At 34.9% G+C, this 62,320-nt stretch overlaps 3 protein-coding genes and 1 long non-coding RNA gene across 4 annotated transcripts in view; all 4 read right to left on the bottom strand.

Moving 5' to 3' along the window:
• Positions 1-5,313: 5,313 nt before the first annotated feature.
• Positions 5,314-9,678, bottom strand: LOC122291492 (calcium-dependent protein kinase 34-like). The gene is made up of 8 exons (XM_043099224.1): positions 8,812-9,678; positions 8,362-8,505; positions 8,058-8,210; positions 7,551-7,666; positions 7,152-7,319; positions 6,366-6,493; positions 6,082-6,181; positions 5,314-5,966 (listed from the first exon to the last, which is right to left on the bottom strand). The coding sequence occupies exons 1-8, from the start codon at positions 9,509-9,511 to the stop codon at positions 5,874-5,876; spliced, it is 1,602 nt and encodes a 533-aa protein (XP_042955158.1). The 5' UTR covers positions 9,512-9,678; the 3' UTR covers positions 5,314-5,873.
• A 16,105-nt stretch (positions 9,679-25,783) lies between these two features.
• Positions 25,784-28,269, bottom strand: LOC122292595. The gene is made up of 2 exons (XR_006236961.1): positions 26,539-28,269; positions 25,784-26,249 (listed from the first exon to the last, which is right to left on the bottom strand). It is a non-coding gene; the product is annotated as an uncharacterized LOC122292595 (long non-coding RNA).
• Positions 28,270-33,780: 5,511 nt separating this feature from the next.
• Positions 33,781-34,869, bottom strand: LOC122291118. Its single transcript, XM_043098765.1, has one exon. The coding sequence runs from the start codon at positions 34,867-34,869 to the stop codon at positions 33,781-33,783; it is 1,089 nt and encodes a 362-aa protein (XP_042954699.1).
• A 5,739-nt stretch (positions 34,870-40,608) lies between these two features.
• LOC122291120 (protein CLT1, chloroplastic-like) overlaps positions 40,609-62,320 on the bottom strand; it is a 25,762-nt gene continuing 4,050 nt past the window's right edge. Inside the window, exons 2-9 of the mRNA XM_043098766.1 lie at positions 61,324-61,481; positions 55,546-55,691; positions 55,204-55,241; positions 43,891-44,006; positions 42,933-43,032; positions 42,287-42,841; positions 42,028-42,151; positions 40,609-40,740 (exon numbers count right to left, since the gene is read on the bottom strand). Coding sequence (XP_042954700.1) covers positions 42,755-42,841; positions 42,933-43,032; positions 43,891-44,006; positions 55,204-55,241; positions 55,546-55,691; positions 61,324-61,481 — 645 coding nt within the window. The 3' untranslated portion in view covers positions 40,609-40,740; positions 42,028-42,151; positions 42,287-42,754. The remainder of the gene's footprint in view (positions 40,741-42,027; positions 42,152-42,286; positions 42,842-42,932; positions 43,033-43,890; positions 44,007-55,203; positions 55,242-55,545; positions 55,692-61,323; positions 61,482-62,320) is intronic.

A 62,320-nucleotide genomic window follows, 5' to 3' on the forward strand; every position in this document is an offset into this window, starting at 1 on the left:
TACAGTTAACTTATCCAATTTTAATATTAAATCATTGCGTTTCAAATTTCAATTTCTTTAAATTTATAATAATTGTTTACAAATGATGCATTATTTTATTTAAAAATTACATAAAATTTAAATTATAGTCATATTTACCAAATACTCTATCTAACGTTCGAACTTCACTCACTAACGTTCGAACGTCACTGATTAATGTTCGAACGTTATTGGTTAACGTTCGAACGTTGGTGCCAAAAAAATTACATTCACACGTAAAAATCTTTAATCATATAACGTTCGAACGTAAATTTTCCTACATTCAAACGTGAGATGAATTCTCACCTAGATTTAGTGACGGTTTGTATAAACCGTCACAAAAATTGATTTTTTGTGACAGTTTGGAGACTATCATTAATTTTAAAGCGTTATTAAATCTTAATTTTGTTGTAGTGATAATAGTGGTTTGACCACTTTAATTATTATATATTTTTTATGGAAAGGGATAGGCAGCATTATTGGTGATGAGGGCAAATCATGCATCTCTTTCAACTGGATCGCTCTTGATTTGATCATGTATATCTGTGTACGTTGAATTACTTGCACCTCTCCTACGTAACTTAATGGCTCTCATTTTCATCTAATTAAGAATTGACTAAACAAATAATTTGATTAAGAATTAATATCTCATCTCAAATATAATCATTTCGTTCGAAGGATTAGGTTGTTTTAGTAACTTACAAAAAGTGTGCACAATTGACAGGGTCACGTGAACGCGAGAAGGACTCAACAGCACCTAATAGATAAAATTTTAATAGTATTCGTCGTTATCAATAAGGCTAAGACAGTAATTTAATTTATTAATAAGCTAAGGGCTGAAACCGGCCACGTACTCGAGCTACTCCAAGTACTTCCAGCTAACGAATTTACAATTTAGACCCATTTTTAATATAGAAGACTTTGACTCTTACTCAGGAGATGATACCATAAATTAAGGGGAGGAAGTACGAACCACTCACAATGCACCGCTCAAGATGGTCGGGTTGGGTCCACATGAAGATGTGGAGGGTATCAGAAGATTCTGGTTTATTTTATGGAACTTTTAGAATCACGAGCTCCCGTTTGGTGTAATATATATATATATATATATATATATATTTTTTTTTTTTCACATTATTTTTTAATATTTTTAAATATTAACAAAATAAAAAAATTTACAATAATATTAAATAATTTTTTCTTAATCTCAAAGAAAAAAAAAGAAAGCGCTAGTTTCTAACGGGATCCTTAATTTTATTATTATTTTATTATACATTACTATTCCAAGGTAATCCTATGTCAGTAATATAAATATATATATATATATATATATATATATATATAAAGACAGCAGATATATGTTGATTGCATTAATCAATATTGTTCTTTCGGCGAATAAATGTTATCGAATATATAAAATATATATCCAAGAATTTCCCTTAATTCAATGTTACCATTTACTTTCAAAGTCTAGTCGATCTTAACAACAGTCATTGTTGAAAAAGGTGGCTTGCTTTATTTTATTTTCAAACTTTTAATTATTATGTCTTAATCATCGTGTTAATAATTGAAAGTTTAATTTTGACTTGCCGCTATTGTGAATCTTAAGTTTTCAAGATTAAAATTAGTAAAAGAAAACAAGTTGTAGTCGTGATGATGATCAATTTGCAAAATTAATGACGTGTAAAACTAGTTTAACCATTTGCGTATATATATATGAATAAAAAAGATTATATTTATATGAATCAATAACTAAATATTTTTGTTAAAGATTAACAGTGTTGCATGGGATCACGTGATTAATTGGAAAATCACTATCATCGAGATTAGCGTCTTGTTGCCACTTTTATAAGCAAAAATGTTATTCTCATTGACAGTTGGATCCGATTAAGTATGGCAATTTTTTTTTTTAAACATAGTGATTATAGAAGTGCTTTTAATGATGTTGTGATTTAAAAAAAAAAATATAAAAGTATAAAAAAATGAATGAAAAAAAATTAAAAGATTTTTTTGTTCTTATCAAAACCCGTCTTGTGTGCTACGACGTCGATTAGTGAATGTAGAGCTACTCTTTCAGAAGACAACACACATACGAACAATGTATGTATGCTTATCATTTGCAGATCAATCGCAAGCATGTAAAAATGAATTAGCTACATGAAATTAATGTTGAGGCTAATTTAGTGTGAAGAATAAGGTAAGTATATATTTTTGAATAAGGTAAGTATATATTTATATTAATCCAAAAAATTATAGATATCAATATTAATGAAGATCAAACGAGCACTATAAACCTAATTAAATCGAAATAGTCATCTATAAGTTTTTGTAATAAACTTATCACTATATATAATATGAGTAATTATTTTTAGAAACCCTAAATATACAAGCCTCCCTTAGGTTCTTTGTAAAAAAAAAAAAATACTCCACCGTGAAAAAGTATAAATAGAAATTGATATTTACAGTTTTAAATTATGCAAACTCAATGCACTTTCTTTCAAAAAAAAAAAAAATGAATTTAAAATCTACATGAGAATTTTTATTTTTAATGATAGATTCTACTTTTTTTCTTTTTTTTCAAATAGACTAATATACGAAACTTACACACCTAAAATCTGTATCTAATTAAAATCACTTTTTTTCTTAGTAAGGTCTACCTTTTTACACAACTTGTACATCTAAAATATGTTCCTACAATATATATATATATATATATATATATATTTATATAACTATAAGGGATATTAATTCATAGTAGTATATGATTGAATGTCACAAGCTAGGGTCAAAGGTGGGGTAACTAGGTTAGGTTATACGAAAAAGAAAATATAGAAGTCTGCGATTAAACATTTTTTGACTTCGGTACAATCATGTCCATGTACATGATAATCCTTAATTCGCCGCGCGACGCACAAGATCGATGATCATATAATATTATATTAGGGTGCACTTAAAATTAAAAAAAAAATTCTATTCATAAGTCTTACATATTATATATTATTTTATTATTATTATTATTTTTATTTTTTTATCAAATATGTAATATATAAGTGATGAATATAAAAATTTAATTATTTAAAAAAGAATAAAATTAAAAATAATTTTAAAAAATAAAAAAATAAAATATTACGTGATGTATAATATATGAAACTTTTGAATAACAAAAAGATCAAATTGAAATATTAGGTTAATGTCGTACTCGTTTGCTTTTTGTTTGCAGAGTTTCAAGATCATTAGGAAGAGTCAATATATTAGGTTGCAATAAATACTTGACACGTACGTCAATGCATGATGCATGACAACATGACGTGCCTTTGAATGATAGGATTTTAATTTTATATTATTTTTAAAAGGTATGATATGATATGATATGATATGATATGATATGATATGATATAATATGATATATTTTTTTTATAAAATGTAAGATACGGAGTGATGATCAATAATTGATGAGGATAATTTTTCATTTCTTTTCATCACAATTTTCTCTCCACTAATTAATGCTTGGTTGAGAAAAGATAAAATATTTACCGATTTACTAAATCTATCGATTTGGTTCTGCTTGATTACTGAGAATTTTTATATGAGAATTTTTAATTTTAAGGTTAAATATTAAAATATTATATTTTAATATTATTATTATTTTGAGATTTGAAAAGGTAGGTAAAAAGTTAAATTGTTTATTATATTTTATATGAGAATTTGAGAAAGTTGTAATGATGAGATAAGAATTTTATATTTGAGATAAAAAATTTGTGTGGCCAAACAGTACTCTGATTGAGAAAGTTTTTCTTAATAATATTGTTATTTTTTTAAAAAAATATTTAAAGATATAAAAAATGATTAAAAAGAAAGAAACAAAAAAATAAAAAAGAGCAATTGCGGAGCCTGTAGCAAGGCTCATGCTTGATTAATGCTTTGTAATTTCTCTCTGAGTCGATTCATTAATATTGAATTTCCTTTTTTCAATAGTAATTATTATATCATAAGTATAAATTGATACTCATGATACTGTATCATATCACCCCTTTTGCAGCTTTGTTGCTTAAATTTGGGAAAGTACCAACGTACGCTTAATTCAATACTTTTTTTTTCCTATAAAAATTAGTAATCGAAGTCGTGAGTCTACAAGTGTCTATAATCATTTAAAATAAATAAATAAATACGAAATTTACATGAAAAAAATTAATTTTTTAATAATAGATCCTACTCTTTTTCAAAATGACTGCACGATACTTGCATACTCTACGATTATATGTAGTATTACTCTTTTTTTATTATAAGTGCCAGGTGTACAGGATTTTTAGGCCTTGTTTGTGAAATATCGTTCTTTTATGTATTTTCTTCTCAAACATCATTTAAATATAAAATATTTTTTAATTTTAAATTTTCAATTTTTTCATCTAATCATTACCTAATTACTATCTAAATACTAAATCTCAGCTTATTTAACTTTTTCAAATTTTCAAATAAAACACAAAAGACAATACAACTTTTTAAAGTCTGATAACAAAAATTATATTCAAATAATTTTTTAATTTTATAACAATTTTATTCCAATTTTTTTTCTCTCATTTTTCAAAACTTAATAAAACATATAATTCAAATAATTTCATTACTATTCACAAACATTAGTCCTATTTCACAAATTAATATCCAATCAAACTCTTAATCTCAGTAGTGCATGATATATAGGCTTCAATAAAGTTTTTTGCGAGTATGCCTCGGGTAATTGGACGGAAAATTCTCTCATTCTCCCAACCGTTTTCGATATATGATCATCATGAGCTGCTAAGATTCTATAGTTACACTATATATGTTTATAGGGAAGCCAATCAATTAGCTGTTGGTGCATATATCTGGAAATACTTGTTCTAATTTCCTTCATTCATAATTGATCTCACAGTTTGTCTTCCCAATTGAAGGATATACAGGCATAGCAATTTTTCGGCATCCAAAGTAATTTCATTTTTCTACTAGTAATATTAGGTATAGTACTCTCAGGGTGTGCAAGTTCTGCATACTCTTTTTTAAAAAAAGTAGAGTAGTATAACATTAAGAAAATAATTTTTTTCATGTAGATCTGAGCTAGATTTATTCATTTTTTTTTTCAAATGGACTTATACTTTATTCTAAAACTGCAAATATAGTTTTTCTTTCTATACTCTTTAAGCTTGTAGAATGTCATCCCAAAATGTTTTCCAAAACTGTTTAAGCTTGGTCACATGACATTCTAGCATGTATACACAACAGTACCTTTCACAAACACGAAACTTCAAAAAGACGTAAAAATTAGAATACCTAGTCAATTGATAATGATCAGAAAGTCAACAAATGTAACAGTTAGTACTTATGACAGCTTGAAATGTTGGACAAGAAACACACAGAAATTAATTAATCAACACCATCGATTCCTGAGAATAATTAGCAAGCTGCTATGACAACATTGCTGTAGTTGTTACTGCATACACGATATTCTTGGAAAAGAAATTAGAGATCTAGAATTAAACCCTCCAAACTTATAATAAATTGATAACCCTCAACACCCCCACCAATATACTTGTTCGATCTTGTGCCAGTACGTACTACTCCTCACTCAGAGTCATATATATATATGTTTCCGCCTGATCATTCGATACTGATCTTGATCTTCACCTTGACATCATGATGATCACCATGCACCTTAATTCCCACGAAATCTATATATTTTTAGATAGGAAACTCCACCCGCTTGCTTCAGTACTAAAGATGAAAACAAACATGAGTACTGGGCTGACAAAGTGATGATTTTAATTTTGGATTCGTTTTCCCCACCATTCATGCATATATGCACGCATCAGTAGTGTGTTCATTTAAAGATTTACATCGCGTCGTTTCTTGGGGTTTGCTTCTGGGTTTCCTTTTCTCATCATTGCCACGAATTCCTCGTAGTTTATCCGACCATCCTGCATATATCATCATTCGAGAGAACATTTGTTTGGAACATTCAAGAGAACAAATTTAAGGAAACATTTTTGTCACACGCACGTAAACAAATTATTTTGCGTTTTGGGTACTTACGTTATCAGCATCAACTTCAGAGAGAATTTCCTTGATGTCCCTTCCATCATGCATTCCATATTCGCGAAGAGCTTGCTCAAGCTCTTCGGTCGTAATGTGCCTGATCAACATTATTAATTGTATCCAAATAACATGAGTGCCCTTCTTAATTACTTTTTACTGAATATTTTAGTCTGAAACTAAAGCTCTAAAACCAAAAACTATTATTAACTCTAAATATTTAACTAGAATTAGTTTGAAAATGAAATATATAATGTTGTTTGAAAAAAATTTGAAGCACGTACCCGCTATTGTCCTTGTCAAAGTATTGGAAGGCGGTGTAAAGATGCTCTTCTCTATCCATCCGGTTCATGTGCATCGTTGCTGTGATGAACTCGTCATAGTCTATGGTCCCATTCCCATCAGCATCAGCCTGTTTTTCGCCAAAGAGTTGGTATAGTAATTAATTCATTAGTTAAGGATGTACTATATATTTACGGCTACATTATTAAAACAGGGGTCGTGGCCATAAATTAGTTAGTACACTGATTTGAACGCTAATCCAATTTTAGCCACACATTAAGGCGGATGAAAATAGGTGGGCCGATACAGAATGGGCCTGATCAAACTCTTAACAGAGGGCGTAAAGCATTTTTTTTTTTTAGTGGGTAATATGAAGTGCAAAGCGTGTCAGTCTTTAAAGAATGGAAAATATTTTAGTTATAAAAGAATTACATGAAAGTAAATTTATAAATTGATATGATTTAATATAGTATGTCAAATTATAAAATTATTTTTATTATAAAATAGAATTAATAGATTCTATGAAGTTATACATGATCAGTTTATAGGTTTATAATTTTGTATAATCTCTTTATGTTTGTATTAGTTTTCATAAAGAATGTATATTTGTTCTATATATATATATAAAGTCACATGTACGCAATGGTCATGCATGTTTAATTGCAGCATTGCTATTAATGTATATATGAGAGGATAAAAGAAAGTAAATAGAAAATTAATTGCAGAAATAAATCGAGTTAAGAATAAATGAAAAAGAAGAAAAAAGTAGTACTGGCATGGCTACTTACAGCTTCCATTAATTGTTTAACCTCATATTCAGAGAGCCTAGTTCCTTGCTTAGCGAGTCCTTGCTTCAGCTCTTCAAGCGTAATAGTACCACTGTTATCGGTATCCATGCTCTTGAACATCTCTTTCAATCCCCTGATTTCTTCCTCTGATAAACATCCAGCAATCACCTACGAAAACAAATTAAATTAATTTCACAAAATTATACATACACAACTTGATCAGGTCCAAGCTGATGCATGCAGATCACCGTGCACGTACGTACATGCATGTTGACGTGCATAACATGCAAGTATGAACTAAATTTATGCTAATTAATGGGAATATTATCAACTAAATTAATAGGAAATAATATATATATATATATATATATATATATATATATATTTATAGATGTATACCCGAAGAGCAACTTTCTTGAACTTGTTCATAGCTCTAAACTGTTTGAGCCTATCCAGCACTGCGTTGTCAAGAGGAGTATCAGGCGCTTCTCCGTCCTCCTTAATCCACGGATGATCTAAGATCATAAACAAAGAAAAAATAGTAATTTCTCTCTCTCTCTCTCTCTCTCTCTATATATATATATATATATATATATATTTATGAATTCCATATCTGATCTGGGATTCAGCAAGCACATGCACTGAGAATCAAATTAAGCAAACGGAATAATCGGCATTATTGATAATATCCAGCCAGCTAGCTGGCTGTTCCTTATTATTGTGCATGACGAAGATAATCAAACGGTAGTTGTTACGGCATTTTCCCCTTACTTTTTCACATATGTTCACGGTTTCATATGCATGAAGCTGCTGATTAAAAGTAGAGAAATGATTGCTAGAAGGTCTAAATATTAAGGAACAAAAATAACATCTGAAAAAAAAAAGCGGAAAAATTAGATCACTTACTGAGAACTTGGAAGGCAGACAGCCTCTGTTTGGGTTCCGAATGCAACATCTTCCTGACAAGATCTTTTGCTGCAGGTGAAATCGACGGCCATGGATCGCTAGCAAAGTCAATGTGGCCACGTAAAATTGCATTGAATATCCCCTGTTCTGATTCTGTTCGATCCCCAAAATATCTCTTAATTAGTTATGTTATATATATATATATATACATGATTTCCATGCATATAAGAAATAAGACACAACAAATTTATAAAGAGATCTTAAACCAAATTAAGGGGAAAAAATGAGTTTAATTAATTAATACCAGCCCAAAATGGGGGAACACCAGACAGAAGAATATAGAGCATGACCCCAACACTCCAGATATCGACTTCTGGTCCATATCTCCTCCTCAACACTTCAGGCGCAATGTAATATGCACTACCAACAATATCTTTAAATACTTCTCCTGTGAAATATTGGATAAAAAGCTCCCTTATTAAACTTCTATACATATATATATATATATATATATATATATATTTATTGCAGGAATCAACTATCTGTTTATTGTATTCATAATTAATAAAGGTGATTTCGGAAGTGCCAGAATCCATAACAAGCTGGTAACCTCGAAAAAAATAGAAGCCCACTTATGTAAACACATACATTCTTAATATAAATATATATACACCTAGAAAATCGGACAATTCTCATTTGAAATAGGCCAGGAATCAAAGCTAATAAATATGAATATTAAGATTTCGTTTTTAACCTTGTTTGTAGAAAACGGATAGACCGAAATCCGTAGCCTTGAGTGGTGAATTCTCATCCTTGTTAAGCAGAAGGAAATTCTCAGGCTTGAGATCTCTGTGAATGACTCCCATGGAATGGCAAGTGTGCACAATCTGAACGATTGTCCGCAGCAAGGATGCTGCTGCGCGCTCCGTGTAATGTCCCTTTGCAATAATTCGATCGAAAAGCTCTCCTCCGGCGCACAACTCCATGACCAAATGAACCGAGTGCTTGTCCTCGTACGCGCCCTTGAGTTCCACGATATTAGGCTGCCCCGTCAAATGGTGCATGATCTGAACCTCCCTCCTAACGTCCTCGATATCCTCCTTGTTCACAAGCTTTCGCTTGGCTATGGTTTTACACGCAAACTGCTCCCCCGTCACCTTGTGAGTACAAAGATGGGTGACGCCGAACTGTCCCCGTCCGAGCTCCTTTCCGATGGAGTACGTTGACTTGACATCTTCCATGGGGCGTCCCAAGACTGGACCGACGGGAGCCGCAGGCTTGGAAGGCCTGGGAGGGGTTCCCGGGGCGACCAAATGAGCAGGTTTAACATTGTCAATGGAGTAGTTTCCCGGAGTGCCATTGCGTGCATTGTCATGGCTGCTTTGAGGCATAGATTCTTTCTTTTCGGTAATTGAGGAAGCATGGCTTTTGCCATGAGAGCAACAGTTGCCCATGGTGGCAGACACAGAGAGAGATCAGAGAGAGAGAAAGATCAAGATGACGACCAAGCTAGGAAATATTGGGTTTTGGAGTGTTGAGGAATGTTTGTTTAGAGAGAGAGAGAGAGAGCGCTAGAAGGTACAGCTTGGATTGTTGAGGGAGATTACAGAGGGATTGATGGCGAGGAATTGTAGGGTTGGGTGGATTTTGAAGTGTGTTGAAAGAGTCTTTGGCATGTCTGAGACGTGTGGGATAGTAGCTATAGGATTCTTTATTTTCTTTTATTTTTCTCTGTTTGGCAACAAAGATTCAGAGGATTTCTCGGAGGGAAAAACGGTTTATTGTCTGTTGGAGTTTCCCTATGACAGGTGTCAAGGTAAGTAAGTTCTCAACTACCCTCATATTTTTAGTGTAGTTTAGTTTAGCTTAGGTTGTATCTAATTGGTATGGAGGATATACAGAAATTACTACACAATTTGAGAACAATAGGAATCAATTAAATTGATGACAACTTAACGTCTCTTGGAATCTTCATTAATGCTATTGCATAGATCAGTTGCATTATTGGTTAGTGACAACGCATAATGCTAATTGTCATGATCATACACTACAAAGATTTCTGTTTTGCTTAGAGAGAACAGTTATCTTAAATTTACAAAGGCACAAAAAGGAAATAAAGAATAAAAAATTATATATAATGTAGAAAATGTTTAGCAGAAACAAAAAAGTAAGATATTATCCAAAGAAGATAAACATGCAAAAAATATATAAGCCAAAACGCCTATCAATATGATCGGGTGTTGCTCAGGTTGGACCTCATCCTCTATGCATGCTGTGTACTCATGCAAAGACCTATGATGTTCAGCATCTTGAAGATTATTGAACTAGCAAGCTTCACTTATGGAAGAGAATAAAGAAAAAAATTCACTTGCATGAAGATAATTTATTATCGATCATTTTTGTGAAATCACTACTTATCTTAAAAGTTTAAGCTGATAAGAAGATGTAAATTTTGTTACTTATTTTATATCTTAATACTCTCTCTCATGTGTACGTGGGCTAGACTCTTCTTCGATGAGTGACCTAATATGTGAAATATTTAATTAAATGAGGTAGAGTGTAGACTATAGAGTCAAAGTTCAAATTCGGGACATGTCTTTGATACCATGTAAAATAACAACTTATCTTAAAAGTTTAAACTGATAGGAATAGGTAGATTTTGTTATTTATTTTATATCTTAACACTTTTTATTAGATTCCAACGTTATACTCTATTAAAGAAAAAGATGATGTCTGGTTGAATGGAATTAACCATTGGATGTTAAAACTTGACATATTAGAGCAAATGGAGCGAGGTAATGTCATCATGTATAAATTGGAAATTAAAGTATATATCCATCGAACGAATATTTAAAATAGTCCGGCTTGCCTTCTGTTGCAAAGCATATCCTGATATAAAATTCAATGGCTAGTGTACTTGCCTGTTGGCAAGATGGACCGGCCAGTCTATTTGGTACTGGATCGGATTACAGGATATCTTGCTATATTATTTATGTTAGGAAGAGAGTGTAATTGTTGGTAGAGACCAGCTGAAGCTACTTAATTGGTACTTCCAGTGAAGCATAACAACAGGCAACATTGGTTGTAGAATCAAAAGCAACAAGCTGCAGGAATACTCTCAAGAAAATCCATAAGAGACATTACAAACATAAGTGCTAAGGGTTCCCAATAAGAGAGAAGAATTTATGGAGAACAATAACAACCAGAACAAAAAGAAGCAGTGCAGCTATGGATTCCTAATAAGAAAGAAGAATTTAATAAAATATTACAATTTTCATGATGTTTGTAATCTGGTTTTCTTTATAATATTGCCTATTGTTGTTGTCGATTTAGTTGGAACCATAGGACAGGTGTTCGTAAAAAGTAAGCTAAGAATGTGAAGTGGGATTTCTTGTTCTGGTTTGTAATATAATATTGTTAATGTCGTACGTGTTACCCTCAAAGGTTAGTTATATCGATATATTTATCATGTTTGGCTTTCGAGAGTTCAGTTCTAAAGAATAAAGATATAAAACTATTGTGATCTCTGGCCATTAAATTTTAACGGGAGATATCTTGTCACTTTTACAACAGGAGGCCAACTGGACCCCTATTTAAAGTTGTTCACCTTGCTATATATTTTTTGCCTTGTAAGTTGTAAGAGCATGTTCTACTAACAAGTACAATTCAGATAGATGTATCCATTTGGAAGGTTTCTCAATAAACTAAAACAAACTAATTATCATAGGCGTGAGAAAAAAAACAAAACAATCAAACGAAAGCATGAAAGCCTCCCCTTCATAACCAATCGAAGTACTTCTCATTTGGTGCCGCAGTCAGAGAATCTTTCTCAGCAATTTCCACTATATGTAGGGGCCACAACGGAGAAATATTGGAGATCTAAGGACCTCAAAAATCCAAGCCATAAATTCTATGATAACTGAAGCTTCAGCAGCTCTTTTGGAATTTCAAATGGCAACATAGCTCAAACAAAGCCAAGCAGTACTAGAGGGCAATGCACAAACTGTTATAACAACTATCAAAGCATGGATTCTTCTCCAAACTGGCAAATCACTCTGATCATTAATTGACGATATTCAACAAATCCTCTAGTAACTTAAGGAGTGGAGAATAGCCAAAATCTATCAATTTCAAAATCGATATGTGCACTCTGTGGCACAATAGGCTGCAATCAACTCAATTTTTGATTGTATACCCTTAGATATATAATCTTCCTAGATGCATTTTGTATATCGATAGTGGAAAGGATCCACCTTGAAACTTATTTATATTAAGACTTTTAACTTTTTATAATATTAAACATGCTTGATTAAGAAAAAACAAAAAACAAAAGAATAAAACAAACTTATCACAAAGATAAATCTTGTCTTTTCACGAGTGTGCAAATGGTATATATAATTTATGGCGAGATCAATGGTGTGGTAATGTGCCTATATGTGATCATTTTCAGATGACTGAATTACCAAATCTAAAACTGGAAGACTGTGAAATTGGTATGGGTTGGAACACGGAACTATTTACTCTGTTGGTGAGATACCAAAAAGTAGAGGAAATTATATTGCAACTGGGTAGGATAAAAATTGAGCATGATCTGCTAATATGGCTCCCAAATTTTGATGAGAAATTCTCTACACATAGTGCATGAAGTTTTATACAAACAAGAGGTCAGGAATTTCCTTGGGTGAAATGGGTTTGGCACCCAGCTCTTCCAAAAAAAAAAAAAAAAATTCAATCACTATGTGAAAAGTTGTGCATGGGTGTCTTCCTTTAGATGACAAAATCAGAAGAGTCAGTATTCCTATTGTTTCTTGATGTGATTGTTGCTCAGTACATGGATATGAAGACCTTAATCAAGTCCTTGGGCGAGGAAAATTTGCTGAAAAAATATGGCAAAGTTGTTCGATGGTTTTTGGAGTACCATGCAGAAGGCTGTTTCTGGAGACAAAGGGTTGATTGTTGGCATCGGTGGGCTAGAAATGCTACTCAATCTAGTCAATTACTAGGCATCCTTCCGTCTATAATTACATGGCTCTTATGAGGGCCTTGATGTAAGGCCCAGATGGAAGGTATGGTGGAATCAGTGCAGAAGTTTTGGTGTTCCATTAAATATTGGGTGTCTTGGGTTGCTTTAAAACTTAAGGGAGTAAAAGCGTTTGCTTAGCAAGATGAAGATATTTTACAGTGCATTAAACTACCTTTATAAGCTAATATGAAGGAGGTTGTAACTCAAGTCCAGTGGTGTTAAAGAATGATATAGTGCAATAGAGACAAGCCATTTGAAGAAATGCCTCTATGGGCGTCTATCATTTCTAAACCTGAAAATATAGAGTACGCTTTCTATCTTGTGTAGCACATAGTGTTGTATTCTATTTATAGAGCAGAGAACAATCCAATGGATTTTTACAGAGAATTCTAGATGTTTCTACAATTATTTTCTACCCATTTCAGAGATATTCTCATACAGTTTTGGCCTTGCATTCTGTTGAGAATTTTGTTGAGGTTGAGGTGAGGTGGTAGGGCATGAGGGTAGCTAACTGGTATGAGAACGTGCTGCACTTTTTGGTGTGCTATTATCCCCCCGCGATGCAAGCGGGACCATCTTGATGGTGAGGCTTGATCGGAGAAGAGAAAACTGAGCGGATGAGAGTGGCTTAGTGAGAACATCAGTAATTTGATCTTTACTGTTAAGGAACTTGACAGCCAGTGATTTTGCAGCAATGCGATCACGAATAAAATGATAGTCCAAGTCAACATGTTTAATACGTGAGTGCATAACTGGATTGACAGATAAGTAAGTAGCACCAAGATTATCACAAAATAGAGTAGGAATATCAGAAATAATAATTCCTAATTCTGTTAACAGAGATTGTAACCAAAGAATTTCACACGTGGTATTTACCACGGACTTATATTCTGCCTCCATTGAAGATCTTGCAACAGTGGGTTGTTTCTTTGAACCCCAGGAAATTAAGTGAGAACCAAGATAAATGCAACAACCCTTAGTGGATTTTCTGTCATCAGGGCAACCAGCCCAATCCGCATCCGAAAAGATAGTTATTTGAAAAGAAGAGGTAGGAGAGAAATATAGACCAAAGGAAGAGGTTAGACAAAGGTAGCGAAGAATGCGTTTCACAGTTTGCCAATGAGGAAGACGAGGACAGTGCATATATTGACAAACTTTGTTAACTGCAAATGAAATGTCTGGTTGTGTAAAAGAAAGATATTGGAGACTTCCAACCACACTACGATACAGTTGTGGATCCTCAAAGGAGGGACCATCAACTGCAGTAAGTTTGGTGGAGGTAGCAATAGGGGTTGACACTGGTTTGGAGTGATGCATATTAGTGCGATGTAAAAGATCAGAAATATAGCGTTGCTGAGAAAGAAAGAGACCAAAATTATTTCTACAAACCTCAATACCAAGAAAATAATGTAACATGCCTAGATCTTTAACTGGAAATGAGTGGCGCAGAGCAACAATAAATTCTTTTATCAGAGACGTATGAGAGGCTGTTACAATAATATCATCAATGTAAACTAAGACAAACACAAATGCAGAGGCAGTAGAGAGGATAAACAGAGAGGAATCTGAAATAGAAGCATGAAATCCTAAATCTAGTAACCGAGAACTCAACTTAGCAAACCATGCCCTAGGGGCTTGTTTCAAACCATAGATGGATTTTCTGAGTTTACAGATAAAATGAGGATAGTCAGGATTCACAAACCCAGTCGGTTGATGCATGTAAACATCTTCTTTGAGATCCCCATGCAAGAAAGTGTTTTGAACGTCCAATTGATGAAGATGCCATTTCTGTGTCACTGCAAGAGAGAGAATTAAACGAATTGTAACTGGTTTAACTACTGGACTAAAAGTCTTAGAATAATCAAACCCGATTTGCTGATGGAATCCCTTAGCAACCAGTTGTGCTTTCGACGTTCTAAGGTACCATCCGCGTGACGTTTCGTTTTGAGAATCCACTTTGAACCAAGTATGTTCAGATGAGGAGAGGGAGGGACTAAATCCCAAGTGTGATTCCGCAGAATAGCTTTGAACTCAGTGGCCATGGCTTCATGCTAGGTCGGAAACTGTGAGGCTATAGTATAGGAAGATGGTTCTTCCGGAATGGGAGTGGATTCAGAGAGAGAGGCAGAGTGCTTGGGAGGAGGCCAAAGGATAGTGCCATCCGTGCGATTTAGAGGCCGAAAGGTGTGAGTTTTGGATCGAGTGAGCATTGGATGGGCAGGAAGTGAAGAGTGTGTGCTGGGTTGTGTGGGTTTCGGTGCAGCTGAGGTTGATGAAGGGAAGGGATTATTTGGGATGACTTCGGGTAGAGGATTGGAGGGCTGGTCGAAAGATGGATTGTGATGAGGGTTGGATGTAGTAATTGTCGGTTGTGAAGAACAAGAGGGTGATACTGTGAGATGTGAGGGAGTCGGCGCATGTGAGGTTGAAGATGAGGGATCCGATGAGTTGATTTCGGGTTGTATGGGATTAGAGGATTCAGGTAGGTTAGTGAGGAGCTGAGTATCTTGGGCTGAAGAGAGAGTATGGGTTGACTCATGGGATATTTGGGCCGAAGATGAAGGAGAATGGTGGGCTGAAGATATAGGTGTGAAGTTTGGAGAATTAAGAGGAGAAGAGGTGGTATTTTGCTCTGGAGAAGAGATCCGAAGATCTGGGCGTGGGAAGACAAATTGAGAAATATGTTGAGGAGATGCTGGAGCAGATGCGTCTAAGGAAGAAAAAGGAAAATATGTTTCATCAAATCATACATCACGTGAAACATAAATCCGACCAGTAGGAAGATGCAGACAATTATAACCTTTGTGATTCAAGCTATATCTAATAAAAACACACAATTGAGAACGCATATCCATTTTATACCGATTAAATGGTCGAAGATTGGCCCAACATGCACAGCCAAAAATTCTTCAAAAATTATAATCAGGCTGTCAATTGAATAAAGCTTGAAAGGGAGAAAGATTTTTTAAAATTGGAGTAGGCATTCTATTTATTAAAAAAGTGGCAGTTTGAAAGGCCTCAGCCCAAAATTTGGATGGGGCTGAGGAATGAGCTAGGAGAGAGAGCCCGGTTTCCACTATATGACGATGACGTCTTTCTACGCTACCATTTTGAGCGTGAGAATAGGGACAAGTAATACGATGTGAAATGCCTAGATTGAGAAGGAGAGAAGAGAAGGGACAAAATTCTCCACCCTAGTTAGTTTGAACGGCAATGATATTTTTGGAAAAAGTATTTTGTACAAATTTAATAAAAGATAAAAATTTGTAGTAACTTCAGATTTAGCACGTAAGGGAAAACACCAAATATATTTAGTAAAGTCATCAACTATGGAAAAATAAACCTGTGAACGAAACTGAGTGGAGTTGGTAGAGAAGGACATGGCAGAAAGAGTGGTTTGAGTTTGATGAGCAAGCCGTGATTCATGATTTAATAGGTAACTATAAACCTGAGAAGCAGAAAGGGGTTCGGGTCTGGTAGTGATAGAAGAGACCACCGATTCATAATCGGTCCCCAATCCAGCCAATAAATAGACTATAAATTCATGAGAGGAAAGGGGATGACCGGCAGATGCAAGAGAAGAAGCTAGAGCTTGAGCTTTGTGGAAATAGACAGAAACAGAATCTAAACCTTTCTTGAGAGTAGCTAACTGGTATTGAGTTTGCATGAGGTGGGCGGTAGACTGAGCTGAGTATAAATTGGTAAGTGTAGACCAGATTTCTTGAGAGGTGGAACAATCAACTACTTGAGAGAGGACTGTATCAGTGAGAGAAGAGTAGAGAGCAGAAATTATCATTTGATCTTGGAGGAGCCATGAGCCATGAGCAGGGTTCGGTTTGTCATCAATGGTGGAAGGGGGAAGAGGAATGGAGCCATCGACATAGCCATAGAGCTGATAGCTTTTGAGAAAGGCAAGAAGTTGGGCTTTCCAAAGGGGAAAATTATCATGAGCAAGTTTTACTGTGATAAGGTGAGCAACGGCATTGGTGAGAGAGGGATTCGGATTCGGAGGTGGAGGGGGAGCCATGGATGACCATAAATTTTTTTTTTTTGGACAGGGGTCCTAGGGATGTTGAATGTAGATGGCTATTTTCTTGGTAACCAAGGGCCATCGGGTGAGGGAGGTGTGATTTAGGATGATAAAAGTGATATGTTGAATCCAAAGTCTCAAGTTTTGTGTAATTATATATCTACATAAAGATTTTAATGATAACAAATGAATTTAAAGAATAAAGGAGTTTCAAGCTCAAGTTGTCTACATAATAGATTCAAGCACATCAAGGAACCAAGCATGAGCAAGAAGGAAATAATTTCACATTAAATTCATAGAGTAATGTAAATATCTTAAAAATTTGAAATTAGGATTAAGACTCAAAATTAATATTTTATCATAAAGCATTAAAATACATTTTCCACATGTGTATGAATATTTTAAAAATTAAATTAGAAAATATTGAAAGATGATTGATTGTTATATTTCACATGTGCATGCCATGATTAAATGTTTGAACTTTGAAAATATTGAAAATGATTGATTGCAATCTTTCACATGTGCATGTTTTATTTGAATATTTAAAAAAATGATTGATACTCTTTTTGACTTATGCAAAAGGTAGATGATTTTGTTTGAAAATTTTGAAAAGTAAAGTGTGCTCCTTTTGTCATATGCAAAAAGTACAAAGATTAGATTTGAATTTTTTGAAAAGTAAAGTGTGCTCCTTTGGTCATATGCAAAAATTTTTTTGAAAAGTGAATGATGTTGTATTTGACATGTAAATCTTTTTAAATTTGAATATGAAATCTTATATGCCTATAAATAGATCATTTGAGAGTTTCATATTTACAACACCAAGAGCATATAACATTCATTCAAAGCTTTCAGTCTTTCGTCTTTAACCATTGAGCTTTAATCCTTGTTCATTTTGAGAGAGATATAGTTTGCGCTGTATTGTTCTTATTTCAATCATTGATGAGTGTTTTCTGATAACCTACTCACTATCAACTCTTGTATCAGTAAAAGGGTGTGTATAACTCTTGTGCTTGTAGAAAGTGTTCTATCTATATAGGGAATAGTTGAATCACCATGTGTAAGATGATTGCAAGTGTAGAGAGTGTTCTACACGGATCCTTTATAGCGGTATTGTTCAAAAGTGTAATAGGTTTCTATCTCCACTTGAAGGAGACTGAATAGTGAATTTGGAAATCCTCAAGGGGTAGCTTGAGGCGAGAAATAGGCAGTGGGGCTGAACCTCGTTAACATACTGAATTTGCTTCTCTCTTACCCTTACTCTTTATATTTATTGCTGTTTCGTATTTTGTTTATATTTTATATTGTATATTTGATTTATAATTGTTATTTTTTTAAATACAACTCAATTCACCCCCTCTTATGTTAGTTATCTGGCAACAATTGGTATCATAGCAAGGGCTCTGTTATAAGATTAACTATCTTTTGAGTTAAGATCTTATGGCCAACATTGCAGCTTCATTTGGTGAAAGTCAATCTAGCAGTCGGTCTCCACTTTTTTGTAGAGACAATTACTCATTCTGGAAAGTTAGAATGAGAATATTCTTTCAGGCTCAAAGTCGAGAAATCTGGAAATTCATTGTAAATGAACCTTATATTCCAACAAAAATGATTTATGGAGTAAAGGTCAAAAAGGAAGAAGAAGAGTTTGATCGTGAAAATGATAGATTTTATACTTTGAATTTAACTGTTAGGAATTTATTATATAATGCTTTCAATGAAAATGAGTTTAATAGAATAATGACTTGCGCTACGACAAAGGAAACTTGGGATAATTTGAAAGTTACTCATGAAGGAATTTTACAAGTCAAGAAATCAAAAATTTATATTCTTACTCATAAATATGAAATATTTAAGATGAATGATGATGAATCTATTTCTATTAGGCACACTTGTTTTATTAACATCATAACAACTTGACAGCTCTTGGCAAAATTTATTCCAAGGTGGAGATAGAAAGAAAAATTCTCAACTCTTTACCAAAACGCTAGGAATTAAAAGTGACAGCGATTCTTGAAACTAAAGACCTCAACAAGCTCGAAGTGAATGAATTCATCGGGTCACTTATCACCCATGAGTACCCATTGAAAAGACGAGAAGAAAAAGGAAAGCCAAAGAAGAGCTTGACACTTAAAGCTGCTCCTCATAAAAGTGAAAGTGATGAAGATGAGGAAAATGACGACAAATATGAAGAAGTTGCAATGATAACAAGAAGAATTCAGAGGTTCCTAAAGAAAAATAAAACTCGTCTGAAAAATCTTTCAAAAAGTTTTTCAAGAAAGATTCAGGTAAAAATGACACTTTAATTTGTTATAAATACAATAAGTCTGGTCATATCAAGCCAGATTATCCTCTGTTAAAGAAAGATCGAAACAAAGATAAGAAAATAATGAAAGATACATGGGATGATGATTCAAGTAGTTCAGTTAGTGAAGCAAGCAATGGAGAATCAGCAAATTTTTGTCTTATAGTTAAAGATGACATTGAAGTAACAAATCTTAATAATATTGAAGATCCTTCATATGAAGAATTGTAAAATATTTTAGAAGAGGTATATGAGGAATTTGAAAAATTGGGTATCAAGTATACTGCTTTGAAAAAGAAAACTTCTTCTTTAATAAACGAAGTTAATATTTTAAGAAAAGAAAATATCGTTTTGAAAGATAAAAATCTTGAGTTGAAGAAGAAGAAAACTGATTTAGAAAATATTGTTGAAAACTTTACGAATGGAAAAAGAAATTTTGAAAAACTTCTTGGTAGTCAAAGATATGTTTTTGACAATGTAGGCTTGAGATATATGCCAAAACAAAAATACAAATTTTATAAAATTGGAAATAAGTAAAATTGGTAATGAAATTTCTCTCATAATTGAAGATGTTCTACTTGCTGAAGGTCTAAAACATAAGTTTTTGAACATAAGTCAATTATGTGATAAAGGATTTACAGTTACTTTCAAAATGGATAAGTGCATTATTTTGAATAATCATGATTGTAATATTTGTTTTATTACTTTTAGAAGTAACAATGTTTATACAATCGATTTTGAAGAAATTACCTCACAATATGTTATTTGTTTTTCAGCTCAAAATGAAACTGTTGGATATGACATAGAAGACTAGGTCATGCCAACATGGAACTTATTTCCAAAATTTTAAAAAATGATCTTATGAGAGGTTTACCAAAATTTTTTTTCTTAAAAATAAAATTTGTGATGCATGCCAATTTGGCAAACAAACAAAAACTTCTTTTAAAACTAAAAAACATATTTCTACTACTAAACCATTGCAACTGATACACATGGATCTTTTTGAACCAAATAAAGTTGCAAGTCTAGTAGGAAAATATTATGCATTTGTTATTGTTGATGATTTCTCTAAATATACTTCTTTCTTGCTCATAAAGATAATGCACATAATGCTTTTACCAAATTATGCAAGAGAATTCAAAATGAAAAGGGATATACTATTTCAAGTACCCGAAGTGATATGGGAAAAAAATTTGTTAATAAAAATATTGAAACATTTTGTGATGAAAATAGTTTTGAAAGAAGTTTTTATCTCAGATTGAATCCAAAAATATTGATGAAGCACTTCTTCATGAATATTGGATTCTAGCTATGAATAAGAGTTGAATCAATTTGAAAGAAATGATGTTTGAACACTTGTTCCTAGACCCAAAAATCATACTATTATTGGAACAAAATAAATTTTTAGAAACAAGAAAGATGAGTCTGGAGTTATTACTAGAAATAAGACTCGACTTCTAGCCCAAGGTTTCAATCAAGAAGAAGAAATCGATTATGATGAGACATATGCACCAGTCGCAAAATTAGAATCTATTCGAATGCTATTTGCATATGCTTGTTATAAAGATTTCAAACTTTTTCAAATAGATGTCAAAAGTGCTTTCTTAAATGGTTTTATAAATGATGAGGTATATGTTAAGCAACTTCCAAATTTTGAAAATCATATTTTCCCAAATCATGTTTTTAAACTCACAAAAGTACTATATGAATTCAAACAAGTTCTTAGAGCTTGGTACGAGAGACTCAGTGGTTTATTGATTAAAAAAGGTTTTTCAAGAGGAAAAATCGACACAACTCTTTTCATTAAACACGAAAATGATGATATTCTTTTAATTCAGATTTATGTTGATGATATAATATTCGGTACTACTAATGAAAATATTTGTCAAGTTTTTATTAAGATTATGCAGAAAGAATTTGAAATGAGTATGATGGGAGAACTTACATTCTTTTTCGGATTGCAAATTAAGCAAGCAAAAAGTGGGACATTCATCAATCAATCAACATATATTAAGGAATTAATGAAGAAGTTTGGGATGAAAGGTGCTAAGGAAATTAGAACACCAATTAGCCCATCTACTAAATTTGATAAAGATGAATCCGGTAAGCCAGTTGACTCGGAGCTAGGTATATTGAGGTATGATTGATAGCTTATTATATTTGACAACCAGTAGACTAGATATTATGTTTAGTGTGTGCTTGTGTGCACACTTTCAATCATCTCCAAAAGAATCAATTTAATTGCAGTTAAGCGCATTCTTAGATATTTTAATGGTACAATTAACTTAGGTTATGGTACACTAAGCACACATCTTTCGATCTAATCAGCTACACAGATGCAAATTATGATAGTTGTAAAATAGATCGAAAAAGCAATAGTGGAGTATGTAATTTCTTAGGTCATGCATTAGTTTCCTCATTTAGTAAAAAACAAAATTCTGTTGCAATATCTATTGCTGAGGCAGAATATGTTACTGTAGGTAATTGTTGTGCTCAAGTTCTCTATATGAAGCAACAACTTGAAAATTTTAAACTCATGTATAATCATATTTCAATCAAATGTGATAATACAAGTGTTATAAATCTTTCAAAAAGCCCAATACAACATTCTAGAACTAAGCATATTAAAATAAGATATCATTTTCTTCGAGATCATGTACAGAAAGGCGATGTAGTACTAGAGTTTACAAACATACACGATCAATTAACAGATATTTTCATAAAACCTTTACTAAAAGATAGATTATGTATGATTAGAAGAGAAATAGGTATGATGCATGCTATGAATATCTCTTAAAAAATAGACCAGAGTAAATAAAAATATAGAGAGATTTTTTTTACATAAACTTGAGGTTCTTGCTGCAACATGACATTAATGGTAGCTGCAGAAAGGACAGGAGGTTGAGGTGCAGAATATCTCATGGATGGATCTAGAGAAATATTAGAAAATTGAGCTATTTTGAAAATAATTGAAAGTTTAAAGTGAGAATATTGAAGGAATGCATATGAATTATAGAGATGAGAATAAGATTTTATGCAAATTGGATGAACTTTAAGACTGATTTTATAGAAACTCAAAACTCTTAATCTTGTTTGTCAATAACATCAAGCGATTGTTTAAATCTCCAGCCACACTTGTTGGGTCACGGGCGGCTCCAATTTTCAACTATCTACAGTGTCTACTAACACACCATTTTTTTCAATCCATTTACTTATTGTGGATCCTTTTTAATGCTGCCAAAAGGGGGAGAAGTTTTAAATTAGAACATTAACATTATTTGAATTGCTAAACTTGTTATATATGCTTGGAATTATATTTATACTTTTACTTGAAAAACTAATACACATTTTCAGGGGGAGCTTAATTATTAATACAAGTTTCAGGTTCTATCAAGTAGTTGTCATCATAAAAAAGGGAGAGATTGTTGAACCCAAGGTCTCAAGTTTTGTATAATTATATATCTACACAAGAATTTTGATGATAACAAATGAATTTAAAAAATAAAGGAGTTTCAAACTCAAGTTGTGTACACAATGGATTCAAGCACATCAAGGAACCAAGCATGAGCAAGAAGAGAACAAGTTTACATTAAAGTCATATTGTGATGTAAATCTCTTAAAAATTCGAAATTAGGATCAAGGCTTAAAATTAATATTTTATCATAAAGTATTAAAATACATTTTTCACATATGCATGAATATTTTGAAAAGTAAATTTGAAAATCTTGAAAGATGATTGATTTTCATCTTTCACATGTGTATGAAATGATTAAATGTTTGAACTTTGAAAATATTAAAAATGATTGATTGTCATCTTTCACATGTGCATGTTTTATTTGAATATTTTTAAAAGTGATTGATACTCTTTTTGACTTATGCAAAATGTAGATGATTTTGTTTGAAAAATTTGAAAAGTAAATTGTACTCCTTTTATCATATTCAAAAAATAAAAAGATTAGATTTGAATTTTTTGAAAAGTAAAGTGTCCTCCTTTTGTCATATGTAAAAAATAAAAAAATTAGGTTTGAATTTTTTTAAAAGTAAAGTGTGCTCCTTTTTTTTTTACAAAAAGTAAAAAGATTAGGTTTGAAATTTTTGAAAAGTGAATGATGTTGTGTTTGATATATGAATCTTTTTAAATTTGAATATGAAATCTTATATGCTTATAAATAGATCATTTGAGAGCTTTACATTTACAACACCAAGAGCATACAACATTCATTCAAAGCTTTCATTCTCTCTTCTATAAGCATTGAGCCTTAATCTTTGTTCATTTTGAGGGAGATATAGTTTGCACTGTATTGTTCTTATTTTACTCATTGAGGAGTGTTTTTTGATAATCTACCCACTATCAACTCTTGTATCAATAAAAGGGTGTGTATAACTCTTGAGCGTGTAGAAAGTGTTCTACAGAGGGAATAGTTGAATCACCACGTGTAAGATGATTGTAAATGTAGATGGTGTTTTACACGGATCATTTGTAACGGTATTATTCAAAGGTGTAATAGGTTTCTATCTCCATCTGAAGGAGGTTGAATAGTGAATTTGAGGATCCTCAAGGGGTAATTTGAGGCGAGGATGTAGGCAGTAGGGCTGAACCTCGTTAACATACTGAATTTGCTTCTCTCTTACCCTTACTCTTTATATTTATTACTGTTTCGTATTTTGTTTATATTTTATATTATATATTTGATTTATAATTGTGTAATAGGTTTCTATCTCCATCTGAAGGAGGTTGAATAGTGAATTTGAGGATCCTCAAGGGGTAATTTGAGGCGAGGATGTAGGCAGTAGGGCTGAACCTCGTTAACATACTGAATTTGCTTCTCTCTTACCCTTACTCTTTATATTTATTACTGTTTCGTATTTTGTTTATATTTTATATTATATATTTGATTTATAATTGTTATTTTTTTTAAATACAATTTAATTCACCCCCTCTTGTCTTAATCATCTAGGCAACATGATCTAATTTGCGGTTTTGCAACTTCTATAGGTTATAATTCCAACAATTATGTAGAGTTGATGGGATTACTCCATGGCTTGCGACATATTAGTATGTTGGGATTGTCAAAGGTGGAGATTGAACTGGATTCCATGCTTGTGCTCAATTAGTTGAAAAAGCAACAATGTGGCCTTTGGTACATAGAAGATTATTGATATGAAATCCAAATTCATTTAGCTGGACTTATTGTTCGTTATCTCATTGTTATAAAGAAATTAACTCAGTTGCAGATGGCTTAGTTAAAAGGGGAGCTCAAGATCTTATTGGTACATGATCTTCCATGTCAGATTTTCCATCCTTTATTAGAGGAAGCATTCGTTTAGATAGGGGGTTTTCCCTATATTCGAAAAACTAGGAAATGTTGTTAGAGGGCTATGGGGAGTGCATAGTGGATTCATTTTTTTTTATCCTTTGTTATTGGTTTTTTACTGGTCTTTATCGTAGTAGTGAGTACAAGATTGTTACCACGACTTGTTCTCCTTAGCCATAAGTGAGGATGTTTTTTTATAATAATTTATCGTAGTAGTGAGTACCAGATTGTTGCCACGATTTGTTCTCCTCAGCCATGAGTGAGGAGGTTTTTTTATAATAAGGAGGTTTGTCCTCCAAATAAAACAAAAATAAATTGGTATTTGTCATTGTTGCAATGTGATAATGGGATGACAGTGATTTAATGATTGTGGCCTTATTATAGTTGTCGCTAATTTACTTTCATTTTCAATGTAGAACTCACGTTCACATTTATTAAGGTATTTTTAATTTCTTGAATACCATTACTACTCACCCTTTTTTCACCTCATATCGGTATTTTGAAATAGATTTCTTCAAGTTTTTGTTCAAACTGAAGGGCTTCAAACAAAAAAGATAAATACATAAAGTAGACCGTACAACAATTATTTTTTTTATTTAATACTATCCAAAATACTAATACAACCAGTACTACAACATTAACAACCTTTTGCATCGATTAAAATTGTAGCAAAAATCCCAAAAAATATGCCATAAATAATTAATTCTGTTCAAATCAATGTCTCAAAAGGTTCATGGTGGTGAAATTAGTGTGGGTCACAAATAACTCTAATATTTGCAATGAATTATGTCACCACAAACGTGTTTCAATTTGCAAAAGAGTGAGTTAATGGTAAAAAAACACAATTGTAGCAATATGTTTGTGCTGCAATTGAAAAATATCGCCATAAAAAATGATTATTCCTAGGTTGTTTTTAGTGTCTCAAATAGATATCACTGCAAGTATTTAATATTTATGGTGAGAAAGATTTTCACAAATGTGCTATTCTCGTTACATGAAAAGATTGACTACCCGGTAAAGAAATACATTTTTGACTAACTAGTAGTGTCACAAATATAAACAATTTTCTAGAAAAATTTTATTGCCAAATCCGAAACTATTGTCACAAAATACATAAAAATAAAAAATAAAAAATTACATTACTTTTTACATATAACAGTTCATAAAGCAATTATACAAAGTACTTACTTTTTATTCTAACCAATTACATTATATTACAATCTATAAAGCAATTATATTATATTCTAGACCATGTCAGTTACAATTGTGTATTGGAGAGCTATTAATGTTATAGTTGGCTTGTAATGTATATTTTAGGTCAAAGTTATAATGTCTGTTATTAATAAATGCATTATTTTTTTTTTTTAAAAAATTACATTATATTTGTAACTTTAGACTTCTCAAGACACATCAAAGTATAAAACCTGACATGATCATCCATCAAAGTACAAAACCTGACATGATCATCCAAGGCTCTCTTTAGTTGTTGCTGACAGATGTGCTTGAACCATTCAATTGTCACCTAAGAAAGAATGAAAATAGAGCAAAATAGAGCATCGGTACACCAAAATAAGGGGCATGGTGAGAGACAGAGAAACCCAACCCAACATATAGTGAGAGTAAAAGCTTTTAAGGTGAAAAAGATTACAAAGAAAAGTATAGGATCACCGGCAGCATAAAATACAATCTCCATCAGAGATTTAGAGCTACACAAAGAAATTATTGAAGAAAAAAAATATCCATAATGTTTATGCTTCTATTTAGAGTGCAGAGTAAATAATGAGGGAAAGCAATCACTTTCTCCGAAGTACCTTGATTTAACATCTATAACGTTGCTTTGCCGCTACAATGTGTCCTATAGTAATATCCTCAATTAAAGTTAGCTAACATTCTTACAACTCCATGAAAAAAGTAACATAAAGTAACATAAGGATAAAGTTTATAAATGTAGGAGACTAAAACTCAGACTATAAAAGGCATTCAATTGATCATACTCATACTTCATTAACCCATTTCTCTTGCTCGATAATTAAAATGCACGAGTCTTGTCATAATCTCCATTATTCTCAATCCATCTATTTGGCTGATAAGGCCATACATGTTGGACACACAGCTTAAGCATCATCTCAATATGAGCACTGCTACTATTAGGACAAAATCATCTCCAATCACCCACTTCATATGCTGTGTTGTGTCTAATTTTTCAATAATTCGTAAATGCCCACAAACGTAACCCAAAGCTCAAAAAATGTATACAAAATCAGTTATCAAACTCCATTCCACCCACTTCCTAGTCTTCCAGGTTAGAATCTTCATTTTTTTTTTTTAAAAAAAAATTCTCAATAAATTGTGAATGTCTTCAACAAGTCACAACACTCACTATCAAAACATTGGAAACAATTTTAAGCATCAATAGATCGGGAACACCATAGGGCAAGAATATATGGATTAATACGAGAAATACAAATTGAAACTCACAAGGCTACGAATCCAATATAAATGTTGTCTCAACTAATCAAAAAGAAAAAAAAAATATATGAAAAGAATGTACAAGAATATACAAACTAAAATGGAGGAAAGAAGCAACATGCCTAAATCATAAGAAAATGAATAATCAAAACCCTTATTGAAGAACAAAATAAGCATATAGCACAAGAGAACACTCTACTCACCATATCCACCCCACAGCTCAGTCCTAACCAACTTTTTAGATCAACTCTATTTCATAAACAAAAACCTCTCAATAACACAATCCTATTATTGCCTTTGGCCATTTGGTAATGAGAGAGAGAGAGAGAGAGAGAGAGAGAGAGAGAGAGAGAGAGAGAGAGAGAGAGAGAGAGAGAGAGAGATCCATATATGATTTTGAGCATCATTGAAAAATCAATTTGCACAATGCTCACACGAACCCAGAAAGTTAGCCCAAAACCCTCATTGAAGAAATCCCCAAACAAACAATAATCAAAACAAGCTCCCAAACCACAGGGGGGGAAACTGAAAAAATTAAGAGAAAATCAAGAAAACACACCGTCAGAAGAACAAAGCATATAAATCCTCTTCCAAATCGCAGATGAACACAAAACAAGACCTCCTTCAATGGAGATCAGGGCCTAAGTTGAAAGTGGAGATAAATCAAGGAAGATGACCTCCATCTATAGTTTTTTTGGAAAGAGAAAAAGGTTGAGAGTGAAATGGAGATAGAGAGGTGTGAGAGAGATCGGGGAGAGAGACAAAGGCTCAAACTGAAAATACCCAAATTGAATTTAAAATCAAGACAAAGCTCAAAAGACAAAAAGGCCAACAAAAGAAACCATTCCAAAAAGGGAGAAGACAACTTACTAATGCATTGGAGCACAACAATGGCATGAGAGAGAGAGAGAGAGAGAGAGAGAGAGAGAGAGAGAGAGAGAGAGAGAGAGAGAGAGAGAGAGAGAGAGAGAGAGAGAGAGAGAGAGCACATCGAGATGGAATTTGAACGATAGAATGGGGGAGAGACAAAAAGAAACAGAGACACGAACCCTAGGCAGGAGGAAAATGCAAGGATTTTCCACCTTTTTGTTTTTAAAATCGACTTTTTGTGATTGTATAATGTCGTTTAACCAATTAGTGGCAAATAAACGTCGCCGTAAAACAAATCAAGGCGTTACAATTAATTTTTTCCATCTAAATTATTAGCGACGATAATTTTAATTTGGTCCCAAAAAATTATTTTTAACGACGATTTTTTACTTTTCAAAAATAAAATGACAAGAATGCAAAAAAATTAACTTTTTGCAATCAAATTAAAATTATCACAAAAAAATTATTTTTCTTTTAGTGGTTTTTATGGCTAACAAACGGCCTCAAAAATTTAAAATTTCATCACAATAAAAAAATATACTATTGGAATCATTATATGGCATCATTTGTGATGAAACTTAGTGTCGAGTTTAATTTTATTGCAAATGATATTTTTTAGCATCACTTTGAGAGCCAACGGAAATACTTTAGACACAAAAGGTTGCAAATGATAAATATTGTAGATCCTATATTATGTGCATTACGTGCCTATTTCTCTCACGCATAAATTTGAGGGGACCTTGATTCCAATAGTCGTACATAATACTTGGACATAAATTGCCAACAAAACACGACCTTTATCTCGCGCAACATAAAATTACAATTACAAATAACATTTCTCGTCCTCACTTCCATCAAAACCAAAAGGCAAGGCTGCATCGTCTGCTGCACTTGATAGCAACAATGGCGTTGATAAAATCATCATCTATAGGGAATTGATGGTTTCCAGGAATAGATGAGCAAGCCCATAACTAGAATGATGGCTCCTGTAACAAAGTCTTTAGGAAGGGATGATGCAACTCCAAGGAATGGTAGCGGCAACGTAAACACATAAACAGATATCGACACTGCCACATAAAACTTGAGGTCCCACATATTAAGTAAACTAGTTAGTTGTAAACATGCACGATGCCCAAGAATAATCAAGTTTATTAAAGGAAGAATACTCTATAATTCTACATTTGTATACCTCGAGGCATTATACAATACATCAAAAATAGAGCCTTTAAAAGAGTGTCAATGTTGTCATTTTGATCTCTAAAATTTTGGTTAGAGCAACTTACTCTTTCATCCTCTTACCCTTTGTTCATTCTATTTTAGGCATGAGAAACCACAAAACTTTGCTTGAGTGATGAAATGGATCAAAAGCTATTTATATTGGGTGCAAAAGTGCACGGGCACAAGTTGAGAAAATAAAAACATACACAGGAGAACTAAATGACTACTAACTTTAAATATAGAGCTCATCAAATTTTATACTTTGATTTTTTGTGAGGCAGAGCACTAATTCAGTGCACTCCTACTTTGCTTTGAAGCGGTGTCCAGTTTAAAAGTAAATCCAAGTCGAAGTTGGTTTGGGTTGAAAACATTCACAATCTCCAGATATTGGCTTACATTGGGATACAAGGTATTCTCTTTTCCCATGAAATACCTTGGCCATCTTTTGGGTACCTTTTCTAGGCTAAATCTATTTGGAATTAAGTAATAGAAAAGATTGAACACAAATTAGCAGGTTGGAAGAGATTGTATTTGTTGAAAGGTAGGTAGGACCACACTAACCAAGAGCACTTTGTTGAATTTGCCAACTTATTTCTTATCTTTGTTCCCGATTCAAGTTAGCGTAGCAAATTGGATTGAGAAACTCTAATGTGAATTCCTCTAGAGCATGTTAGGTGATGAATCTAAGTTTCATCTAGTCAAGTAGAATAAGGTATGACTCTCCAATCTTTATTGGTGCATTGGGAATTAGAAATTTGAGGGTATTCAATTGGGCCATTCTTAAGAAATGGTTGTGGCGGTATAACATTGGAAGGGAGGTTTTGTGGAAGTTGGTGATTGATTTCAAGTATGGGGCATATGGGGTGTGGAGCACTAGGGAGGCGCAAGGGGTTATGGTGTGGGAGTCTGGAAGCATATTAGAAAAGGTTAGGAGGTTTTTGCTTGACATACTAGAATTGTGATGGAAGATAGATCTAGAATAAAATTCTATAATGATGTATGGTGTGGAGATAAAAGCCCTGAAGGATACACTCCCAACAGTTCTTAGCATTACATGTGAAAAGGAGGCATCAGTGGCAGACTCATGGAGATGTTGGATGGCTCGAACCAATGGAATGTGAACTTTTATCAAGGTAGCCCGCGATTAGGAAGTTGGCATTTTGCAGCCTCTTGTACGCTATAAGGTTGAGAACTTAGGGAACTGATAAGATGTGGTGGATACCTGCTAGAAGGTTTACATCTTCTGTTCATTCCTTCTATATGACCCGTACAAACTAGCAGAACAATCAATTTCCTTGGAAAAGCCTTTGGAGAAATACGATACCTCTAAAGGAGGTATTTTTCACTTAGACAACTTCTTTGGGCAAAATTTTGACTATGGATGGCTTACATAAATGCCGAGTGATTATTGTGGATTCGTGCTATATGTTTAGAAAGAATGGCGAGACTGTGAATCATTTGCTACTATACTGTGAGGTTGCCAAGGCATTTTGGAATGATGTCTTTAGAAGATTGGAGCTAGCCTGGGTTTTGCCTGCTACTATGGTCGAGCTTGTGGCTTGCTGGTCGAATTTGGTTGGTATTCCACAAATCACATCTATGTAGAAGATGATTCCTATTTGTATTCTATTGTGCATATGGAAGGAACAAAATGATCGGGATTTAGAAGATAGGGAACGTTCATTGGAGGAGATTAGATTATACTTTGTTAATATTTTATTCCTATGGGCTTAAGCCATTAATACTTTATTTCTTCCGCCTAACTAGGTGTTACATCTTGTATACTCCCTGTGTATTTTGGTTATGCCTATTCTTATTAATATAATCTTTTACTTATCAAAGAAATATACAAATTAATAATGTGACCAAATATATTATTTTCATTTAAAATATTTTAGTTTAATTTAAATTATTAACACATCAAATATATTATTTTGGATTTTAAAAGTTTAACTTAATGATATATACTATATAATAGGAAAATTCTATACACCATAATAGCATGATACGTTTCCTACTTCCTTATTTATCTTTTATGAGTTGTATATATATACTTCCTTATTTAGATAGCAGAAGTTCCATACTTAGACATATTTTGTACATAGTCATAGTTTCCTTTCTTGTAAATAGATTTAATTATTGTAATTTAGGCTTGATTCCAGCCTAGTATCTTGCATACTTGTGCCTGTATAATGAAAAGAAATCCTTACTAAGGAGGCATGGAATCCAATTTGACATGGTTTTAGAGCCAAATCTTAGAAATATTTCTAGTTCTTCCTCGTGGGCATGTTTTTCCATTGGTGGACAATCATGCTACTCCTGTCGACACTGTTTGTGAGACTTTTTGCCTTCATCGTTGTTGGGCTGCACCATTCCTTTGCCTTTTTTTTTTGGTTCTCGGCACCGTCAGCAAGGTCTAGGCTATTAGTGATTGTGGTTGTGGTTCTCTGACGTTTCTATGGAGGATTCGTAGCTTTCAACAGTTTTTGTGATAGACTTGGGCTATTTGGAAGTTTCTATGGTGGATTTGTAGCTTTCGACAATCTCTATGAAGGAGTTGGGCTTCTCGGTAGTTTCTGTGAGGTTGTTTTTGGTTCTCGACGAGTTTGTTCTTTTGGTTTGCTGTAGTTTCTTTTCTTTGTTTATCAGCATTTTCACTTCTTGGCTGTTTTTCCTTTATGAGCATCATGTCTTCAAACTCTTTTACTGTGAAATTCATGGGTAAGAATTATTCTCCCTGGGAATTTTAATTTCATTTATTTGTTTTGGGGAAAGAATTATGGGGTCATATAGATGGTAGTGATCCCACTCTTACTGAGCTTCCTAAGTTAGCTTAGTGGAAGATCAAAGATGCTAGGGTGATGACATGGATTTTAGGCTCTGTTCATCCTCTTATTGTTCTCAATCTGAGGCTTTAAAAAGACTGCTAAATCTATGTGGGAACACTTACGAAAAGTATATAATCAGGACAATATTGCTCAGCGTTTTCAATTAGAATATGTGATTGCTAGTTACACTCAGGGCGATCTTTCCATTCAAGATTATTTTTCAGGCTTTAATACTCTTTGTGAAGAGTTTACTGACATGATTTATGCCAAGGTATCAGAAGCTTCTCTCTCTATTGTGCAAGCTGTTCATGAGCAAAGCAAGCAAGATCAGTTTTTAATGAAGTTACGACCTGAATTTGAGGCCACTCGCTCCAATTTGATGAACCGTGATCCTGTGCCATCTTTGGATGTTTGTTTTGGAGCGTTACTTCATGAGGAGCAGCGTCTTGCCACCCAGGCCACTTATCAACATGACAAAATGATACCCAATACTGTGGCTTATGCTGCTCATGGGAAAGGCCAAGGATGGGACATGCGGAACGTTTAATGCTTCAGCTGCAAGGAATACGAACATATTGATACCCACTGTGCAAGGAAATATTGCAACTACTGGAAGAAGCTGGGGCATATTATTAAAGATTGTCCTGCTCGTCCCCAAAATCATCAGGCTAATGCTTATCAGGCTACTGTGGGTTCCTCTTCTTCTGCTACTGTGGGAGATTCTTCTACTCTTACCACTGAGATGGTCTAGTAGATGATTATTTCGGCATTTTCAGCTTTAGGGTTGCAAGCTAACAGTACCCTTTCATCCTTCTCATGGCTTGTTGATTCGGGCGCGTCTAATCACATGACTAGCTCTTCTGATACTCTTAGCAATTTTCGGCCTTATAATAGATCGTCACACAATCAGATTGCTAATGGTATTCAGTTACCTATTCATGCTATTGGGGATGTTGATTCCACTGTTCGGGATGTTTTTGTATCACCTTAAGTTTCTACTAGTCTTATATCTATCGGTCAGTTGGTTGATAACAATTGTAATGTTCAATTTTCTCGTGATAGGTATCTTGTGCAGGATCAGGTGTTGGGCTAGATACTCGTGAAGAGGCCTAAAGTTGGACGTTTATTTCCTCTGCATTTTTCCCTTCCTGCTATTATTTCGTTTGCTTGTAATACTGTGAACAATAAGTGTGAAGTGTGGCAGAAATGGTTGGGTCATCTTAATTTCATTGTTTTATCCCATGTAATAAATTCTGGTTTGTTGGGCAATAAGATCAATTTTCTTTCCATCTCTTTTTTTATTGCTCCACATGCAAATTAGGTAAAAGTAAACCTCTTTCTTTTCCTTCTCATGGTAGTTATATTGAACGTTGTTTCGATTTGATTCATAGTAATGTGTGGAGAATTTCTCCTGTTATCTCACATGCAAATTATAAATAATTGTTACTTTCATTGATGATTATACAAAGTATATTTGGATTTATTTTCTTCATTCTAAATTTGAGGTCTTTTCTGTTTTCCAACAATTCACTGCTTATATTGAGACTCAATTTTCTTCTCATTATAAGCTCCTTCAACTGCTCCTTAAGCTCCTTCAGCTCCACTGGAGCCATACGGTAAGGTGCATTTGATATAGGTGCCGTCCCTGGTAGGAGATCAATTGAAAAGTCAACCTCCCAGTCCGGGGGGCAAGCCTGGAAGATCCTCCGGAAACACATTCGAAAATTCCCTGACAATGGGAATATCTTCAAGCTTGGGTCCCTCTACAGGTGGTGCTACAAGACTAGCCAGAAACCCAAAGCATCCCTGTCTTAGTAATCTAGTTGCTTGCAAAACTGAGATCAGTCGAGGTGGGGTGTTTCCTCTCTTTGCACAAAAGCTGAATTCTTCTTTGCCTGGAGTTTTGAAAACTACTTCCTTTTTAAAACAGTCTACACAGGCTTGATTTCGGGATAACCAATCTGTTCCCAGAATTACATCGAACCCCATCATATCAAAAACTACCAAGTCTGCTAGAAGGTGCCTCCCACTAATATCTATAGGGCAATTCTTAAGTATGGTGTCCCAAACTACGTATTCACCGGTAGGTATCGCAACAAATAGGGGACAGTCAAGCCTCTCAAGTACTTTCACATCCAAGCATGCATAAGCACTTGCTATAAACGAGTGCATGGCACCCGGGTCAGACAAAACAGTAGCAAAACAAGAGAATAGTGGAAGGGTACTTGTAACCACATCGTTAGATGCCTCAGCATCTCCTGGTGTAAGGGCAAAAACTCTGGCTGGTGCCGTAGCCCTCTGGCCACCCCCTATAGCTGGAGTTGACACATTCCTCCTTGGACAATCTCGAGCCATATGGTTTGGTTGCCCGCATCTGAAGCAAGCGTTCTGACCCACTAAGCAATTTCCTTGATGCCTTTTCCCACAAATCTTACAGACTGGGTTTGTTGGAATAGTTTGAAGTGACTGTGGCCGGTGGCTGGGAGCAGGCTTCTTGTTCTTATTGGGCTTGGGAAGTGGTTGTTGGCGTTTCCTTTGATTGAAGATCTCTACATTCGCCCTCATGTCTTCTTCAACTAAAGTGGCCTGTGTAACTAAGTCAGTGAAGTTACAGATCCTCAGGGGTATCAGACGACTTCGGATCCTTGGATGCAAGCGTCGCTCAAACTTTTCACACTTCTTTTCCTCATCAGGAATCAGATAACTTGCAAACCTCGATAATGCCACGAAAGTGGCGGCATAGCGCTCCACCATCATGGTTCCTTAAGCTATGTCAATAAACTGCCTAACTCTTTCCTCCTGGAGTGCAAGAGAAAAGAATTGGTCCAAAAAGGCCTTTTTGAAGCGGTCCCAAGTGATGGGTACCCCTTCACCAAGTTCAAGCTGCAGTAGTTCCCGGGTAGAGGTCCACCACTCATCTGCCTCATCAGCCAGTACATAAGTGACTCTACCTTCTGTTCATCAGTACAAAATAGAGCTCTAAAAATCTTTTCCATTCTTTTTATCCAACTCTCTGCATCAAGTGCTTTTGCTTTGCCGTCAAAAGTCGGAGGGTGTTGTTGTATAAACTGGTTTAGGGTGCAACCGACCCTAGGATTCCTCACTCCTAAACCCTGATCATCAGCAAGGTACCAAAGAAGTCTGGTAGCAGCAGCAGCCAATACGTCAGGCTCATTCGGTGGTGGTTCTGTGGAGCCTTCAGGGTGCTCATTATGCCTAGTAATCGGTGCCATTCTAATAATATCGTTCATGCAATGAGTATAACTAATACAATCAATCAACAATAAAGCACTCAATCAAGCAAAGCAATAATTAAAACATAATCATAAAGATCCTCGTGAACCTCGAGCTGGCCAGGAGTTGTCCTAGGTAATTTCTATCCTAGCTTATTTCTTTTTTTTTTTTAAAAAAAAAAACAAAAGGAGTCTACAGAATCTCTTGACCTGGGCTTTGATACCAATTGTAACACCCCGTTCCCGTAGGATAGAGACGTTACTAACAAACATGATAAAATGCCCGATAAAGAGACTCATTACTCTGAAATACCTCATTTATTGAAAAAAAAAAAGAAACTGAATTGAAAGGATATAAATAGTCTTGAAACTTGAAACTGAATAAAGCAAACATGAGCTAATCTTAAACAAAACTAGTTATTGAAATGACACAAAAGAAACTTAATCCTTGTGTAAATGACACTTATTCATCTCTAAATCTTAATACTAAAACTACTCCTGGTCATCTAGCTCTGCATCATCATAATCACCATTTGTGGCAATTAACATAGAAGAAAACAAAAAGACAAACAACAACAATGAGTCTAATACTCAGTAAATAATACATCATACCATAAAATACTATCTAGCTTAGCATAAATTCGATTTTTTAAAGCCTTATCATAACTTTTGTATAACATTCATGGATTAACATGAGCGGAAAGATTAATAATCATGGCAAACATGAAGCATGAATGCATGAGTAACTTGTTTATCTTGAATTATACTTATTTTATGGTGAACCACACTTGAGTCCATGGCACCACATAACTTGTCATGTAGTGAAACACGCTTGAGTCCGTGTTTCACTTAACTTGCATAACATGAAGTTTCACTTATCTTACTTGACGTGGAGTGAAACACGCTTGAGTCCGTGTTTCACTTATCTTGCTTGACATGGAGTGAAACGCGCTTGGGTCTGTGTTTCACTTATCTTGCTTGACATGAAGTGAAACATGCTTGGGTCCATGTTCACTTAACTTGCATGACATGGAGTGAAACATGCTTGAGTTCGTGTTTCACTTAACTTGTGGTAACCACGCTTGAGTCTGTGGTACCGTCTTAACATAACTGTGGTAAACACGCTTGGATCCGTGTTACCTTAAAATGTTTATCTTTCCTAATGCACGATACTTTTCTTGGACTTCATAGACTTTTCTAGCATGACATATTCTTGCACATGGCATGACATAACATGATATATTCTTGTACATGGTATAGCATAGCATAACATGGCCTAACATGATTTAATCATTTTATGACATTTCATGGCATGCATGATCTCAGAACTACATGAATGTGGCATACAAGATCTGGCTACTTATTACATGGCATGCTTGACTTAAGTTATTGCATGAATAATACATGGCATACATGGTCTAAGTACTACATGAATGAAGCATGCATGATTTGGCTATTTTAATTCATAGAATACCTATATTAAATTATTATATGATCATATCATGGCTTCCATGTGATTTTAGTAACATTCAATCCATCAATCAACAATCCATAATAGCATAACATATATATAGGCTTACTTTCATGTAAATTATCGTAATTCATAGAAGTTGGTAAAAGCGATCTAACCTTGACTTGGCTCTTAGCGCAATGTAGATAACCATCAAAACCATATCATATTATCATACTCAATTATAAAATTTACATTACGCATACATTTATATGATCATATTATTTACCTCTTAGCACTGCTTCTAAAATCTCACGTCATAGCTCGTGACCTATACGAGGCACTAGACGTTACTAAACTTTATAGAAATGTGTCGTAGCAATCTAATTACTTAAAATATTAACATAGAGATAATTTAATAAATATTCAAATAAAGATTACATAAGCTAATATTATTCCAAAACTCATATCATGATACTTAATATTTTGTGCAAACACATAACTTAATAATTTTATAAAAACTAGTTAAAGGTTAATTGGAATATGAACTATGATAATAAGCTGAAACAATATAATAGAATACTTTAAAGGTATCCTTAAAAGCCCTTAAATATTTTCTATAAAAAGGGTCTAAGACTAATATATTTATATAAGTAGATAAAGTTTCTGTAAAGGTGATGTTTTTTTTTTTTTTTTTTTTTTTTTTTCTGAAAATATCATCAGTCCAATAAAATCACTAAAACAATTGTTGAAATGTAATAAAATCAAGCCCTAATTTAAAATAATATGAAAGCAACCACTTAAGATAAAAAAGGAGGCCCAAGGCCTAAGTGAGGGGCAGCCCACGTATAGGAACATAAATAAGGCATAGGCACTTAATGGCAGGATTGTAATTTTGAATTTGTTAAACCAAAACAAAGAACAGAGGGAGAGAGAAAGAAGATTCCGGCATGGGCTTACCGGAAGGGAGTGGGTTCGACGGGACTAGGCTGGTCAGCACTTTCTGTGGCTATTTTCGGCGAGTTGGTTGCCTTGGTTGGCTGTGAGAGTGGTTTTCCAGGTTTGTAAGAGCTGTTACGTTGGGCTGGTGTGAGTTTTTCTGCCTATCTTTGTATGTGAAGAGTCTGAGTATAATGTGGGATTTTATGGAGAAAGGGTTTCTTATTTACGTGGTCTTCAAGAGGAGTTTAGATAGGATCTGATTTGAGTGTTGTTCTGATCTTAGAATCTTTTTGAAAACAATTTGAAATCCATCTGATAAAAACAAGGAATACAAGATAAAGGAAAACTCTTTAAAACTCTACTTAATCTGGTTTATTATCTTATTTAACAAATAAATAATTATAAGCATCTGAAGAAAGATAAATAAGTAATTAATAAAAAGAATAAATAAAATAATAATATAACTAAATAATTTCTAACTGAATTAATCTAAATTCTAGGTTCGTATGTTACAATTGGCCTCTTCATCAAATGGATGTCAAAAATGCATTTCTTCATGGCATTCTTAAAAAAGAGATATACATTACCATTCCACCTGGTTTGTCCTCTTCTTCTCCCTCGGATCTCTATAAGTTGAGATGCTCGTTATATGAGTTGAAACAAGCTTCTCGAGCATGGTTTGATAAATTTCGCTCCACTTTGCTTCAATTTTCTTTTAAGCATAGTCAATATGATTCTTCTTTATTTTTTTGCAAGACATCTATTGGCATTGTCCTTCTTTTGGTTTATGTTGATGATATTATTATTACTGGGATGGACTTTGCCTTGATCACCCAACTGCGGCAACATCTTCAAGCCTCATTTCATAGGAAGGATCTTGGTTCTCTTACATACATCTTGGGGTTGGAAGTTCATATTGATCCATTTGGCATTTTTTTGAATCACCATAAATATACTCAGGATCTAATTACTTTGCTTGGTCTTTAGGATACTTCTTCTGTGGATACTCCTCTGGAAGTAAACACGAAATATCGTCGGGATGAGGGTGATCTCCTCTCCGATCCTACTCTATATCGACAGTTAGTGGGGAGCCTAAACTATTTGACTATTACTTGGCCTGATATTTCATTTGTTGTCTAGCAGGTTAGTCAGTTCATGCAGGCTCCTCATCATCTACATTTTGCTGCTGGTTGTTGTATTAATCGATATCTTTGCGACTCTCCTAGCCGTGGCTTGTTCTTTCCTATTGGGACTTCTCTTCGTCTTGTGGCTTACAGTGATGCTAATTGGGCGGGATGTCCTGATACTCGATGCTCTGTTACGGGCTGGTGCATGTTTATTAGTGACTTTTTGATATCTTGGAAGAGTAAGAAACTAGATCGTGTTTCCAAATCTTCCACCGAATCTGAATACCATGCGATGTTTACTGCTTGTTCTGAGATTCTCTGGCTTTGTGGTCTCCTCACTAAGTTTGGTTGCGCTCAGTCTGATCATACTCCTCCACATGTTGACAACACTAGTGCCATTCAAATTGCTACAAATCTCGTTTTTCATGAATGTACAAAACACATTGAGGTGGACTGTCATTCCATTCGGGAAGTATTGGACACTCGTATCATTTCTCTTCCTCATGTTTCTACTGACCTCCAGATCGCTAATGTGTTTACTAAGGCCATGACACGACAACGTCATCAGTTTTTTGTGGACAAATTGATGCTTCTTGACCGACCAACATCAATTTGAGGGAGATAACAACATGATACGTTTCCTATTTCCTTATTTATCTTTTATGAGTTGCATATATATATACTTCCTTATTTAGATAACAGAAGTTCCATACTTAGATGGATTTTGTACATAGTCATAGTTTCCTTTTTTGTAAATAGATTTAGTTCCTGTAATTTAGGCTTGATTCCAGACTTGTATCTTGCACACTTGTGCCTATATAATGAAAGGAAATCCTCACTAAGGAGGCATGGAATCTAATTTGATATATCATACTACCATTACACTTTCATCCCACTAAGTATGATGTGACACATTTATCAACATTAAATGGTCATTTATTGCATATTCCATTATCATCCAATGGTGATAAATGAGTCACATCTGATTTAATATGATGAAAATAAGATGAGAGTGTGGTGTATAGCATTAAGCTATATAATAATACCACAAACGAGGAGTGGATAATGTGGTTTTATAACACTAATTATCATTTGAAAATAATATGTTGGGGTGGTTGATTATGAGGTTTCATAAGAGCAAAGTTCCATACTTTGAAAATTATATAACATATAGATGATCCCCACAAAGCACAAACCAATAAGTTGTATGTTCAATGATGTGTAGAACTAAATGTGTAGAATGCAGTATTTCTAGTTAGGCAGAGAGAGATTTACTTTGTTTCTATCATGAAACTCCCAACACCAGTATTTTGGTATGTTACAGATTGTTTACCCTTTAAAGAATTCAAGCACAGGCAGGATTTTAGAATGAGTAGAAAAAATATTTTGTTGGCGTAGATTGAAATAGAATCGCCCGGAATGTGGTTTAAAATGTCAAAAGCATTGTTATATTTGTTGGATTTAAAATCGTATCAGACAATCGATGTTGAGTTTTTAAAGGGTGATTGAGCTTGAAAATACACTTGGTGTCACGTGAATGTTAGACTAATGCTCTAGAGCAAAACCCAACCTGATCCAAAGTGGACCTTGACATGCATTATCACTCTTGTGGCTTATCAAACTGGTTCAAATTATTTAGCTCGGTGGAATACCCTCCATGAAAACCAAGGTACAGATTCAAGTTATGCACCCTCAGAGGAGGGCAACTACTGTCAGGCTTACTAGCCTTCTACAAGATTGAATGACATACCTGAAAATGTAGAAGCAAGGGAAGACACCACAGCAGAAGAGATCTTGAGCAGATAAAGCATTGATATGTTAAAACCCATATTGACAGCAACAAACAACAATGGAAGCAGTGGAGCACCATCACATCCTGGCAGAGCCAAATTTGCATGCAATTGAATGAATCACTCCCATTAAAATGCAACTTCAATACAACAGAAAGATTACTAGGGTAACAATAACTCGTGTTCGTATGTTGTAACAAATTCAGAACTGTGGGAGCACCGGGTTTCATATCATAATTAACAAATATATGGTCGTAAAGCAAAACCATTCATGAAGATTATGATGGGTTTTTCATTCCTAACTCAGTCAACTAACAATCAGGACAGGAGAGAGACATTTAATTGATTCCAATAGTGTAACCAATTCATTACACAGTGAGGTCACAATCACATCTTGGTGAGCTTGCTGGACCCTATGCACTCTCCAAGTGAGGTCAGAGGATAAAACTCAGAAAATTCAGTTTTATGGTGCTAAAAACAGAAGGGTCATAACACAATACAGGTTCCATTTAAAAGGGGTTCTGCAGGGATGGTTTTTATATATAAGGATTCTCTCTATTTCACTTGACATGAAGGGTGCTCCAACCCGTGCTTCAACCGGCGTATACATTAAGTGCAAAACACGAAATGACCAAAATGGCTCATGTTGTGCACCAACTGTCACTCTCCATTTCAAGTAGGCACTCTCAACACTCAACTTATCGGATTGACTCATAAGCAGGCACTTGTGGTTGACAACCTGACTTCTACCATTGCAACAGACAATGGCTCCTGATTTTAACAAAAAAGGAGAAAAAATTATTGCAGCCAGCTTGAGATAAAAATCAATAAAAATAAAGCACATAGATTTATTTCACCCAAGAACCAAAATTTGCAATTACTGGTACAAACGAGTAATGTTACATACCACACTCTCATCCCACTTCTCTCGAATTGTGTAATTTCCTACTACTCATCAACCATAAGATCAACTCTTTCATTTTTAGAATAAAAAATTGAAGAGCTAATTAATAATGCCATATCAATCCAATAGGATAAGGAGTAGGACAAGAGCGTAGTATATAGCATTTTCCGTTGCAAATACATGTGGTTAGTATGAGACTTTTCTGTTGTTTTTTTATAGTCTTTGTGTGTTAGGGATTAAATTGAAATCTACCAACAACATGCAATTACATCCACCGATTCCAAAAAGATCAGTAGGGTAGTTGAGATGTTTAATTGAAAAGGAATCTTAAATTTGGGGTCAGCCATAAGAGTCATGCTTCAAATTTTTTTTCCATCATTTAACCCACCCCCAAACAGAATTATTCAAACTAGGAGATAACCTATCAAATGATATTTTAAAAAGTAATTGCCAAGAAATAGAAGCTTACCACTCGACAAAGTACCAATGTTTAGAAACCAAGCCGTGCCATCTTTAAGGTAGTTTGGCAACTGACTGAAAGGGATGCCCCATAATTTTGACAAAAAAGGAAGGAGAAGGCATATAAAGAAGGCCTGCATGAAACATTAATTGCTCCAGTACATTAGCCTTTGGTTCAGATTTGATAATTAAAACATTTTGAAAAAGAGAAGTTAGTTATCCTGTAATGAAAAGAGTCTAGATTTTGTAATTAATAGCAAGATACCTACTTGGACGGCAGATCCATAGGAATTTACAACAAATAGGTCTACTGAACCTCCCTGTGATGGATACAATGGAAGCATATCAATTTTACTAAATATAAAAGAAATAATCAATGAATTGAAACGCATTGGCAAGTTTATACAGCATACTTGATTAACGTGCACAGAATTTAGGTAAGTTTGAAATCTTGAATGAGGATAAAATTGTTTCTTTTCATTGAGACCTAACTCATTTCATACTGCCTTTATCATGTAAGACTATTTTTGGTCTTCCCAAGTATTTTACCTCTTCGATATGTTGTCATCATTTGGCGGTGGGTCTTATTTATTGTTATAGCCCCCTTCTTTCCTGCCCCAATTCAGTTTCAATAGTATAGATTTGGTTTAAAATGCAGTAAGGGCAGAAACATTGAGGTCATTTAGGTTCCTTATGATGGGTAAACACACTAACACATCGTTATTGGAGATGAGATTTTACGACCAATCCAGGAACATATGATGAAAGGATTCCACCATCTTCGATACATTTAAATTCCGGGCAGCATCCAAAAAGATTACTTCCTACAAAGTATAATCATGCTGCATGTTACTTCAGAGCAATACAAGGTAGAAAACTGGGAAAGTTCAATAATCAGTCAGAACATCCAACAACCTTCAGCACGGTATCGGCCCCTTGAAACAAAAATGAAGTTATCATTAAAAGGCTCCAAAATATACCAGCTTCCTTCAATGAATGTCCAGCACTAGATCCACTGCAAAAGTGAATAAAGGCAAGTAATAAAATATATACGACACTCGCAACAACAATTCTTATGAGCCCTTGATTGTTTAGGGCTCTTAAAGATTTAACAGATTTCCATATGCTGTGTGCTTGAAAGTAGTACAAGCTGGTTATATTACTAACAGATAAGTTTAATATTTTGATTGATACTATATAGCACAAATTCCACACCAGCTACTAAAACCAGGAAAAAAAAGCCCAATCTCTACTTATCTTCCCCAGGAGAATAGTTTTTGCTTCTCAAACAAGGAGGAACAACCTTCACTGAAAAATAGACATATGCAGTCAAAGATTCCATGTCTATAGCTACAACTTGCATTCTAATCCTTCCATAATTCTATTTAGAATCATTTCCAACTATTCTTCTTAAGTTTTCATATTAATCACCAATAAAATACTGACTATGATCAGTGTCATACAACTATGAACAAGATACAACAAAGACATTCGATTCAGTTTGCTTCAAAATTTTGGTAAGAGTACAACGATTACTGAGAAAAGATTCTGCTATCTTAGCCAGAAGGTACAGATGAATACCGAACCTGTGTTATTAACACTGCAAAGCAGTTTTAAAATCTCAAGCTCCTCCTACCATAATCTCTCAGCAAACCTTCCCCATATTTTGGTCCATAGTACCTATTCTACGTAGGGCACCTTTAGCTTGAAATCCCAAAGAATGAGGAAAGTCAATAAACTCGAGAGCTTGGCCACTCCGAAGATTTTGTTTCTAATATGAAAAATCTCCCAAGCTTCGTGATCCTTAGAGAAACAGAACCAATTGTTCATTGATGAGCCTCAACAATTGTTAATGAATGCATGTACAACTTGCCTTGCCACAGTTATGATTACACCAACTGCCACAAAAAAGCATCCGAGTAGCTGGTTTACTCTATATCTCCTTCCGAGGAAAATAATTGACAGAAGAATTTGCCACACAAGAAAAGTCTGAAATAATTAAAAGAATATCAATTGGTGAAGTTCAATATTACCTTTTAAAAGGAAACATAGTTAGATGGTCTCATGCCAGCATGAACTAGTGGGCCTATCAATACTAGGTTTTGCGTAGATCAATATAGGATGAAAACAAAATCATTTGTTTTCATAGGTAAAAGTAAAATTTTATTGATATAAAAGGCATTTCCTAAGTACACCGGTGGTATACAACAAACATGCCTAATTACATCTAGGTACTAGTGAGAGATACAAGCAAGTCATGGAGATTGGCCGTATTACAAATAAGGGTTGAGGCCCAAGAAAGTAAAGTATTGTAGAAAAATCGCTTCAACTCATCCAAATAATGCTCCATATCTACAAAGCACCTCTTGTTTCTCTCTAGCCACAAGTACCACATAATGCAGTGAGGGATCATTCCCCCACACAGCAGCTATTTGGGCATTCCCACTAATTCCTGTCCAGCACCTCAGATATCCCTCAACTCTTCCAGGCATGACCCAAGCCACCCCTGTCAGATTAAGGATCTCATTCCATAAACACTTGGCCACCTTGCAATGTAACAATAGATGATCCACTGATTCTCCGTCTCTCTTACACATAAAGCACCAATCTAATATGATGAGACAACGTTTTTTCAGATTATCTGACATGAGAATCTGCCCCAGAGATGCAGTCCGCATAAAGAAAGCAATCTTAGAAGGTACTTTGCATTTCCAAAGAGCCTTCCAAGGAAAACTATGATCATTAGAAACATCTAAGAGAGTCGTATAGATGGAGCGCACCAAGAATTTTTTATTTCCACTCAAATACCAAATCATCCTATCTAGGCCTGCAACCCGTGAGTCCAAAGTCGGTTCTGTGTATGGTCCGATCCGACCCGGTTACCCAGAACGCGCCAACCCGACCCAAACCGTCCGTAGATACGGGTCTGTACAGACGGATCGGATTTTTTTTTTTTTTTTTTAAACTGTTTGCAGGTGAGTTCATTTATGCACCACTCTATCTGTTTGGTCTCTTTTTCATACAAATCAATATCATTTTATTACTAAGGAGTGAGCAAAAAAGCAAGTTTGCAATGGGTTTTCCAAATATTGAGATGTTAAAATCAATATTTGTTATGTCATATCCAGGTTGCTGCATAGTAGTCACAAAAATATTGAGATGTTAAAATCATAAAATCTACAAGTTCTTCCACCTTCCTGTTCTATGTTGAAAATTGGTTTCTTGTCTTTTAAAAGGATAAAGACAAGAAGAAACACAGTAGCTCAAAAAGTTGAATCATTACTTGGTTGGTAGTTGCTTGAATAACTCCAATTGGGAGGGTAAGAATCCAAGCCAAAGCAAAGGCAAATAACATTCCCCACCAAGGGAGCTGAACATCTTTTTTCCACACAAAGGACATTAATAAGGATAGGATTATGGTCCCCGCTAACAAAATGAGGTACCATCAAGAGAAAAACTACAAAATAAACAAAATTCCTTAATCTCAAAAATCAAGATATTAGTAAAAAAAAAAGATGCATCCAGCCACACACACACAAATAAGGCACTTTTCAAATATTCAAATAATACAAGAAACAGAGAAACAAACAAAAGAACTAGTGCATGCATCACGACAACATTGGTCCAATTCAAGTACAACAAAGTTATATAACTAGTTTTAAAACACTTGTCATGCAAAATAGATTAAAAAAATGCAGCGTGGTTGGGATAAGAACTATTGAGGCAAATAATTCCTCTACACTTAACGGCTCAACACTACCAGACAGCAGCACTACAAAGGAAGAATATTTTGGAACGTAACACAGCACTACACCTGCAGCAGAGAATATTTCCGTTGTAACTGATTGTTGATGTGTCTCACTATCATTGGTTCATGTAAAGGAATTCTTTGTATTCTTTCTTCCTCTTACATAAGTCTGAAGTGTATAAATATACCCATTTGTAAAGCCTTGAAGCAGAGTGAAGAATTACAACTTTATTTCCTGAGTCTCTGTAACTCTCTACCTTCATAGTTATTTCATCAAGCACATACTGTGCAAAAGTTCTCATATGGTATCATAGAGCGCCCAGGATCAACGTCCCCTCCATTACAATGGATGATACAGAAAACCCACAGAAAACACCTCCTCTCGTAATTCACCTTCCTCCTCCCATAAATCCCAACCCTCCCCTCATCAATACAACCCCTCCCCCGATTAATCCCATCTCTTCTTCAGCCAACCCGACTATAATTAGTTCCTCCTCTCACTTCATTACAATTAAACTTACCTTGGATAACTACCTCCTCTGGAAGGCCCAGATTGTGCCATTCCTTCGAGGTCATCAGCTTCTTGGCTATGTGGACGGCACCATCCCTATGCCACCTCCCATGGTTAACAATGCTGTAAATCCTTAATACACAAAATGGGTATTACAGGACCAACTAATCGTTTCCACAATTAATGCCTCTTTGTCCGATACGGTTCTTGCACAAGTGCTCTCCTGCGCAACCTCTTCTGCGATTTGGACCACTTTGGAGAATTTATTTTCGGCTCACTCGTCCGCTCACATAATGCAAACCAAACTCCAGCTCGCCACTTTGAAAAAGGGCTCCTCTACTATAACTGAGTATTTTCACAAAGTTACCACTCTTGCTGCTACTCTTAGTGCCGCTGGCCATCCTTTACCAACATCTGAATTCACCATCTACCTATTGGCTGGCTTAGGCTCTGACTATGAGTCTCTTGTGACCTCACTTACTACTCGGCCCGATCCCTTGTCCACCTCTCAAATTTACAGTTATCTTCTGAACCATGAGTCCCGTATTTCACACCAGACCAATGCTCTTCTCTCACCCACCTCCCTGACTGCAAACAATACCACCACACCGCACACCCATACATCCACTTCTTTTCCCCATCGAGGACGCGGCTCCAACTCTCGTGGTCGCCGTGGCCGTAGCTTTCATACTGGTGGAAACTCTTCTCCTCGTCCACCCAATTCTCGCCCTGTGTGTCAATTGTGCAACAAGCCCGGCCACACTGTCCTCACCTGTTATTTTCGTTTTGATCACTCCTACCAAGCCCCACCACCCTCTTCTTTCTCTGCCAACCTCACGACCATGAACCCAGCACTTTCTTCCAGCTCTTGGTTCCCCGATACGGCTGCCACGAATCATTTTACACCTGATCTCTCTACTCTTCAGTTCAATGTTGCAGGTTATTAGGGCACTGATCAGGTCAGCATTGGAGACGGTTCCTCCCTCCCCATCCATCATACTGGTTCTGCTCACCTTTCCTCTCCCTCTCACAATTTTTTTCTCCATAAAATTTTTCATGTTCCTTCTATCACCCGTAATCTTCTTTCTGTACGTCAATTTTGTATTGATAATCCAGTTTATTTTGAATTTCATGCTCATACTTTTTTTGTGAAGGATTTGAAAACTCAGGTGGTACTCTTCCAAGGCCACGTTGAAGATGGTCTCTATACGCTACCTTCTGGTGTTACGGCTCCTTCTCCGTCCAACCCCATCTCTCCTCAACTCTGTCTTACTGAGCGAACCACACCTGCCATCTGGCACTCTCGTCTTGGTCACCCGTCAGTACGCACTACAGACTTTACAATAAAACAGTTTCGGCTCCCTGTTACAGCGTCCACCAATGTCTCTCCACCATGCTTCGCTTGCCCTCAAGCTAAAACTCATGCACTTTCGCATCCACGCTCTCCTTCCCGATCTACTGCACCTTTTAATCTTTTATTTTTGGACGTATGGGGGCCGGCGCCTGTGCCATCCTCCTCTGGATGTAAATTTTATCTCAGTATTGTCGATGATTATTCTAAGTACCTTTGGTGTTTTCCTCTGCAATCTAAGTCCGATGTGATCATCTTCTTCACTGCTTTTCTCGCACATGTTTCAAATTACTTTTCTTCTAAAATTCGAGAAATACAAACCAATGGGGGCGGGGAGTTTCAGCCCTTAAAGAAATTATGCCAAACTCATGGAATAATTCATCGCGTCTCCTGCCCCTACTCCCATGCTCAAAATGGTACAATCAAACGGCGTCATCGCCAAATTGTTGAGACTGGGCTCTCCTTGCTAGCCCACGCCTTAGTTCCTCAACGCTTTTGGGCTGAATCTTTCCTCACGGCAGTCTATTTAATCAATCGACTCCCTACACCCATTCTTCATAACAGATCGCCCTTTCAAGTTCTTTTTAAAAAATTACCTGATTACAAATTTTTAAAAACTTTTGGGTGCCTCTGTTGGCCCAACCTCCGGCCCTTTAACCGCCATAAAATGGATCTACGATCCAAACCTTGTGTTTTTATGGGTTACAGCCCAAATCATAAAGGCTATATCTGTCTCCATATACCCACCGATCGAATCTACATTTCTCGGGACGTACAGTTTCATGAGACCAGCTTTCCCTTTGCCTCTATCTCTTCCGAGCCTCATCCTAATTCTTCCACTCGCAGCCCATCCATGACTCTGCCAATCCCTCCCCCCTCACTTATTCCAACTTCCTCTGGACCAACTCTCCCCCCATCCTTACACACGACTCACGATCAGCCCATTTCTACTTCTCAAACTCTATCCACTTCTTCTACTCCAGCTCAGCCCACTCAAGATCAGCCCACTGCACACACTACCGATCCACCCATTTCCCCAACCCGGCCTTCCATCCCTTCGAATACCTCTGGAACATCACACAACAGTCCTCTCTCCTCTAGGGATTTTTCTTCGCACCCCACTCTCCTTGCGCCGCCAACCCCTGCGTCCTCAACGTCTCCCTCTTCCATCTCACAACCTCACCATTCCATGACCACACGATCTCGGAATAATATCCGCTGCCCTCTCCAACGGACTGACGGCACTATCGCATGGCCACCTCCAAAACCTTCCCTTCATCACACCGACACCTTCTCTTCAAATGTTCCAGAGGAACCCTCCTCCTTCACCGAGGCCTCCAAACACCCTGAGTGGCGTGAGGCGATGGCCCTCGAATTCCAAGCTCTCCTCCTTAACCGAACCTGGGATTTAGTTCCCTTTTCTCCTGCTCTGAACGTTCTTGGTTCAAAGTGGGTCTTGAAAACTAAAAGACGCGCCGACGGTACCCTTGAACGCCGCAAGGCCCGACTTGTGGCCAAGGGCTTTCACCAACACGCCGGCGTCGACTTTTCTGAGACATACAGCCCAGTTGTGAAACTTGTAATGATTCGTCTCATTCTCTCCATTGCCGTTTCCTCTCAGTGGCCGTTACACCAGTTAGACGTTCAGAACGCCTTCCTTCATGGGGACTTGGAAGAGGCTGTTCATATGCAGCAGCCGCCAGGCTTTACAAATCCGGATTGTCCACAGCATCTCTGTAAGTTGCGTAAATCCTTGTATGGTCTCAAACAAGCCCCTAGGGCCTGGTTTTCTAAGCTCAGTAGCAAGCTTCTGTCCTTAGGATTTATTGCATCTAGATCCGATACATCCCTGTTTATTTTCTCAAATAATGTTGACTCAGTCTTTGTTTTGATATACGTAGATGACATAATCATCACAGGCTCGAGTCCCACTCTTATTTCTCAATTCATTTCTACTCTGAAAAATTCCTTTCCAATTAAAGAACTGGGTGATTTACATTATTTCTTAGGAATCGAAATTTCTCGATCCTCCAATGGACTGTGCATGACCCAATCTAAATACATTCATGATCTCTTGAAAAAAACGATCATGCATGAAGCTAAGCCTGTTTCCACTCCCATGTCATCCTCTGTTAAGCTCACGGCAACTGACGGACCATCCTTTGAGGATCCTCAGTTATATCGTAGCACTGTTGGCAGTCTTTAGTATCTCTCATTTACACGTCCTGATATTTCTTTTGCCGTCAACAGAGTATGTCAATATATGCACTGTCCTCGTCTTCCCCATTGGCAGGCCGTCAAACGCATTTTGCGTTATCTTCGTCTCACATCTAATTTTGGTCTGCATTTCTCTCACAAGTCTTCCTTTAATTTATCTACCTTCTCCAATGCTGATTGGGCTGGTTGCCCTGATGATCGCAAATCCACTGGAGGTTACTGTGTGTATTTTGGTTCTAACTTGGTCTCATGGGGTTCCAAAAAGCAACCTACTATTGCTCGTTTCTCGACTGAAGCTGAATACAAAGCTGTTGCTAATACAACCTGTGAGATACTTTGGATTCAATCCCTGCTTAGTGAGTTAAAAATTTTTCTAGCCAACCCACCCACCTTGTGGTGTGATAATCTTGGTGCAACCTATTTAGCAGTTAACCCTGTCCTACACTCTCGCACTAAACATGTGGCTTTAGACTACCACTTTGTTCGCGAACGAGTCGCTGCCAAGACCCTTCGGGTATCCTTTTTTTCCAGCAAGGATCAACTTGCTGACATTTTTACAAAGCCACTTTCCACTGCTCGGTATTCCCTTATGCGATCAAGCCTCAATGTTTCCCCAATGACGCTTGCCTTGAGGGGGGCTATTAAGGCAAATAATTCCTCTACACTTAACGGCTCAACACTACCAGACAGCAGCACTACAAAGGAAGAATATTCTGGAACGTAACACAGCACTACACCTGTAGCAGAGAATATTTCCGTTGTAACTGATTATTGATGTGTCTTACTATCATTGGTTCATGTAAAGGAATTCTTTGTATTCTTTCTTCCTCTTACATAAGTCTGAAGTGTATAAATATACCCATTTGTAAAGCCTTGAAGCAGAGTGAAGAATTACAACTTTATTTCCTGAGTCTCTGTAACTCTACCTTCATAGTTATTTCATCAAGCACATACTGTGCAAAAGTTCTCATAAGAACTAGTCGACTGGTTTAGATCCAAAGAAAACATGAATTTACTCTAAACTTTTAGAAGCAACAGGGAGATAGCTTGTACCTAAATCACTAAATGCAGCCCATGCTCTGTTTCCTATAGTTACATTAAGCCAGCATTTCAACCCAAAAACAGAAGGTCACTAAAAAAGTAATCATCAATGAAGATAGTCACTATCATCACAAACTCATGCAAACTCTCCTTGGTATCATATATTATGTATAATAGTTTAAAATATTGGTCAGCAGAATTATTAATTTGGATACCAAATAATTAGTTATAAATGACTAGGATTCTCTTTCGTTTGAAGAAGTTGGGGATGAAAAACTATAAATTTTTTTTCTTTTTTTAAAACTGAATAGGACTTAGGAGTTCAAAAATATCCTATAAAGATAGGCCATAAATGATCAAAATAGATAAAGTTATGTTATATGATACACTCCTATCCTATTTATCACATTACGCTTAGGTGACATTATTCATCAACTATTACCATTACATGGGATTAAGGACAAACATGATCACTTTCACTTGTTTTCTTACGTTTTCATGATATATTAAATGTTTAAGGCCATATCTTAAGCTTGTTATTTAGTTCATTTCTAAGATATATATGTACTTAATTACCATTAAAAATGCATTATTTTGATTAATCATACTTCTAAATTATTAATAGAAAGATAACCAAGAAAAGAATTAAGCCCCATCTTGATTGAGCAATTAATTGGACTGAATTGGCAATTGTAACAAGTTATTTTAATCAAACTTTTGGATAATGAAAGAACATTCAACAGTCAGTACAGAAACTCTTTGGTCTGATCATGTGTATAATTTGATCCATAAATTAATGAAATTCAACAGTCAGTACAGACTAATATGTTTATGCACAATTGTGTTTAATGAAAAAACACAATAAATCCCTTTGTTTAAAAGGCTAATTAATGGCTTAATCCCAGCCGCTCAGAGCAAAGTTTAAGTTGATTGCTTTTGCAAACTCATGCTGTGAATAATTCCTGCCCAAGACATGCTACGGATTTGAAAGACAAGCACATTCTGGTAGAGATATCTCTAACATCCAACTTATTTTCTAAAACAGATGCTATACTTCTATTCTTCATTATCAAAATACCATTTCGTATTATGCTAAAGTGGCATGCAGGTCATCTTCCAGCAGACCCGACAGACAAAATAGATGGAGGGCATAGAGAGATCCAACAGAGATCGAAATCAGCTAGAGAGAGTAATTAACAGAGAGAGTAACCTGTGATGGATCGGAGTAGGAGAGAGTAGGGCAAATCCAGACCTTGTGGAGAAGTAACAGAGGGGATGAACTACGACCACGAGCTGTGACGACCCACGGCGACCACGAACTGTGACGATGAACGGCGATGAGGAATGGAGAGGTGGCTAGGGTTTGAGGAGGAGAACTGGATTCAAAACATTAGTTAGTCGGTTGTCGGGTTCGACGGATGTATAGATTAACCAACCCGTTATGCAACTTGATCAGATGAACTTGGATTTTGTCAGGTGGGCCACTTGCGGATCTTACGGACGGATCGACCCAAGGCCATTTATTCACAGCCCTAATCCTATCCTCCATCTCATTGCCCATTGACATAGCATATAACAAGTCAAAGAAATCAGCAAGCATATCCAGCTCCCAATCTTGAGCCACTCTCGAGAAACTTACATTCCAATGGACAGCACCATTAGATAGTACCACTAAGAGCATTAGCATTGGACTCATCAAATTCATCTTTAAAATTTGATGAAAAGTACACATTTTTCATAAATTCAAAACCTTCATATCTATAATTCCACATTGGATTAGCCATTAAATTCATCAAAATAATAATATAATATTATTTTCTTAATAATAATATTTTTAATTTTTTTTCTTCATATTTTGTAATTATACTAGCCATATGGACATTAATAGTTTAATTTAGTACTTAAATAATTTATTTCCAACTAATTTAGAATAAAATAAAATAAAACCATTGCATATTAAAATTAGAATAAAATATTAGTTTGAATGTGGAATAGTAGACCTTCAAATTTGAAGGAAGAGCAACAATTACTGTAGCTCAAAGTTTCCCAAATACCTATTTGATGAATCCAATGTAGGTTCATTTTAAGTAAATTTATCAAAATTTGAAGATGCATTAGCTTTTGATGAAGCCAATGCTAGTGCTCTAAGTCAGCCACAGCAGCCTCTTTGTCACAAGAAATTTGGTAGAGCATGAGAAACACCTGCTTTAGAGCCCTTTTGCCACACCAAACATCATGACAGAAATAAACTCTATCACCTCTTCCAATTGCAAATCTGAAAAACTTGGAGAATCTTCCCCATCCAGCTCTAATGTTTTTACACAATCTCACACCATGTGTCCCTCTAACTTCCTTAGAATGCCAACCCCCCTACATACTCCCATACTTAGAATCTATAACTTCTCTCCATATACCCTCCCCTTCCCTATGATATCTCCACAGCCATTTCTCCAAAAGTGCTTTATTGAAGACGCTCACATTACGCACCCCCAACCCACTGCACAGAATTGGAGAGCAAACTTTATCTCAACCAACAAGATGGAACTTAGTTTCCTCCCCAATGCCTCCCCAAAGGAAGTTGCAAAAATTTTTCTCAATATGAGAGGCCACAGTTGTAGGTAACAGAAAAGGCGATAAAAAATAGGTAGGGAGGTTAGATCGAGTGCTCTTGATAAGAGTTAATCAACCACCCTTGGACAAGTATATCCGTTTCCACCCAGCCAATCTTCTTTTAATTTTTTCTAACACACCATCCCAAATAGATTTTGTCTTGAAAGCAGCCCCCAACGGAAGACTGAGGTATTTGAAAGGCAACGAAGCAACTTTACAGCCCAAGATATTCGCCAAGCCCTGAATATTGTTCACACCACCCACGAAAACCATTTCAGACTTTGAGAGATTTAACTTCAGGCTTGAAACCATTTCAAAGCAAAGTAATACAGCCCTCAAGTACTGCATATGATTGTTGTTCGGCTCACAAAATAGTAGTGTGTCATCAGCAAAGAGAATGTGAGATATAGTAAAGCCTCCCACTGAAAATCCAGCAAGAAAGCCTCCATTCACCGCCGCTCTCAACATAAACTCAATGCTTCCATAACAATGACAAATAGTAAAGGGGAGAGGGGATCCCCTTGTCTTAATCCCCTAGAGCTGTTAAAGAATCCTTCCGGTGCGCCATTCACCAAAACTGAATAATGAATCGTAGTTATACAATGCCTAATCCATGAAATCCATCGATCCCCAAAGCCACACCTCCTAAGTAAATAGCACAAAAAATCCCAATTAACATGGCCATAAGCCTTTTCCATGGCTAGCTTGCACAAAAGCCCAGGTATGCCCTCCTTGCTTCTACAATCTAGGCATTCATTGGCTATCAATACCGAATCGAAGATTTGTCTCCCTTTCACAAATGCATTTTGGAATTTTGAAATAATATTACTCATAACTGTATTCATGTGATTGGCAAGCACCTTTGAGATACTCTTATATACCCCATTTATGAGACTAATAGGCCGAAAGTCTTTCACCTCCACAGTCCCAACTTTCTTAGGAGTAAGAGTAATAAAAGAAGCATTAATGCTTTTTTCAAATTTACCAAAAGTGTATAGCTCCTGACAAACCTGCATAAAATCGCCCCCCCACTACATCCCAACAATCATGATACAAGGCCATCAAAAACCCATCCGAAGCCGGAGCTTTATCCTTGGCCATCCCACAAAATCAGTATCCTACATTCTATACATTTTCAGCCAATCCACTCCAGATAGACTATCAACTATCAATTACACTAGCAGAACTTTTCTTGTGGATCACCATTCAATATAATATTTTCAGGTATTCCCTCAAAACCCAGAACAATCTGACTGATTATGCCAGAGAAGTTTTTGCCACCAGGATTCAGTGGATCACAGGTTGCTGAACTGCTCAATGATTAATTATACAATCTGGTGGCATATAAAAAGGTATTAAAAAATATATAAATCTATATTTTGTACCATTTTAGTGCAAGTACTCACTTAATCAATATTCGGATAATTCCGATAATAAAATATGTGCTTCCATTTTTGTTCACACTTCCATATTTTCCCTGATAGATATGTAAATTATCCATTTCATTTTGGGTCATGCAGAACTAACTGATTGGATCCCCCCTTTAAACCTCAAACTCCTAGCTTTAGCTCTTCAAAATCAAACAATGTGTTTTGCACGACAATATTAATCGAGCACTAGTAAAATAAACAAATTAAAAAAGGTAATTTTTCACCTGTTTATTCAATTAAAAACCAAAGAAAAAATTGTTATCAGAAATGACTTTTACCTGAGACAAAATTGGAATTGATGCTCCAGAAAGAATTGCTGATCCAAGAAAGGAAAAGTAATAAAATATATGAGATTAATGACTATAAAGAAGAAATAGCTGGATATCAGAGGTACATTTTAAAGGCATCAGAAAACATATGAATGCTGTAACGCACATAGACTGACCCCAAATCCAGCAACAGGTAATCTTTGCAGTATGCACTCAAACAAAAAGAATTAATTTAAATAACTATGGTTTCTATGTCTCCATCATATTTGCCTTTCATTGTTAATAGAGATGGAAAACCCATGGAGCAAATAAAAAAATGAACAAATAAATTCATAACAAAACGAGCCTTGCCTCCAGCTGCCATTCCAGTAGCAGCACCAAGGGCCTCCAAAAAACCAACGGCAAGAAATGGAGCTTTTCGCATGGAAAGCATTTCATCTGTAACAATGCCAGCATGGTATCGGAGATACAATATAGAGAAGTAGACAACTACATATCTAAATGACACAATTTAGAGTAAAACACAGGTTAGCCCATTGTGGAGAAGTTAAGCCTTTTATCCTTCCTCATAATAATTCCATAAAAAACTCAACCTTAACTTATTAACACAAACCAGTTATAGCATACGAGGAGTGAAGATCAAGCATAAGAATTGGAGTAAAAAAGAACTCAACCTTTCACCTGTCATAACTGTATCCAATCTCTACTCTTAGCTTAGTTTAAAAACAAACTAAAGTAATGTAGTTCAAGTTTACTTCTTTACATTGAAAGTTACTGAGTGAGGAACAGTTTGTTAATGAAAAGTCGAAAAAAAAAACTGTGTCAACTGCAGCATATCAAATTGCTGTATGCTTTTTACCAAGACAACCTCTGACTTAATTTGATAAAGAAAAGGTATGTAACTAGTTTAACACAAGGGAGGTCATAGTATAATTATTTGGAAAAATAATGGAGAAGGGGACAAAATTCCTTCAGGGGGACAAAGTTGTGAATTGGAGAATTTCAGGGGCTATTCTGCAATTCGGCCAAAGCTAGATATGATTATATTTTGCCGGACCACACAACCGAAAGCCAGAAACGATAGAAGAAGTCTGAGACAGCAAAGGAGGAAAGGTACAAAAAGGTTCTTTTTTTGGAACGAGCCCAATTCGCTAGAAAGTTTTTCAGGTGGCCCACCACAAAACTATCAAAATCATACCAAGCCCGAAAAGAAGTAGACGCTACAAGCCTACAAGTCATTAATATTACAGATCGAACCCTCTGTATGGATGGGCAATCAGCGGGATCTCGTTCAAGCATCCCGTTCCTCTTCTTTTTTTTTTTTTTTTTTACATAGTGATTACAAAAATATTATTTAATAATATTGTAAATTTTATTCATTTTTTTAAAATATTTAAAAGTCTTAAAAAAATAATATGAAAAAAAAACACTTTTAAATAATTTTTTCAAATCATTTTTTAACACTTTTAAAATATTTTTAAAAAATAAAAAATTACAATATTATTAAACAATATTTTCTTAGTTACTAAATTAAAAAAAAAATAAAAAAATAACTAAAAAAATAAAAAAATGAAAAATTAGAATGGGATAAATGAACGGGATCCCCCAGCGGATCCCTATCATTTTCCATACTTTTTTGTTCAAGTTGAGCCCACGTATTAGATCTATGGTTCCCATTACAGTACGGTCCTCACACTGAATAAAAACTTTCATTCGATACGGCATCATGATCCCCAAATCAGTTTTTTTTTTTTTTTAAGAAATGATACACACACACACACATATATATATATATATATATATATATATGTATTATATTTAAAAACAAATGATATAAGTAGTTTTAAGATCACTACAACAAAAAGCATTTTTTGGGACGAAAATTTTCGTCCCAAAATATATAGATTTTGTTCCAAAAGATTTTTTAGGACGAAAAAATTTCGTCTCAAGGTCGTCCCAACATCACTGTCCCAGAAGATATATTGGGACGAAAATCACAATTTCGTCCCAAAATATATCTTTTGGAACGATTTTGAAATTGACCGTTCGATACCGTTCGAACGATGACCTTTTTTGTCATGGTTAAAATTCGTTCCAGAATAGCGTTCGAATGCTTCTCAGTTACCATTCGAACGTTAATGTATCTTTCGAACGGTTATTAAGATACGTTCAAACGATCAATAGAATTACGTTCGAACGTTAAAGGAACAAATCGAACGGTAGAAGAGATCGAACGGTGCTGATCAACGTTCAAACGCTATGGTAATGACCTGCGTTTGAACGTTTTTTTGAGCATCTGGTATCGTTCGAACGGTTTGGTCATTAATGTTTGAACGGTACATTATCGTTTGAATGGCCTACCCATTAATGTTCAAACGTGACACGGTCGTTCGAACGGATATTATTTTTATTAAAATCAATAATTAAAAAAAAATTAAATAGACATCCATAATATTTGAAAAACATAAATTAGGAACTGTTTAATTACTCACAAAAGTTTTATAATAAGTGCGAAGAAATAAATAACCATGATACTAGCATTATTCATACATAATTAGATAATGTCATAAGCTAGACGTAAAAAACCATCAGTTGGTTGGAGACCTGTACTGTTGCATTTGGAGTTGCATATCTCTCCTGAACTCTGCTTGTTCTTCTTCATGTTGTTTGAGGCGCATTTCCATGTCTCCTTGTCTCGCCAATTGAGCATCTAACTCTTGTTGTTTTGCAACCAATTCTTCAATATAACATGTATCAAACAAACAATACAAGATATGTTAATTAAGTATTTATATTATTAAATAATTAGATAGTTTTTTTATATCTTTCAAAATATTTTATTAATTATAACTATTTGTATTTTAATTAACATTTTAGTTAATAATTATAACTATTTGTATTGTAATTAACATTCTAGTTAATAATTATAACTATTTGTATTGTAATTAACATTCATTTTATTAATTATAATTCGGAATTTATATTTTAATTCAAATTCATTTGATTACTTTTAATTTTTAAGTATTTAAGTATTATTAAATCTAGATTATTTGTATTTTATTTAAAATTCATTTTATTAATTCAAAGATTAAGTATTTTTGTGTTATTAAAACAAAATTATTTGTATTAACCTATAGTTGAATAATTCAACTATTAAATATTTAAGTATTATTAAATCTTAGATGATTTGTAATTGAATTCATTCTCATTTGATTACTTTAATCTTTTAAGTATTTAAGTATCATTAAATGTAGATTATAAATAATTAATTTTTAATTCAATTCCTGCATTTAAAGTATTAATTATTTTAACACTGACCAACATAACGTTCAAATGGTGCTAGTCACCATTCGATCTAAGGACATACGTTCGAACGGCACACGAATACCGTTCGAACGGATTAATTCCAGATTACAGTCGTCTTCAACCTCCGAAAACCTCAACATTTACAATCCAAATTACATCAAAAGATAGCAAACTATATGACGAACTCATTATAGCAAACGAAAACACTTATATAAAATCTAAAATGAGAATATATTTAAGGAGAATACCTGATTTGGAGAGATAAACTGGAAAATCCACCCGTACCCAATGCCCAAAACTTAAATACTCTTCACCAAACGGTAAAAACAACCTCTTAATCCGAAAATATAAGAGATTGATAGAAATTAGTAATATTTGAGGGCTGGATTGAAGAATAATGACGTTGGTTGGAAGAAAATGAGCGTGGGAGAGATTGGAAGTCGACTGGAACGAGTGCGAAATTGTGAGGTTCTGTCGTGTAAATGTAGAACATTGACGTTCGAACGGTTATTTAATGAACGTTCGAACGTCAAATAGATTAGTGGGAAAATTTTCCCCCTCTAATTAAACGTTCGAACGTGAAAATTACCATTCGAACGTTTTCTTATACGTGTGAACGGTTATTTTAAACCGTTCAAACGTCAAATTAAAATGTTGCTTATTGTATTTTTTTACACTATACCTTTAAATATAATAACTTGTAAATATACTATAGTTTAGAGACAGAGTAATATAACTATATAATATATAATCAAACATATATTATATAGTTTAGTAACATATATAGTATAAAATATCATATTACATCTAGTATTATAGTCAAGTATATATATTAACCTATTATATATAACATATATATGGTATCATAGCATAGGGTTATATGTATCACATGCATATATATAGTGTTTATTATATTATATTATTATTATAATATTATTTAATAATAGGATATCTACTATTATATATAGTGTCATCTATACTACTAGCAATTAGAGTGTATTATAATGATACAAAAACTAAAATTGAGTATATATAGTGTCATTTATAGTGCTAGAATAGAGAGTGTCATCTAATTAACCTATAACTGCAATATAATATGAAAAATATACTAAACAAGTCATGTAATACATATACTATTATATATATATATATATATATAAATTAGTTAATATCACATATAATATATATGTTATATAAATACATGAACATAGTTTCATGTATATAGTAGTCTATATTATATTAATTATACTATATAATATAACTTATACTATATACTATATAATATTCAATAGTATAATATATTTTAATTAAATATAATATAATATATACTATATATATAAAAAATTATAAATATAATATATAGTATTTAATAATATATAAGCGCATTAAATATATTGCATTTAATATATTTAACAGTTAAAATATATTATAATTGAATTAATTATTATATTTAATATAATTAATACCGAATATTGCATTTAAATAACATTTATTATCATGAAATTTGGAATAATTAGGGAAGGGTATTAATTTTCAGTTAATACGTTCGAACGCTTCAAATAACGTTTGAACGGTGAATATGCATCATTCGAACGTTTATAATTTACCGTTCGAACGGTTTGTCAATTTCCCTCCAAAATAATTTTTCCTATCGCGCTAATATTACGTTTAAACGGTAACAATTAAACGTTCGAATGGTTAATCATTAACGGTCGAACGGTTAACTTATTTGGGACAAAAAATTTCGTCCCTAAGAATAGCGTTCGAACGCGTTCGAACGGTCTGGCATTCCGTCGTTATTTTGGAACGAAATTCAAATTTCATTCCAAAATCTCACTTTTTGGGACGATTTCCAATTCGTCCCAAAGCAATTTCGTCCCAAAAAATGATTTTTGTTGTAGTGGATGTATGCAGCAATTTTTTTAAAAAAGAAAAAAAAGTAAATCTAAGATTAACATGAAAAAATATTTTTTTTTAATAATAAATCGTTTTTTTTTTAAAGAATAAGAAGAGCTTGAATCTAAGATTGATATCATTACATTTCTTTTAAACTAAACTTATTTTGATTTTGAGTAGGAAAAGAAGTGTACCCTTGGTAGAAAACGCTACTAATTTAATTATTTTATTAATTATCAATTGTGTTACATTTTTTTTTATAATTTTCACCCAATTTCTGAATCGATGTCAAACAAATAACAGGTTATAGATATCCAACTTTTAGAACATAGTTAAGCAATATAAAGTTATCTCAAAATTCCCTGAAAAAAGTATACATATATACAATACATAATAATATCTCATTGATTCTTTCCAATTTTCGTTTAGAATGAATAGTCGAATTTAGAGATGGAAAAATATAGTTGCAAGTATAATTGTGTACTAACTGTGTACTAATGTGATGTGATTGGTCAAAAAATAGATTTTATTAAAAATAATATTAATTTAAATTTTAAGTATGAATAAATCAGTATTAGTACACAAATTAGTATACAACTGTACTTGTACGTAGCAAAACTCTTTAGAGATAGACAGAGACATCATTATTTTGTGAGCCAACTCTACCCGCACTATGACTATTGAATCTTCTCCCGCCATCAGCTATTGAATCCTCCGATGGTCATGATTTCTTAGAACCAAAGAAAACTAATGACTATTCAAAGAAATTGAACCCTACTTCAGCTCGATTTGAGAATGAGTTCATGATCACACAATCCATCAAGTTTCCTTAATACCAAATATAAAACTTAATTAGATTAATGCTAATATAAAAAATTAATAGTGTGATTAGAGAGAGAGAGAGAGAGAGGAAAATGTGGTCAGTACCCGAAAGTAGCGAGCTGAGCCAAAAAGAAGGGGTAATGCTTCAGAGGAACCAGGGCCAGCTTATACAACACCCGATTCCCTACTCCCAGCACCACCGTGGTGTTGAAGTCAACCCAAGTGTGCTCACCCACCCACTGTCTGCAGCCACCACCCACCATCTGCAGCCACCATTTCACCCACCCACTCACTATGATGCAAAGTCATAGAAGGCTGCACCTAATGCATAGATGGTAGGCTGCTCTCTCCTATAAATAGGAGAGAGCTCAATTGCAGAAAAATTCATCCTCACTGAGGTGAGAGATCGAGGTAGAGGCTTGGGGCGAAATTTGGATTCTGGGGAAACCCAGAACAGAGGCCATTTGAGAGAGATAGAGAGTTATTGATGAGTGTTTGTAAAATTATACAAACATATTGAAAAATTGAATTTCCGCTTCAGTGGACGTAGGCAAGTTGCCGAACCACTTAAATATTGTCTCTATCTATTGTGGGTGTGATTTCTGGGCGGCTTGGAGGCGCAACAAATGGTATCAGAGCTTCGGTTCGTGCTACCCAGAAAATTACAGTTGATCAAAATCAACTTTTGATTACACCACAATGTTCCTCTCATCAAGATGGATCTGTAGCCGCAAACGGCGTTGAAAACGAATGCCGGAGGAGCCCGTACGCGCTCCTAGAAGTTGGAGAGTGCACAGACGCGCCTAATTCGCGTCAGAGGAAGAAGACGAGTGGGAAACACGCGCTCAAGCGCCCCCACTCGCGCCTGGAGGAAGAAGACGCGTGGAACACACTCTCCCACACACCCCCACGCTCAGGCACGCGCTCCCACGCGCCACTGTAGCAGAAGACTGATCTGAACCGTCGAAAAGTCGCAAATCGATTTTGGGCTAGAACTAAGCCATTCGGAGTCCGATTTGAACGATCAAATAGTACTTTTCAACTATTTGGATCATTCCGGACTCATCCGTATGGTGGAAATGTCAAGATTCGCCATCGGTAC

Source organism: Carya illinoinensis, chromosome 13 (genome assembly GCF_018687715.1).
Source record: "Carya illinoinensis cultivar Pawnee chromosome 13, C.illinoinensisPawnee_v1, whole genome shotgun sequence".
NCBI classification, from domain to species: domain Eukaryota; kingdom Viridiplantae; phylum Streptophyta; class Magnoliopsida; order Fagales; family Juglandaceae; genus Carya; species Carya illinoinensis.

What these genes read in the sequence shown, in the direction of transcription:
- LOC122291118 (XM_043098765.1), bottom strand. Translation starts at nt 34,869, where the DNA reads ATGATGGTGGAGCGCTATGCCGCCACTTTCGTGGCATTATCGAGGTTT.
- LOC122291492 (XM_043099224.1), bottom strand. Translation starts at nt 9,511, where the DNA reads ATGGGCAACTGTTGCTCTCATGGCAAAAGCCATGCTTCCTCAATTACC. An exon ending in TCAAGAAAGTTGCTCTTCGG is followed by an intron (nt 7,320 to 7,550) that starts GTATACATCTAT and finishes TTGTTTTCGTAG; the next exon opens with GTGATTGCTGGATGTTTATC. An exon ending in TTAAACAATTAATGGAAGCT is followed by an intron (nt 6,494 to 7,151) that starts GTAAGTAGCCAT and finishes GGCGAAAAACAG; the next exon opens with GCTGATGCTGATGGGAATGG.